Consider the following 72,089-nt stretch of genomic DNA (forward strand, 5'->3'; position numbering starts at 1 on the left):
TGAAAACTGTCAAAGTTATTCGCAACCATATCGGAACCTCAAATTACAGCCTTTTTAAACCTGGGAAAATAATTCTATCGATCTATCCAATTGGCCATTTTCTAAAAATACATTATGCAATAAATTATATACCAAAACAAATGGCAATTTTAATGCTTTAAAATGGTGCATAAACGACTGTCCTAGCACGAAAACTGCCAAAGTTAATTACAACCATATCGGAACCTCAGATTATTGCGTTTATTAAACATAGAACAATAATTCTACCGATCTATCAAATTGACCAATTTTTAAAAACACACATTATGCTACAAATGATATACCATATTAAAGTGCAATCATAATGCTTTAAAATGATGCATGAATGACTGCCATATTGACCAAATTGACCATTTTTTAGACGAACACATTATGCCACAAATGATATACCAAATTAAAGTGCAATCATAATGCTTTAAAATGATGCATAAATGACTGTCATAGCATGAAAACTGTCAAAGTTATTCACAACCATATCGGAACCTCAAATTACCGCCTTCTTAAACCTGGGAAAATAATTCTATCGATCTATCCAATTGGCCATTTTCTAAAAATATATTATGCAATAAATTATATACCAAAACAAATGGCAACTATAATGCAATAAAAAGATGTATAAACGACTGTTATAACATGAAAACTATAAAAGTTATTTGCAACCATATCGGAGCCTTAAATTACCGCATTTTTAAACCTGTACCAATAAATATACCGATCTATCCAATTTTTGTAAAAATTCATTATGCCACAAATTATACACCAAAACAAAGTGCAACTGTAATGCTTTAAAATGATGCATAAATGACTGTCATAGCATGAAAACTGTCAAAGTTATTCACAACCATATCGGAACCTCAAATTACCGCGTTTTTAAACCTGGAAAAATAATTCTACCGATCTATCCAATTGGCCATTTTCTAAAAATACATTATGCAATAAATTATATACCAAAACAAATGGCAATTTTAATGCATAAACGACTGTCCTAGCACGAAAACTGCCAAAGTTAATTGCAACCATATCGGAACCTCAGATTACTGCGTTTATTAAACATAGAACAATAATTCTACCGATCTATCAAATTGACCAAATTGTAAAAATACACGTTATGCTACAAATGATATACCATATTAAAGCGCAATCATAATGTTTTAAAATGATGCATAAATGACTGTCATAGCGTGAAAACTGTCAATCTTATTTGCAGCCATATCGGAACCTCAAATTACCGCCTTTTTAAAGCTGTGAAAATAATTCTACCGATCTATCCAATTGGCCATTTTCTAAAAATATATTATGCAATAAATTATATACCAAAACAAATGGCAACTATAATGCAATAAAAAGATTTATAAACTACTGCTATAACCTGAAAACTATAAAATATATTTGCAACCATATCGGAGCCTTAAATTACCGCATTTCTAAACCTGTACCAATAAATATACCGATCTATCCAATTTTTGTAAAAATAAATTATGCCACAAATTATACACCAAAACAAAGTGCAAATGTAATGCTTTAAAATGATGCATAAACGATTGTCCTGGCATGAAAACTGTCAAAGTTATTTGCAACCATAACGGAACCTCAAATCATAGCGTTTTCAAACATAGAACAACAATTCTACCGATCCATCAAATTTACAATTTTTTAGAAGAACACATTTTGCCACAAGTGATATACCAAGTTAAAGTACAATCGTAATGCATTAAAATGATGCATAAATGATTGTTATAGCATGAAAACTGTCAAAGTTATTCGCAACCATATCGGAACCTCAAATTACAGCCTTTTTAAACCTAGGAGAATAATTCTACCGATCTATCCAATTGGCCATTTTCTAAAAATACATTATGCAATAAATTATACACCAAAACAAATGGCAATTTTAATGCTTTAAAATGGTGCATAAATGAAATGTCAAAGTTATTTGCAACCATATCGGAACCTCAAATTACCGATCTCCCAAATTGACCAATTAGTAAAAACACACATTATGCTACAAATTATATACCATATTAAAGTGCAATCACAATTCTCTAAAATGATGCTTAATTGACTGTCATAGCATGAAAGCAGCCAAAGTTATTCACAGCCATATCGGAACCTCAAATTACCGCCTTTTTAAAGCTGTGAAAATAATTCTACCGATCTGTCCAATTGGCCATTTTCTAAAAATATATTATGGAATAAATTATATACCAAAGCAAATGGCAACTATAATGCAATAAAAAGATATATAAACGACTGTTATAACATGAAAACTATAAAAGATATTTGCAACCATATCGGAGCCTTAAATTACCGCATTTCTAAACCTGTACCAATAAATATACCGATCTATCCAATTTTTGTAAAAATTCATTATGCCACAAATTATACACCAAAACAAAGTGCAACTGTAATGCTTTAAAACCTCAAATCATAGCGTTTTTAAACATAGAACAACAATTCTACCGATCCATCGAATTTACAATTTTTTAGAAGAACACATTTTGCCACAAATGATATACCAAGTTAAAGTACAATCGTAATGCATTAAAGTGATGCATAAATTATTGTCATAGCATGAAAACTATCAAAGTTATTCGCAACCATATCGGAACCTCAAACTACCGCCTTTTTAAAGCTGTGAAAATAATTCTACCGATCTATCCAATTGGCCATTTTCTAAAAATATATTATGGAATAAATTATATACCAAAGCAAATGGCAACTATAATGCAATAAAAAAAATATAAAATATAAAAAAAAAATAAAAATAAAAAAAAATATAATGCAATAAACGACTGTTATAACATGAAAACTATAAAAGTTATTTGCAACCATATCGGAGCCTTAAATTACCGCATTTTTAAACCTGTACCAATAAATATACCGATCTATCCAATTTTTGTAAAAATTCATTATGCCACAAATTATACACCAAAACAAAGTGCAAATGTAATGCTTTAAAATGATGCATAAACGATTGTCCTGGCATGAAAACTGTCAAAGTTATTTTCAACCATAACGGAACCTCAAATCATAGCGTTTTTAAATATAGAACAACAATTCTACCGATCCATCAAATTTACAATTTTTTAGAAGAACACATTTTGCCACAAGTGATATACCAAGTTAAAGTACAATCGTAATGCATTAAAATGATGCATAAATGATTGTCATAGCATGAAAACTGTCATAGTTATTCGCAACCATATCGGAACCTCAAATTACAGCCTTTTTAAACCTGGGAGAATAATTCTATCGATCTATCCAATTGGCCATTTTCTAAAAATACATTATGCAATAAATTATATACCAAAACAAATGGCAATTTTAATGCATAAACGACTGTCCTAGCACGAAAACTGCCAAAGTCAAAGTTTTTAAACATAGAACAATAATTCTACCGATCCATCAAATTTACCATTTTTTAGACGAACACATTATGCCACAAATGATATACCAAATTAAACTGCAATCATAATGCTTTAAAATGATGTATAAACGACTGTCATAGCATGAAAACTGTCAAAGTTATTCACAACCATATCGGAACCTCAAATTACCGCGTTTTTAAACCTGGGAAAATAATTCTACCGATTTATCTAATTGGCCATTTTCTAAAAATACATTATGCAATAAATTATATACCAAAAAAATGGCAATTTTAATGCTTTAAAATGGTGCATAAACGACTGTCCTAGCACGAAAACTGCCAAAGTTAATTGCAACCATATCGGAACCTCAGATTACAGCGTTTATTAAACATAGAACAATAATTCTACCGATCTATCAAATTGACCAATTTGTAAAAACACACATTATGCAACAAATTATGTACCATATTAAAGTGCAATCATAATGCTTTAAAATGTGCATAAATGACTGACATAGCATGAAAACTGTCAATATTATTTGCAACCATATCGGAACCTCAAACTACCGCGTTTTTAAAGCTGTGAAAATAATTCTACCGATCTATCCAATTGGCCATTTTCTAAAAATATATTATGGAATAAATTATATACCAAAGCAAATGGCAACTATAGTGCAATAAAAAGATATATAAACGACTGTTATAACATGAAAACTATAAAAGTTATTTGCAACCATATGGAGCCTTAGATTACCGCATTTTTGAACCTGTACCAATAAATATACCGATCTATCCAATTTTTGTAAAAATTCATTATGCCACAAATTATACACCAAAATAAAGTGCAACTCTTATGCTTTAAAATGATGCCTAAACTATTGCCCTAGCATGAAAACTGTCAAAGTTATTTGCAACCATATCGGAACCTCAAATTACCGCGTTTTTAAACATAGAACAATAATTCTACCGATCCATCAAATTGACCATTTTTTAGACGAACACATTATGCTACAAATGATATACCAAATTAAAGTGCAATCATAATGCTCTAAAATGATGCATAATTGACTGTCATAGCATGAAAACAGTCAAAGTTATTCACAACCATATAGGAACCTCAAATTACCGCCTTTTTAAACCTGGGAAAATAATTCTACCGATTTATCTAATTGGCCATTTTCTAAAAATACATTATGCAATAAATTATATACCAAAACAAATGGCAATTTTAATGCATAAACGACTGTCCTAGCACGAAAACTGCCAAAGTTAATTGCAACCATAGCGGAACCTCAGATTACAGCGTTTATTAAACATAGAACAATAATTCTACCGCTCTCCCAAATTGACTTATTTGTAAAAACACACATTATGCTACAAATTATATACCATATTAAAGTGCAATCACAATGCTTTAAAATGATGCATAAATGACTGTCATAGCATGAAAACTGTCAAAGTTATTCACAACCATATCGGAACCTCAAATTACCGCCTTTTTAAACCTGGGAAAATAATTCTACCGATCTATCCAATTGGCCATTTTCTAAAAATACATTATGCAATAAATTATATACCAAAACAAATGGCAATTTTAATGCTTTAAAATGGTGCATAAATAACTGTCCTAGCACGAAAACTGCCAAAGTTAATTGCAGCCATATCGGAACCTCAGATTACAGCGTTTATTAAACATAGAACAATAATTCTACCGATCCATCAAATTGACCATTTTTTAGACGAACACATTATGCTACAAATGATATACCAAATTAAAGTGCAATCATAATGCTTTAAAATGATGCATAAATGACTGTCATAGCATGAAAACAGTCAAAGTTATTCACAACCATATCGGAACCTCAAATTACCGCGTTTTTAAACCTGGGAAAATAATTCTACCGATCTATCCAATTGGCCATTTTCTAAAAATACATTATGCAATAAATTATATACCAAAACAAATGGCAATTTTAATGCATAAACGACTGTCCTAGCACGAAAACTGCCAAAGTTAATTGCAACCATATCGGAACCTCAGATTACTGCGTTTATTAAACATAGAACAATAATTCTACCGATCTATCAAATTGACCAATTTGTAAAAACACACATTATGCTACAAATGATATACCATATTAAAGTGCAATCATAATGCTTTAAAATGATGCATAAATGACTGTCATAGCATGAAAACTGTCAAAGTTATTCACAACCATATCGGAACCTCAAATTACCGCGTTTTTAAACATAGAACAATAATTCTACCGATCCATCAAATTTACCATTTTTTAGACGAGCACATTATGCCACAAATGATATACCAAATTAAAGTGCAATCATAATGCTTTAAAATGATGCATAAATGACTGTCATAGCATATCGGAACCTCAAATTACAGCGTTTTTAAACCTGGGAAAATAATTCTACCGATTTATCTAATTGGCCATTTTCTAAAAATACATTATGCAATAAATTATATACCAAAACAAATGGCAACTCTAATACAATAAAAGGATATATAAACGACTGTTATAACATGAAAACTATAAAAGATATTTGCAACCATATCAGAGCCTTAAATTACCGCATTTCTAAACCTGTACCAATAAATATACCGATCTGTCCAATTTTTGTAAAAATTCATTATGCCACAAATTATACACCAAAACAAAGTGCAACTGTAATGCTTTAAAGTGATGCATAAACGATTGTCCTGGCATGAAAACTGTCAAAGTTATTTGCAACCATATCGGAACCTCAAATCATAGCGTTTTTAAACATAGAACAACAATTCTACCGATCCATCGAATTTACAATTTTTTAGAAGAACACATTTTGCCACAAATGATATACCAAGTTAAAGTACAATCGTAATGCATTAAAGTGATACATAAATTATTGTCATAGCATGAAAACTGTCAAAGTTATTCGCAACCATATCGGAACCTCAAATTACCGCCTTTTTAAACCTGGGAAAATAATTCTACCGATCTATCCAATTGGCCATTTTCTAAAAATACATTATGCAATAAATTATATACCAAAACAAATGGCAATTTTAATGCTTTAAAATGGTGCATAAATGACTGTCCTAGCACGAAAACTGCCAAAGTTAATTGCAACCATATCGGAACCTCAGATTACAGCGTTTATTAAACGTAGAACAATAATTCTACCGATCTATCAAATTGACCAATTTGTAGAAACACACATTATGCAACAAATTATGTACCATATTAAAGTGCAATCATAATGCTTTAAAATGGTGCATAAATGACTGTCATAGCATGAAAACTGTCAATGTTATTTGCAACCATATCGGAACCTCAAACTACCGCGTTTTTAAAGCTGTGAAAATAATTCTACCGATCTATCCAATTGGCCATTTTCTAAAAATATATTATGGAATAAATTATATACCAAAGCAAATGGCAACTATAGTGCAATAAAAAGATATATAAACGACTGTTATAACATGAAAACTATGAAAGTTATTTGCAACCATATCGGAGCCTTAAATTACCGCGTTTTTAAACATAGAACAATAATTCTACCGATCCATCAAATTTACCATTTTTTAGACGAACACATTATGCTACAAATGATATACCAAATTAAAGTGCAATCATAATGCTCTAAAATGATGCATAATTGACTGTCATAGCATGAAAACAGTCAAAGTTATTCACAACCATATCGGAACCTCAAATTACCGCCTTTTTAAACCTGGGAAAATAATTCTACCGATTTATCTAATTGGCCATTTTCTAAAAATACATTATGCAATAAATTATATACCAAAACAAATGGAAATTTTAATGCACAAACGACTGTCCTAGCACGAAAACTGCCAAAGTTAATTGCAACCATATCGGAACCTCAGATTACAGCGTTTATTAAACATAGAACAATAATTCTACCGCTCTCCCAAATTGACTTATTTGTAAAAACACACATTATGCTACAAATTATATACCATATTAAAGTGCAATCACAATGCTTTAAAATGATGCATAAATGACTGTCATAGCATGAAAACAGTCAATGTTATTTGCAACCATATCGGAACCTCAAATTACCGCCTTTTTAAAGCTGTGAAAATAATTCTACCGATCTATCCAATTGGCCATTTTCTAAAAATATATTATGGAATAAATTATATACCAAAGCAAATGGCAACTATAATGCAATATAAAGATATATAAACGACTGTTATAACATGAAAACTATAAAAGATATTTGCAACCATATCGGAGCCTTAAATTACCGCATTTCTAAACCTGTACCAATAAATATACCGATCTATCCAATTTTTGTAAAAATTCATTATGCCACAAATTATACACCAAAACAAAGTGCAACTGTAATGCTTTAAAATGATGCATAAACGATTGTCCTGGCATGAAAACTGTCAAAGTTATTTGCAACCATATCGGAACCTCAAATCATAGCGTTTTTAAACATAGAACAACAATTCTACCGATCCATCGGATTGACAATTTTTTAGAAGAACACATTTTGCCACAAATGTTATACCAAGTTAAAGTACAATCGTAATGCATTAAAGTGATGCATAAATTATTGTCATAGCATGAAAACTGTCAAAGTTATTCGCAACCATATCGGAACCTCAAATTACCGCCTTTTTAAACCTGGGAAAATAATTCTACCGATCTATCCAATTGGCCATTTTCTAAAAATACATTATGCAATAAATTATATACCAAAACAAATGGCAATTTTAATGCTTTAAAATGGTGCATAAATGACTGTCCTAGCACGAAAACTGCCAAAGTTAATTGCAGCCATATCGGAACCTCAGATTACAGCGTTTATTAAACATAGAACAATAATTCTACCGATCCATCAAATTGACCGTTTTTTAGACGAACACATTATGCTACAAATGATATACCAAATTAAAGTGCAATCATAATGCTCTAAAATGATGCATAATTGACTGTCAGAGCATGAAAACAGTCAAAGTTATTCACAACCATATCGGAACCTCAAATTACCGCGTTTTTAAACCTGGGAAAATAATTCTACCGATCTATCCAATTGGCCATTTTCTAAAAATACATTATGCAATAAATTATATACCAAAACAAATGGCAATTTTAATGCATAAACGACTGTCCTAGCACGAAAACTGCCAAAGTTAATTGCAACCATATCGGAACCTCAGATTACTGCGTTTATTAAACATAGAACAATAATTCTACCGATCTATCAAATTGACCAATTTGTAAAAACACACATTATGCTACAAATGATATACCATATTAAAGTGCAATCATAATGCTTTAAAATGATGCATAAATGACTGTCATAGCATGAAAACTGTCAAAGTTATTCACAACCATATCGGAACCTCAAATTACCGCGTTTTTAAACCTGGGAAAATAACTCTACCGATCTATCCAATTGGCCATTTTCTAAAAATACATTATGCAATAAATTATATACCAAAACAAATGGCAATTTTAATGCTTTAAAATGGTGCATAAATGACTGTCCTAGCACGAAAACTGCCAAAGTTAATTGCAACCATATCGGAACCTCAGATTACAGCGTTTATTAAACGTAGAACAATAATTCTACCGATCTATCAAATTGACCAATTTGTAGAAACACACATTATGCAACAAATTATGTACCATATTAAAGTGCAATCATAATGCTTTAAAATGGTGCATAAATGACTGTCATAGCATGAAAACTGTCAATGTTATTTGCAACCATATCGGAACCTCAAACTACCGCGTTTTTAAAGCTGTGAAAATAATTCTACCGATCTATCCAATTGGCCATTTTCTAAAAATATATTATGGAATAAATTATATACCAAAGCAAATAGCAACTATAGAGCAATAAAAAGATATATAAACGACTGTTATAACATGAAAACTATAAAAGTTATTTGCAACCATATCGGAGCCTTAAATTACCGCATTTTTGAACCTGTACCAATAAATATACCGATCTATCCAATTTTTGTAAAAATTCATTATGCCACAAATTATACACCAAAACAAGGTGCAACTGTAATGCTTTAAAATGATGCATAAATGACTGGCATAGCATGAAAACTGTCAAAATTATTCACAACCATATCGGAGCCTTAAATTACCGCGTTTTTAAACCTGGGAAAATAATTCTACCGATCTATTCAATTGGCCATTTTCTAAAAATACATTATGCAATAAATTATATACCAAAACAAATGGCAATTTTAATGCATAAACGACTGTCCTAGCACGAAAACTGCCAAAGTTAAATGCAACCATATCGGAACCTCAGATTACAGCGTTTATTAAACATAGAACAATAATTCTACCGATCTATCAAATTGACCAATTTGTAAAAACACACATTATGCTACAATAAACATAGAACAACAATTCTACCGATCCATCAAATTTACAATTTTTTAGAAGAACATATTTTGCCACAAGTGATATACCAAGTTAAAGTACAATCGTAATGGATTAAAATGATGCATAAATGATTGTCATAGCATGAAAACTGTCAAAGTTATTCACAACCATATCGGAACCTCAAATTACCGCCTTTTTAAACCTGGGAAAATAATTCTATCGATCTATCCAATTGGCCATTTTCTAAAAATATATTATGGAATAAATTATATACCAAAGCAAATGGCAACTATAATGCAATAAAAAGATATATAAACGACTGTTATAACATGAAAACTATAAAAGATATTTGCCAGCATATCGGAGCCTTAAATTACCGCATTTCTAAACCTGTACCAATAAATATACCGATCTATCCAATTTTTGTAAAAATTCATTATGCCACAAATTATACACCAAAACAAAGTGCAACTGTAATGCTTTAAAATGATGCATAAACGATTGTCCTGGCATGAAAACTGTCAAAGTTATTTGCAACTATATCGGAACCTCAAATCATAGCGTTTTTAAACATAGAACAACAATTCAACCGATCCATCGAATTTCCAATTTTTTAGAAGAACACATTTTGCCACAAATGATATACCAAGTTAAAGTACAATCGTAATGCATTAAAGTGATGCATAAATTATTGTCATAGCATGAAAACTGTCAAAGTTATTCGCAACCATGTCGGAACCCCAAATTACCGCCTTTTTAAACCTGGGAAAATAATTCTACCGATTTATCCAATTGGCCATTTTCTAAAAATACATTATGCAATAAATTATATACCAAAACAAATGGCAATGCTTTAAAATGGTGCATAAACGACTGTCCTAGCACGAAAACTGCCAAAGTTAATTGCAACCATATCGGAACCTCAGATTACTGCGTTTATTAAACATAGAACAATAATTCTACCGATCTATCAAATTGACCAATTTGTAAAAACACACATTATGCTACAAATGATATACCATATTAAAGTGTAATCATAATGCTTTAAAATGATTCATAAATGACTGTCATAGCATGAAAACTGTCAATGTTATTTGCAACCATATCGGAACCTCAGATTATCGCGTTTTTAAACATAGAACAATAATTCTACCGATCCTTCAAATTGACCATTTTTTAGACGAACACATTATGCCACAAATGATATACCAAATTAAAGTGCAATCATAATGCTTTAAAATGATGCATAAATGACTGTCATAGCATGAAAACTGTCAAAGTTATTCACAACCATATCGGAACCTCAAATTACCGCCTTTTTAAACCTGGGAAAATAATTCTATCGATCTATCCAATTGGCCATTTTCTAAAAATACATTATGCAATAAATTATATACCAAAACAAATGGCAACTATAATGCAATAAAAAGATGTATACACGGCTGTTATAACATGAAAACTATAAAAGTTATTTGCAACCATATCGGAGCCTTAAATTGCCGCATTTTTACCTGTACCAATAAATATACCGATCTATCCAATTTTTGTAAAAATTCATTATGCCACAAATTATACACCAAAACAAGGTGCAATCATAATGCTTTAAAATGATGCATAAATGACTGTCATAGCATGAAAACTGTCAAAGTTATTCACAACCATAGCGGAACCTCAAATTACCGCGTTTTTAAACCTGGGAAAATAATTCTACCGATCTATCCAATTGGCCATTTTCTAAAAATACATTATGCAATAAATTATATACCAAAACAAATGGCAATTTTAATGCATAAACGACTGTCCTAGCACGAAAACTGCCAAAGTTAATTGCAACCATATCGGAACCTCAGATTATTGCGTTTATTAAACATAGAACAATAATTCTACCGATCTATCAAATTGACCAATTTGTAAAAACACACACTATGCTACAATAAACATAGAACAACAATTCTACCGATCCATCAAATTTACAATTTTTTAGAACATATTTTGCCACAAGTGATATACCAAGTTAAAGTACAATCGTAATGCATTAAAATGATGCATAAATGATTGTCATAGCATGAAAACTGTCAAAGTTATTCACAACCATATCGGAACCTCAAATTACCGCCTTTTTAAACCTGGGAAAATAATTCTGTCGATCTATCCAATTGGCCATTTTCTAAAAATATATTATGGAATAAATTATATACCAAAGCAAATGGCAACTATAATGCAATAAAAAGATATATAAACGACTGTTATATCATGAAAACTATAAAAGATATTTGCAACCATATCGGAGCCTTAAATTACCGCATTTCTAAACCTGTACCAATAAATATACCGATCTATCCAATTTTTGTAAAAATTAATTATGCCACAAATTATACACCAAAACAAAGTGCAACTGTATTGCTTTAAAATGATGCATAAACGATTGTCCTGGCATGAAAACTGTCAAAGTTATTTGCAACCATATCGGAACCTCAAATCATAGCGTTTTTAAACATAGAACAACAATTCTACCGATCCATCGAATTTACAATTTTTTAGAAGAACACATTTTGCCACAAATGATATACCAAGTTAAAGTACAATCGTAATGCATTAAAGTGATGCATAAATTATTGTCATAGCATGAAAACTGTCAAAGTTATTCACAACCATATCGGAACCTCAAATTACCGCCTTTTTAAACCTGGGAAAATAATTCTACCGATCTATCCAATTGGCCATTTTCTAAAAATACATTATGCAATAAATTATATACCAAAACAAATGGCAATTTTAATGCTTTAAAATGGTGCATGACTGTCCTAGCACGAAAACTGCCAAAGTTAATTGCAACCATATCGGAACCTCAGATTACAGCGTTTATTAAACATAGAACAATAATTCTACCGATCTATCAAATTGACCAATTTGTAGAAACACACATTATGCAACAAATTATGTACCATATTAAAGTGCAATCACAATGCTTTAAAATGATGCATAAATGACTGTCATAGCATGAAAACTGTCAATGTTATTTGCAACCATATCGGAACCTCAAACTACCGCGTTTTTAAAGCTGTGAAAATAATTCTACCGATCTATCCAATTGGCCATTTTCTAAAAATATATTATGGAATAAATTATATACCAAAGCAAATAGCAACTATAGAGCAATAAAAAGATATATAAACGACTGTTATAACATGAAAACTATAAAAGTTATTTGCAACCATATCGGAGCCTTAAATTACCGCATTTTTGAACCTGTACCAATAAACATACCGATCTATCCAATTTTTGTAAGAATTCATTATGCCACAAATTATACACCAAAATAAAGTGCAACTCTTATGCTTTAAAATGATGCCTAAACTATTGCCCTAGCATGAATACTGTCAAAGTTAATTGTAACCATATCGGAACCTCAAATTACCGCGTTTTTAAACATAGAACAATAATTATACCGATCCATCAAATTGACCATTTTTTAGACGAACACATTATGCTACAAATGATATACCAAATTAAACTGCAATCATAATGCTCTAAAATGATGCATAATTGACTGTCATAGCATGAAAACAGTCAAAGTTATTCACAACCATATCGGAACCTCAAATTACCGCCTTTTTAAACCTGGGAAAATAATTCTACCGATCTATCCAATTGGCCATTTTCTAAAAATACATTATGCAATAAATTATATACCAAAACAAATGGCAATTTTAATGCTTTAAAATGGTGAATAAACGACTGTCCTAGCACTAAAACTGCCAAAGTTAATTGCAACCATATCGGAACCTCAGATTACTGCGTTTATTAAACATAGAACAATAATTCTACCGATCTATCAAATTGACCAATTTGTAAAAACACACATTATGCTACAAATGATATACCATATTAAAGTGCAATCATAATGCTTTAAAATGTTGCATAAATGACTGTCATAGCATGAAAACTGTCAATGTTATTTGCAACCATATCGGAACCTCAAATTACCGCCTTTTTAAACATAGAACAATAATTCTACCGATCCATCAAATTGACCATTTTTTAGACGAACACATTATGCCACAAATGATATACCAAATTAAAGTGCAATCATAATGCTTTAAAATGATGCATAAATGACTGTCATAGCATGAAAACTGTCAAAGTTATTCACAACCATATCGGAACCTCAAATTACAGCGTTTTTAAACCTGGGAAAATAATTCTACCGATCTATCCAATTGGCCATTTTCTAAAAATACATTATGCAATAAATTACATACCAAAACAAATGGCAATTTTAATGCATAAACGACTGTCCTAGCACGAAAACTGCCAAAGTTAATTGCAACCATATCGGAACCTCAGATTACTGCGTTTATTAAACATAGAACAATAATTCTACCGATCTATCAAATTGACCAATTTGTAAAAACACACATTATGCTACAATAAACATAGAACAACAATTCTACCGATCCATCAAATTTACAATTTTTTAGAAGAACATATTTTGCCACAAGTGATATACCAAGTTAAAGTACAATCGTAATGCATTAAAATGATGCATAAATGATTGTCATAGCATGAAAACTGTCAAAGTTATTCGCAACCATATCGGAACCTCAAATTACAGCCTTTTTAAACCTGGGAGAATAATTCTACCGATTTATCTAATTGGCCATTTTCTAAAAATACATTATGCAATAAATTATATACCAAAACAAATGGCAATTTTAATGCTTTAAAATGGTGCATAAACGACTGTCCTAGCACGAAAACTGCCAAAGTTAATTGCAACCATATCGGAACCTCAGATTACAGCGTTTATTAAACATAGAACAATAATTCTACCGTTCTCCCAAATTGACCAATTAGTAAAAACACACATTATGCTACAAGTGATATACCATATTAAAGTGCAATCACAATGCTTTAAAATGATGCATAAATGACTGTCATAGCATGAAAACTGTCAATGTTATTTGCAACCATATCGGAACCTCAAATTACCGCGTTTTTAAACCTGGGAAAATAATTCTACCGATTTATCTAATTGGCCATTTTCTAAAAATACATTATGCAATAAATTATATACCAAAACAAATGGCAACTATAATGCAATAAAAAGATGTATAAACGACTGTTATAACATGAAAACTATAAAAGATATTTGCAACCATATCGGAGCCTTAAATTACCGCATTTCTAAACCTGTACCAATACATATACCGATCTATCCAATTTTTGTAAAAATTCATTATGCCACAAATTATACACCAAAACAAAGTGCAACTGTAATGCTTTAAAATGATGCATAAACGATTGTCCTGGCATGAACACTGTCAAAGTTATTTGCAACCATATCGGAACCTCAAATCATAGCGTTTTTAAACATAGAACAATAATTCTACCGATCCATCGAATTTACAATTTTTTAGAAGAACACATTTTGCCACAAATGATATACCAAGTTAAAGTACAATCGTAATGCATTAAAGTGATGCATAAATTATTGTCATATCATGAAAACTGTCAAAGTTATTCGCAACCATATCGGAACCTCAAATTACCGCCTTTTTAAACCTGAGAAAATAATTCTACCGATCTATCCAATTGGCCATTTTCTAAAAATACATTATGCAATAAATTATATACCAAAACAAATGGCAATTTTAATACTTTTTAATGCCGTCCTAGCACGAAAACTGCCAAAGTTAATTGCAACCATATCGGAACCTCAGATTACAGCGTTTATTAAACATAGAACAATAATTCTACCGTTCTCCCAAATTGACCAATTAGTAAAAACACACATTATGCTACAAGTGATATACCATATTAAAGTGCAATCACAATGCTTTAAAATGATGCATAAATGACTGTCATAGCATGAAAACTGTCAATGTTATTTGCAACCATATCGGAACCTCAAATTACCGCGTTTTTAAACCTGGGAAAATAATTCTACCGATTTATCTAATTGGCCATTTTCTAAAAATACATTATGCAATAAATTATATACCAAAACAAATGGCAACTATAATGCAATAAAAAGATGTATAAACGACTGTTATAACATGAAAACTATAAAAGATATTTGCAACCATATCGGAGCCTTAAATTACCGCATTTCTAAACCTGTACCAATACATATACCGATCTATCCAATTTTTGTAAAAATTCATTATGCCACAAATTATACACCAAAACAAAGTGCAACTGTAATGCTTTAAAATGATGCATAAACGATTGTCCTGGCATGAACACTGTCAAAGTTATTTGCAACCATATCGGAACCTCAAATCATAGCGTTTTTAAACATAGAACAATAATTCTACCGATCCATCGAATTTACAATTTTTTAGAAGAACACATTTTGCCACAAATGATATACCAAGTTAAAGTACAATCGTAATGCATTAAAGTGATGCATAAATTATTGTCATATCATGAAAACTGTCAAAGTTATTCGCAACCATATCGGAACCTCAAATTACCGCCTTTTTAAACCTGAGAAAATAATTCTACCGATCTATCCAATTGGCCATTTTCTAAAAATACATTATGCAATAAATTATATACCAAAACAAATGGCAATTTTAATACTTTTTAATGCCGTCCTAGCACGAAAACTGCCAAAGTTAATTGCAACCATATCGGAACCTCAGATTACAGCGTTTATTAAACATAGAACAATAATTCTACCGATCTATCAAATTGACCAATTTGTAAAAACACACATTATGCAACAAATTATGTACCATATTAAAGTGCAATCATAATGCTTTAAAATGGTGCATAAATGACTGTCATAGCATGAAAACTGTCAATGTTATTTGCAACCAAATCGGAACCTTAAACTACCGCGTTTTTAAAGCTGTGAAAATAATTCTACCGATCTATCCAATTGGCCATTTTCTAAAAATATATTATGGAATAAATTATATACCAAAGCAAATGGCAACTATAGTGCAATAAAAAGATATATAAACGACTGTTATAACATGAAAACTATAAAAGTTATTTGCAACCATACCGGAGCCTTAAATTACCGCATTTTTGAACCTGTACCAATAAATATACCGATCTATCCAATTGTTGTAAAAATTCATTATGCCACAAATTATACACCAAAATAAAGTGCAACTCTTATGCTTTAAAATGATGCCTAAACTATTGCCCTAGCATGAAAACTGTCAAAGTTATTTGCAACCATATCGGAACCTGAAATTACCGCGTTTTTAAACATAGAACAATAATTCTACCGATCCATCAAATTTACCATTTTTTAGACGAACACATTATGCTACAAATGATATACCAAATTAAAGTGCAATCATAATGCTTTAAAATGATGCATAAATGACTGTCATAGCATGAAAACTGTCAATGTCATTTGCAACCATATCGGAACCTCAAATTATAGCGTTTTTAAACATAGAACAATAATTCTACCGATCCATCAAATTGACCATTTTTTAGACGAACACATTATGCCACAAATGATATACCAAATTAAAGTGCAATCATAATGCTTTATAATTATGCTTAAATGACTGTCATAGCATGAAAACTGTCAGAGTTATTCACAACCATATCGGAACCTCAAATTACCGCCTTTTTAAACCTGGGAAAATAATTCTATCGATCTATCCAATTGGCCATTTTCTAAAAATACATTATGCAATAAATTATATACCAAAACAAATGGCAACTATAATGCAATAAAAAAATGTATAAACGACTGTTATAACATGAAAACTATAAAAGTTATTTGCAACCATATCGGAGCCTTAAATTACCGCATTTTTAAACCTGTACCAATAAATATACCGATCTATCCAATTTTTGTAAAAATTCATTATGCTACAAATTATACACCAAAACAAAGTGCACCTGTAATGCAGAGCATAATATTGATATACGTCTGGTATCAGAAAGTCACTATACAAATCAAACTTATAATCATATTAAGGGTTATAAATGTTATAATGCAATACATCCGCATAATAAAGCTAGAGGTGGAGTATCATTGTTTGTTAAAGAAAGTATAAAGCACTATGAAAATAAAACAAGTAAGAAATTATAGTCGGGCGTGGCCGACCATATGATACCCTACACCAATTGCCAATATTAAATGTGATTAATTTCAATAATTACGCATTTCTGTTAATCTTATATAGGTTCCAAATAATGTCTGTTCATGTTCGGTTGTATGCTGACTAGGAAAAATAGAAGACCGATTTTAATCATTTTCAACAGCCATCGTCAGTGGATCAAGAGAATAGTATGTGACACATTTTAACAAGTTATATTCAAAATTGCGATCTGTTGCGTGCACACAAGTTTTACACGGTCACAAAGACGGACATAGCTTAATAAGGACAAATATTTTTGAGTGCTACAAACATCAACACATTGTTCCGATCATGGCGAAAAATTACAGTGTTATTTATAATTACATATCAAACTTAGTTGTGCCAATTTTTGGGAAGATAGTAGTATATTTATCGTAGTCATGAGCTAAGAGGCCCTAATCGGTAGGTCCGGTTGTATGGGGGCTAGGGAAAAAATTGGTCCGATCCTTATAAAATTTAATGTCGACATTTTATATAAAATGTTTATATAAAATCTATTTGTGGTAAATTTCATATTGATACTAGTGTTTATAAGTGAATTGTGGACATTCAAGTCATTTCCTGAAGGGGATTTTGTATAGGGGATAGGGTCAAATAATGCCCGATCATTATAAAAATCGACAGTGTTATTTATAATTATATCCAACTTAGTTGTGCCGATTTTTGGAGAGATAGTAGTATATTTGACAAAGTTATGAGCTAAAAGGCCCAAATCGGAAGGTCCGCTTATATGGGGGCTAGAGTAAAACTTGGTCCGATCCCTATAAAATTTATTGTTGGGAATTATGTTTATATAAAACTCATTTGTGCCAAATTTCATCGTGATACTACTGTTTATAAGTGAATTGTGGACATTCAAGTCATTTTCTGAGGGGGACTTTGTATGGGGGCTAGGGTCAAATAATGCCCGATCTTTACGAAAATCACTAGAATTATTAAGACATATATAAAACTAAACTTTTCCAATTTTTGTAGAGATAGCAGATCATTTAACATAATTATGAGGTCAAAAGCCCTATTCGGGGGGTCCGGTTGTATGGGGGCTAGGTGAAATAATGGACCGATTTCAACCATTTTCAATAGCGTTCGTCCTTGGACCAAGAGAAGTGCATGTTCCAAATTTCATCAAATTATCTCAAAAATTGCGACCTGTAGAGTGCGCACAAGGTTTACATGGACACACAGACAGACGGACGGACGGACAGACGGACATAGCTTAATCGACTCAGGAAGTGATTCTGAGTCGATTGGTATACTTTAAGGTGGGTGTAGGACCAATATTTTTGGGTGTTACAAACATCAGCACAAACGCATAATACCCTCCCCACTATAGTGGTGTAGGGTATAAAAATAACATTAGTAGAAATGCAAGTAATCGCAATAACAGTAGAAATAAACTGTAAAAAATGCAATATTGCAGCTATTTACTGCCCACCAAGATACAACTTAAAATCAAATAATTACATAACTCTTTTTAATGAACTTGGACCGTGTTTTATCCTAGGAGGTGACTTTAATGCCAAAAATGTCTTCTGGGGATCGAGAATAACCTCAACTAAAGGTAAAGAACTGTTCAAAGCAGGTCAGTTGTGTAAATGTGATTTTCACTCATCGGGGAAGCCAACGTACTAGCCAACAGACACACAAAAAATGCCAGATCTAATAGATTTTTTTATTACAAGAAGTTTTCATAAAAGTCGTTTTTTTGTAGAAAATGGAGATGGACTGTCATCAGACCACTCGCCTGTTCTATTAACTCTAAATGACTCAGCCAAACAGATCCCACAACAACCATCGCTAACTAATGCAAAAACTAACTGGCAAAAATTTAGTACTGAACTAGAAGAAAATATATCATTAAATGTATCATTGAAAACACCATATGAAATTGAATGTGAATTAGATAACCTGATTACAGCAATACAAACATCGGCCTGGAATAACACCACTACTGTCAATGTTAACCACTTGATTCAGAAAATACCTCAAAATATAAAATATCTGATAAGTGCTAAAAGAAAAGCTAGGAAAACCTGGCAGAGGCATAGAACCCCTGAAAATAAAAATATTTTAAATCGGCTATGTAATAGAGTAAAAAAAGCATTAAAAAATCATGAATCTAATACTATGTCAAGTAGACTAAAATATCTTTCCCCAACAAAAGACACTAATTACTCCCTATGGAAGGCCACAAAACATTTACAGAACGTACCAATAACAACACCGCCACTAAAAAGTAAAAATGGAACATGGGTAAAAAGCCCAGAAGAAAAGGCAAAATTATTTGCCCAATACCTAGAAAACACTTTTCAACCCCTACCACAACTTTCATCAGAAGAAAACGCAACGTTAATACCCAGAAACGATCATAAAACTATAAAGAAAGTTACAATTAGAGAGCTTAAATCAGTTATAAACATGTTGAAACCACGAAAATCACCAGGATATGAACTTATAACGGGAAAAAATTTGCAGGAACTACCAGATAAATGTCTACGTGTTCTTTTGTACATAATAAATTCTTCATTTCGATTGAAATTTGTACCTAACCAATGGAAAGTCGCAGAAGTTCTAATGATACCTAAACCTGGAAAAAACCCGAACATTGTTAGCTCATACAGGCCAATTTCCTTATTAACATCAATGGCAAAAGTTTTTGAAAAGCTTCTACTTAAAAGGTTGCTACCAATTCTAGAGGAGCGTTCATTGATACCACATCACCAGTTTGGTTTTCGAAGCAGTCATTCAACAATTGAACAAGTACATAGAGTTACTAACACAATAGAAAATGCATTCAACACAAACCAAATTTGTGCTGGACTCTTCATAGATGTTGCTCAGGCCTTCGACAAGGTTTGGCACAAAGGCTTAATTTATAAACTACAACGCGATCTGCCAGATGAATATAGTTCTATTCTAAACTCCTATATTACTGGAAGATGCTTTAGAATTAAACATGAAGGTGAATATTCAATGCTAAAAAATATTAAAGCAGGAGTGCCTCAGGGTAGTGTACTGGGTCCAATCTTAGATATTCTCTACACCAGAGACCTGCCAATACCACCACAAACAAAAATCGCAACATTTGCGGATGATACGGCAATCCTAGTTACCCATAAACAAATAACGGAAGCTACAAGAAAACTACAGTTTGCAACTAACGAAATTATAAGATGGACCAAGAAATGGAGAATAAAACTAAATGAAACTAAATCTACTCATATAAATTTTACCCTAAAACGGTCACAGAATCTACCAATTTATATGAATAACAATATAGTCCCATACTCCAACACAGCAAAATACTTAGGTTTTACTCTTGACGCTAAATTAAAATGGAAAGAACATGTGAAAAAGAAAATAACTGAATTAAACTTGGAGTTTAAAAAGATGTACTGGTTATTTAGTCCTCGATCAGCAGTTACACTGGCAAATAAATTATTACTTTATCGTCAAATAATAAAACCTGTCTGGACGTATGGCATTCAAATTTGGGGATGCACGAAAAAATGTCACCTAAAAAATTACAAACTTTCCAGAATAAAGCTATTAGATGTATAACTAATAGTCCTTGGTATGTTAGAAATGAAGACATACACAGAGACTTAAAACTTCCAACAGTAGAACAAGTTATTGCCATGTATGCAGCTAAACACCACGCCAGGTTGCATTTACACTGTAACGAAGAACTACAGAACATTATCCACAACCCAATAGAAAATAGAAGACTTAGAAGAACGTTGCCATCGGATTTGATGATCAATACAAGGATGTCTCTTAGGAATAACTAATGGGTTATCTCCTTTCAAAAACTTTGAACCAACAATTAATGTAGAGTTTTGTTTATCTTGAAAATTAAATTACTAGATGAGTACATATGTATATAATAAAACTCAGTCGTAATAAAATTAAAAATTAAAAAAAAAAACCTGTAATGCTTTAAAATGATGCATAAATGACTGTCATAGCATGAAAACTGTCAAAGTTATTCACAACCATATCGGAACCTCAAATTACCGCGTTTTTAAACCTGGGAAAATAATTCTACCGATCTATCCAATTGACCATTTTCTAAAAATACATTATGCAACAAATTATATACCAAAACAAATGGCAATTTGAATGCATAAACGACTGTCCTAGCACGAAAACTGCCAAAGTTAATTGCAACCATATCGGAACCTCAGATTACTGCGTTTATTAAACATAGAACAATAATTCTACCGATCTATCAAATTGACCAATTTGTAAAAACACACATTATGCTACAAATGATATACCATATTAAAGTGCAATCATAATGCTTTAAAATGATGCATAAATGACTGTCATAGCGTGAAAACTGTCAATGTTATTTGCAGCCATATCGGAACCTCAAATTACCGCGTTTTTAAAGCTGTGAAAATAATTCTACCGATCTATCCAATTGGCCATTTTCTAAAAATATATTATGCAATAAATTATATACCAAAACAAATGGCAACTATAATGCAATAAAAAGATATATAAACGACTGCTATAACATGAAAACTATAAAAGATATTTGCAACCATATCGGAGCCTTAAATTACCGCATTTCTAAGCCTGTACCAATAAATATACCGATCTATCCAATTTTTGTAAAAATTCATTTCGCCACAAATTATACACCAAAACAAAGTGCAAATGTAATGCTTTAAAATGATGCATAAACGATTGTCCTGGCATGAAAACTGTCAAAGTTATTCGCAACCATAACGGAACCTCAAATCATAGCGTTTTTAAACATAGAACAACAATTCTACTGATCCATCAAATTTACAATTTTTTAGAAGAACACATTTTGCCACAAGTGATATTCCAAGTTAAAGTACAATCATAATGCATTAAAATGATGCATAAATGATTGTCATAGCATAAAAACTGTCAAAGTTATTCGCAACCATATCGGAACCTCAAATTACAGCCTTTTTAAACCTGGGAGAATAATTCTACCGATCTATCCAATTGGCCATTTTCTAAAAATACATTATGCAATAAATTATATACCAAAACAAATGGCAATTTTAATGCTTTAGAATGGTGCATAAATGACTGTCCTAGCACGAAAACTGCCAAAGTTAATTGCAACCATATCGGAAGCTTAAATTACCGCGTTTTTAAACATAGAACAATAATTCTACCGATCCATCAAATTGACCATTTTTTAGACGAACACATTATGCTACAAATGATATACCAAATTAAAGTACAATCATAATGCTTTAAAATGATGCATAAATGACTGTCATAGCATGAAAACTGTCAAAGTTATTCACAACCATATCGGAACCTCAAATTACCGCCTTTTTAAACCTGGGAAAATAATTCTACCGATCTATCCAATTGGCCATTTTCTAAAAATACATTATGCAATAAATTATATACCAAAACAAATGGCAATTTTAATGCTTTAAAATGGTGCATAAACGACTGTCCTAGCACGAAAACTGCCAAAGTTAATTGCAACCATATCGGAACCTCAGATTACAGCGTTTATTAAACATAGAACAATAATTCTACCAATCTATCAAATTGACCAATTTGTAAAAACACACATTATGCTACAAATGATATACCATATTAAAGTGTAATCATAATGCTTTAAAATGATGCATAAATGACTGTCATAGCGTGAAAACTGTCAATGTTATTTGCAGCCATATCGGAACCTCAAATTACCGCATTTTTAAAGCTGTGAAAATAATTCTACCGGTCTATCCAATTGGCCATTTTCTAAAAATATATTATGCAATAAATTATATACCAAAACAAATGGCAACTATAATGCAATAAAAAGATATATAAACGACTGCTATAACATGAAAACTATAAAAGATATTTGCAACCATATCGGAGCCTTAAATTACCGCATTTCTAAACCTGTACCAATAAATATACCGATCTATCCAATTTTTGTAAAAATTCATTATGACACAAATTATACACCAAAACAAAGTGCAAATGTAATGCTTTAAAATGATGCATAAACGATTGTCCTGGCATGAAAACTGTCAAAGTTATTTGCAACAATAACGGAACCTCAAATCATAGCGTTTTTAAACATAGAACAACAATTCTACCGATCCACAGTGGGGCAGAATGGAAATTTTTTGGAAATAAATCTGGCATTTCTAAACGGCCTAGGAGTATTCGAGTTTAAGTTTTGAAGATGAACCCTGCAGATGCCCCAGGGACGGCGCTGTGGCGGCTCAAAGTAGGGTACCTACGACATGTAAAATTTTTAAACTCGTGCCATTTTTTTGTTTTTCACCCAAATACAAAGATTTTTATATTTTGTGAGAGCGCTCGACGAGATCTTGAAAAAACATGCTTGGACATACTACTTATCTCTTATAATATCCGAGTTATAGGCATTTAAAAATTTAGTGATACAAAATTTACCATACCTTGGTCCGCCTTTTTTTGAATACCGGGCGTAATTTTGGACCAAATGGACTCAATTTTTCTTGTTAGTTAGACAACAAAATTTCCAATAATATACAAAAAATTTCAGATCAATATTGTTTACAGATCCAAAAATATACGTTTTTTAATTTAAAAATTCAAAAAATTTTAGATTTTTGGCGTTTTTTTGCCAAAAATGTGTCTTAACTCTTTTATTAATAAAATAAAATTTTTATTAAGAACATATAACAATTTTATAGTTTTCTAAAAGGTATCTTTACGCAAAACGCTTTGGCGTAAAAAAACTTGTCCTATTTTTTGAAAATGTTGCCACTGCGTCCTTCCGAATATGACCTATTTTTTATCAAAACTTCAACTTTGGGCGACATGTTCTAAAATCCCAAAGCTGGGATCAGAAAACTGAAAGCAGTTTTGGAAACCTCAATATGTTTTCTATTTACTCCAAAAGTATTTTCCCAGCCCTGAAAGAAATGTGGACCCTATGGGTAAAAAAGTAAAAAATACCATTTTTGGGATTTTCATTCCTATTTTTGGGAATTGCGGGATGCCCTTTGACCTTTTCAATTTTTTTTTTGCATATTCTTATTTGAAATGACAAATTTAACAAGCGTTGAAAATTTCATTGAGTTTTGTTCATAAATAAAGATTTTGTCATATATTACATATTTGTTTAATTTCTAAGACTATGATTTATATCAAAATTTTAATAGGATCGCAGATAGCTACAACAATTTAGTCCATATTTATCCCTTAATATAATTTTTTAGTTAGATATGGAAATTATCGACCCTTTACAAAAAATTTCAAGCCAATATCTCAATTACATTCAAAAATATGTTCATTTAAACCTGTGTCCTTTAATTTCATCTTTTTCATATTTTAGTATTAAGTATGACAGAACATACATTTGGTGTTGAATAAAATATTTGGACAGTTTTTAAAAATTATTTAGTTAATTATTTTATTATAATATTGTATATAAAATAAAAAAAATTATAATTTTATTATGAGCCACGCACAACAACACCTAAATCACCCCACACAAATTACCTTTCCCGCCCACCGAAATATAAAACACAATTTAATACAATATCATCAGTTAGTATAATAGCTTTTTTTATTTGAACTGTTTATCTTAAACATAATACAATTAATTCTTACAACCTACTTATATAGTTAATTCCTAACACTACTTATTTTCTATAAAATAATCTGTCATATCGGTATACATATCCAGAAGGTAATATAAGTCCTTTAAATCTTCCTTGTTTTGAGATGATAGAGTTTCATAAGAAATCCATCTTTTTCGCATAGTTGAAAGAACAGGATCAGAAGATAGAAGTAAACTATTAAAAATATCTTCATTCTGTGATTGCCTGGAGCATTTTCTTGAGCTGAATAGTTGAACATGCTTAAAATCTCGATTCCTCGCTTCCTGGGCTTCTTCTGTTAACTCTCCAAGTGGAAGAATATTCGATTCAATTATTATTTGACCATGACACAATACTTTGTGTACTGTTGGTGTTAGTTCCCTCCATGGATACAGAGATACAAGTAATTTAGAAATTTCAGATGTGTATTCTCCAAATCGATTTTCATTAATTTTATGTTTACTATTCAGTGCCATTAAAACAGTTTTAACTCTTCGAAGCAACTCCTTGTCGATTCCAGTTATTTTTGAAGTAATTTCAAAATCACGAAAAAACCTTCTCGACGTATTACCGTCATTTGTACTACCGCAACTTGAAAGTGGTTTGTCGATGTTTAATCCCATCTGAACTTTAAATTCTTCTTGAATTCTGCTTTTTTCCGCAGCTCTCAGTTCTTTCAATTCTTCATTATTTTTTGTTGATTTAGTAGGATAGTTTGTTTTTTTTTTTCCTGGATCGCCTTGTATGATGGTAATATATTGTGTCCTTTTTCATGCAGAGCTTTCCTTAATATTTGGTACTTATTTCGACTGAGACCCAGTTCCAACATAAGCGCTATTGCTTCCTCTTCAGTAAAATTTGATTATGATGTTGGAGTTGGTATACTTTCCACAATTCGCTTAAGTCGTTTTGGTGATGCATTAGGAAGAATAGTTGCAATATGTACGACATCCATATGTTGGTTTTCCTTTTTCAGCATTTCGTTAAATGTATCAGCAATTTCCTCATTTGAGATTGAAAAAAGTTTTTGTGTGACCCTCTTTTTTTTTACCTTGAACATAAGTCTTCGTATGACTTGCAAGGCGCTCCTATTGATGTGTTGTAAGTTGAGATTTCCGTAGTAGTTTCCATCCAACTACAAAATTTTAATCGAAATTTCTTTTGATTTCCATCCACAGACTTACTTTTTACATCAAAAAGTTTTAAAAAGTTTTCAATTTTTGATATGCCTGTTTTGTCTACTTTTCTACTATATGTAGTTTTTATATAATTTGAAATGTCTTCAATTCTTTCTGGCCCTTTTGAAGATATACTCCATAAAACGGAACACAACTCTTCGTACTTTAATGTAATCTTCATTGTAGATTTATTAAATATGGTACTTAAAATCTGAGAAGTTTACTTATATACCAATTCTTGTCATTTCCGATACAGGTATTCCAAAGTAAAAAATTACGAATTGTCTACCTATTAACATTTAGGACTATATTACTATAACCTGTAATTCAGTCATTGATATTTCTTATTAGTGAATGAATCGAAATTATCATTACCTGTATATTTTTACCTACATGATCATAAACGAAACAGAACGAAATGATCTGTCGAAAAAATTTAGGTAAAAAATAGTTATAAATTTTTGAAAATTTAAGCATAATAGGACCTTTCAATTATAAGGATAAGCAAACAAATAGAAAATAGGTAAATATAAGATTTAAATATGTGCTGTCATACTTAATACTAAAATATGAAAAAGATGAAATTAAAGGACACAGGTTTAAATGAACATATTTTTGAATGTAATTGAGATATTGGCTTGAAATTTTTTGTAAAGGGTCGAGAATTTCCATATCTAACTAAAAAATGATATTAAGGGATAAATATGGACTAAATTGTTGTAGCTATCTGCGATCCTATTAAAATTTTGATATAAATCATAGTTTTAGAAATTAAACAAATATGTAATATATGATAAAATCTTTATTTATGAACAAAACTCAATGAAATTTTCAACGCTTGTTAAATTTGTCATTTCAAATAAGAATATGCAAAAAAAAATTGAAAAGGTCAAAGGGCATCCCGCAATTCCCAAAAATAGGAATGAAAATCCCAAAAATGGTATTTTTTACTTTTTTGCCCATAGGGTCCACATTTCTTTCAGGGCTGGGAAAATACTTTTGGAGTAAATAGAAAACATATTGAGGTTTCCAAAACTGCTTTCAGTTTTCTGATCCCAGCTTTGGGATTTTAGAACATGTCGCCCAAAGTTGAAGTTTTGATAAAAAATAGGTCATATTCGGAAGGACGCAGTGGCAACATTTTTAAAAAATAGGACAAGTTTTTTACGCCAAAGCGTTCTGCGTAAAGATACCTTTTAGAAAACTATAAAATTGTTATATGTTCTTAATAAAAATTTTATTTTATTAATAAAAGAGTTAAGACACATTTTTGGCAAAAAAACGCCAAAAATCTGAAATTTTTTGAATTTTTAAATTAAAAAACGTATATTTTTGGATCTGTAAACAATATTGATCTGAAATTTTTTGTATGTTATTGGAAATTTTGTTGTCTAACTAACAAGAAAAAATTGAGTCCATTTGGTCCAAAATTACGCCCGGTATTCAAAAAAAGGCGGACCAAGGTATGGTAAATTTTGTATCACTAAATTTTTAAATGCCTATAACTCGGATATTATAAGAGATAAGTAGTATGTCCAAGCATGTTTTTTCAAGACCTCGTCGAGCGCTTTCACAAAATATAAAAATCTTTGTATTTGGGTGAAAAACAAAAAAATGGCACGAGTTTAAAAATTTTACATGTCGTAGGTACCCTACTTTGAGCCGCCACAGCGCCGTCCCTGGGGCATCTGCAGGGTTCATCTTCAAAACTTAAACTCGAATACTCCTAGGCTACGCTCACGCCAAATTTTATCCCGATCGGATCAGCCGTTTAGAAATGCCAGATTTATTTCCAAAAAATTTCCATTCTGCCCCACTGTGCGATCCATCAAATTTACAATTTTTTAGAACACATTTTGCCACAAGTGATATACCAAGTTAAAGTACAATCGTAATGCATTAAAATGATGCATAAATTATTGTCATAGCATGAAAACTGTCAAAGTTGTTCGCAACCATATCGGAACCTCAAATTACAGCCTTTTTAAACCTGGGAGAATAATTCTACCGATCTATCCAATTGGCCATTTTCTAAAAATACATTATGCAATAAATTATATACCAAAACAAATGGCAATTTTAATGCTTTAGAATGGTGCATAAATGACTGTCCTAGCACAAAAACTGCCAAAGTTAATTGCAACCATATCGGAAGCTCAAATTACCGCGTTTTTAAACATAGAACAATAATTCTACCGATCCATCAAATTGACCATTTTTTAGACGAACACATTATGCTACAAATGATATACCAAATTAAAGTACAATCATAATGCTTTAAAATGATGCATAAATGACTGTCATAGCATGAAAACTGTCAAAGTTATTCACAACCATATCGGAACCTCAAATTACCGCCTTTTTAAACCTGGGAAAATAATTCTACCGATCTATCCAATTGGCCATTTTCTAAAAATACATTATGCAATAAATTATATACCAAAACAAATGGCAACTATAATGCAATAAAAAGATGTATAAACGACTGTTATAACATGAAAACTATAAAATTTATTTGCACCCATATCGGAGCCTTAAATTACCGCATTTTTAAACCTGTACCAATAAATATACCGATCTATCCAATATTTGTAAAAATTTATTATGCCACAAATTATACACCAAAACAAAGTGCAACGGTAATGCTTTAAAATGATGCATAAATGACTGTCATAGCATGAAAACTGTCAAAGTTATTCACAACCATATCGGAACCTCAAATTACCGCGTTTTTAAACCTGGGAAAATAATTCTACCGATTTATCTAATTGGCCGTTTTCTAAAAATACATTATGCAATAAATTATATACCAAAACAAATGGCAATTTTAATGCTTTAAAATGGTGCACAAACGACTGTCCTAGCACGAAAACTGCCAAAGTTAATTGCAACCATATCGGAACCTCAGATTACAGCGTTTATTAAACATAGAACAATAATTCTACCGATCTCCCAAATTGACCAATTAGTAAAAACACACATTATGCTACAAATTATATACCATATTAAAGTGCAATCACAATGCTTTAAAATGATGCATAAATGACTGTCATAGCATGAAAACTGTCAATGTTATTTGCAACCATATCGGAACCTCAAATTCCCGCCTTTTTAAAGCTGTGAAAATAATTCTACCGATCTATCCAATTGGCCATTTTCTAAAAATATATTATGGAATAAATTATAAACCAAAGCAAATGGCAACTATAATGCAATAAAAAGATATATAAACGACTGTTATAACATGAAAACTATAAAAGATATTTGCAACCATATCGGAGCCTTAAATTACCGAATTTCTAAACGTGTACCAATAAATATACCGATCTATCCAATTTTTGTAAAAATTCAATATGCCACAAATTATACACCAAAACAAAGTGCAACTGTAATGCTTTAAAATGATGCATAAACGATTGTCCTGGCATGAAAACTGTCAAAGTTATTTGCAGCCATATCGGAACCTCAAATCATAGCGTTTTTAAACATAGAACAACAATTCTACCGATCCATCGAATTTACAATTTTTTAGAAGAACACATTTTGCCACAAATGATATACCAAGTTAAAGTACAATCGTAATGTATTAAAGTGATGCATAAATTATTGTCATAGCATGAAAACTGTCAAAGTTATTCGCAACCATATCGGAACCTCAAATTACCGCCTCTTTAAACCTGGGAAAATAATTCTACCGATCTATCCAATTGGCCATTTTCTAAAAATACATTATGCAATAAATTATATACCAAAACAAATGGCAATTTTAATGCTTTAAAATGGTGCATAAATGACTGTCCTAGCACGAAAACTGCCAAAGTTAATTGCAACCATATCGGAACCTCAGATTACAGCGTTTATTAAACATAGAACAATAATTCTACCGATCTATCAAATTGACCAATTTGTAAAAACACACATTATGCAACAAATTATGTACCATATTAAAGTGCAATCATAATGCTTTAAAATGGTGCATAAATGACTGTCATAGCATGAAAACTGTCAATGTTATTTGCAACCATATCGGAACCTCAAACTACCGCGTTTTTAAAGCTGTGAAAATAATTCTACCGATCTATCCAATTGGCCATTTTCTAAAAATGTATTATGGAATAAATTATATACCAAAGCAAATGGCAACTATAGTGCAATAAAAAGATATATAAACGACTGTTATAACATGAAAACTGTAAAGGTTATTTGCAACCATATCGGAGCCTTAAATTACCGCATTTTTGAACCTGTACCATTAAATATACCGATCTATCCAATTTTTGTAAAAATTCATTATGCCACAAATTATACACCAAAATAAAGTGCAACTCTTATGCTTTAAAATGATGCCTAAACTATTGCCCTAACATGAAAACTGTCAAAGTTATTTGCAACCATATCGGAACCTCAAATTACCGCGTTTTTAAACATATCAAATTGACAATTTTTTAGACGAACACATTATGCTACAAATGATATACCAAATTAAAGTGCAATCATAATGCTCTAAAATGATGCATAATTGACTGTCATAGCATGAAAACAGTCAAAGTTATTCACAACCATATCGGCACCTCAAATTACCGTCTTTTTAAGCCTGGGAAAATAATTCTACCGATCTATCCAATTGGCCATTTTCTAAAAATACATTATGCAATAAATTATATACCAAAACAAATGGCAATTTTAATGCTTTAAAATGGTGCATAAACGACTGTCCTAGCACGAAAACTGCCAAAGTTAATTGCAACCATATCGGAACCTCGTTTATTAAACATAGAACAATAATTCTACCGATCTATCAAATTGACCAATTTGTAAAAACACACATTATGCTACAAAGGATATACCATATTAAAGTGCAATCATAATGCTTTAAAATGATGCATAAATGACTGTCATAGCATGAAAACAGTTAATGTTATTTGCAACCATATCGGAACCTCAAATTATCGCGTTTTTAAACATAGAACAATAATTCTACCGATCCATCAAATTGACCATTTTTTAGACGAACACATTATGCCACAAATGATATACCAAATTAAAGTGCAATCATAATGCTTTAAAATGATGCATAAATGACTGTCATAGCATGAAAACTGTCAAAGTTATTCACAACCATATCGGAACCTCAAATTACCGCCTTTTTAAACCTGGGAAAATAATTCTATCGATCTATCCAATTGGCCATTTTCTAAAAATACATTATGCAATAAATTATATACCAAAACAAATGGCAACTATAGTGCAATAAAAAAATGTATAAACGACTGTTATAACATGAAAACTATAAAAGTTATTTGCAACCATATCGGAGCCTTAAATTACCGCATTTTTGAACCTGTACCAATAAATATACCGACCTATCCAATTTTTGTAAAAATTCATTATGCCACAAATTATACACCAAAATAAAGTGCAACTCTTATGCTTAAAATGATGCCTAAACTATTGCCCTAGCATGAAAACTGTCAAAGTTATTCACAACCATATCGGAACCTCAAATTACCGCGTTTTTAAACATAGAACAATAATTCTACCGATCCATCAAATTGACCATTTTTTAGACGAACACATTATGCCACAAATGACATACCAAATTAAAGTGCAATCATAATGCTTTAAAATGATGCATAAATGACTGTCATAGCATGAAAACTGTCAATGTTATTTGCAACCATATCGGAACCTCAAATTATCGCGTTTTTAAACATAGAACAATAATTCTACCGATCCATCAAATTGACCATTTTTTAGACGAACACATTATGCCACAAATGACATACCAAATTAAAGTGCAATCTTAATGCTTTAAAATGATGCATAAATGACTGTCATAGCATGAAAACTGTCAAAGTTATTCACAACCATATCGGAACCTCAAATTACAGCCTTTTTAAACCTGGGAAAATAATTCTATCGATCTATCCAATTGGCCATTTTCTAAAAATACATTATGCAATAAATTATATACCAAAACAAATGGCAACTATAATGCAATAAAAAGATGTATAAACGACTGTTATAACATGAAAACTATAAAAGTTATTTGCAACCATATCGGACTCTTAAATTACCGCATTTTTAAACCTGTACCAATAAATATACCGATCTATCCAATTTTTGTAAAAATTCATTATGTCACAAATTATACACCAAAACAAAGTGCAACTGTAATGCTTTAAAATGATGCATAAATGACTGTCATAGCATGAAAACTGTCAAAGTTATTCGCAACCATATCGGAACCTCAAATTACCGCCTTTTTAAACCTGGGAAAATAATTCTACCGATCTATCCAATTGGCCATTTTCTAAAAATACATTATGCAATAAATTATATACCAAAACAAATGGCAATTTTAATGCATAAACGACTGTCCTAGCACGAAAACTGCCAAAGTTAATTGCAACCATATCGGAACCTCAGATTACTGCGTTTATTAAACATAGAACAATAATTCTACCAATCTATCAAATTGACCAATTTGTAAAAACACACATTATGCTACAAATGATATACCATATTAAAGTGTAATCATAATGCTTTAAAATGATGCATAAATGACTGTCATAGCGTGAAAACTGTCAATGTTATTTGCAGCCATATCGGAACCTCAAATTACCGCGTTTTTAAAGCTGTGAAAATAATTCTACCGATCTATCCAATTGGCCATTTTCTAAAAATATATTATGCAATAAATTATATACCAAAACAAATGGCAACTATAATGCAATAAAAAGATATATAAACGACTGCTATAACATGAAAACTATAAAAGATATTTGCAACCATATCGGAGCCTTAAATTACCGCATTTCTAAACCTGTACCAATAAATATACCGATATATCCAATTTTTGTAAAAATTCATTATGACACAAATTATACACCAAAACAAAGTGCAAATGTAATGCTTTAAAATGATGCATAAACGATTGTCCTGGCATGAAAACTGTCAAAGTTATTTGCAACCATAACGGAACCTCAAATCATAGCGTTTTTAAACATAGAACAACAGTTCTACCGATCCATCAAATTTACAATTTTTTGAACACATTTTGCCACAAGTGATATACCAAGTTAAAGTACAATCGTAATGCATTAAAATGATGCATAAATTATTGTCATAGCATGAAAACTGTCAAAGTTATTTGCAACCATATCGGAACCTCAAATTACAGCCTTTTTAAACCTGGGAGAATAATTCTACCGATCTATCCAATTGGCCATTTTCTAAAAATACATTATGCAATAAATTATATACCAAAACAAATGGCAATTTTAATGCTTTAAAATGGTGCATAAATGACTGTCCTAGCACAAAAACTGCCAAGGTTAATTGCAACCACATCGGAAGCTCAAATTACCGCGTTTTTAAACATAGAACAATAATTCTACCGATCCATCAAATTTACCATTTTTTAGACGAACACATTATGCCACAAATGATATACCAAATTAAAGTGCAATCATAATGCTTTAAAATGATGTATAAATGACTGTCATAGCATGAAAACTGTCAAAGTTATTCACAACCATATCGGAACCTCAAATTACCGCCTTTTTAAACCTGGGAAAATAATTCTATCGATCTATCCAATTGGCCATTTTCTAAAAATACATTATGCAATAAATTATATACCAAAACAAATGGCAACTATAATGCAATAAAAAGATGTATAAACGACTGTTATAACATGAAAACTATAAAATTTATTTGCAACCATATCGGAGCCTTAAATTACCGCATTTTTAAACCTGTACCAATAAATATACCGATCTATCCAATATTTGTAAAAATTTATTATTCCACAAATTATACACCAAAACAAAGTGCAACGGTAATGCTTTAAAATGATGCATAAATGACTGTCATAGCATGAAAACTGTCAAAGTTATTCACAACCATATCGGAACCTCAAATTACCACCTTTTTAAACCTGGGAAAATAATTCTACCGATCTATCCAATTGGCCATTTTCTAAAAATACATTATGCAATAAATTATATACCAAAACAAATGGCAATTTTAATGCTTTAAAATGGTGCATAAACGAATGTCCTAGCACGAAAACTGCCAAAGTTAATTGCAACCATATCGGAACCTCAGATTACAGCGTTTATTAAACATAGAACAATAATTTAATTCTACCGATCCATCAAATTTACCATTTTTTAGACGAACACATTATGCCACAAATGATATACCAAATTAAAGTGCAATCATAATGGTTTAAAATGATGTATAAATGACTGTCATAGCATGAAAACTGTCAAAGTTATTCACAACCATATCGGAACCTCAAATTACCGCCTTTTTAAACCTGGGAAAATAATTCTATCGATCTATCCAATTGGCCATTTTCTAAAAATACATTATGCAATAAATTATATACCAAAACAAATGGCAACTATAATGCAATAAAAAGATGTATAAACGACTGTTATAACATGAAAACTATAAAAGTTATTTGCAACCATATCGGACTCTTAAATTACCGCATTTTTAAACCTGTACCAATAAATATACCGATCTATCCAATTTTTGTAAAAATTCATTATGTCACAAATTATACACCAAAACAAAGTGCAACTGTAATGCTTTAAAATGATGCATAAATGACTGTCATAGCATGAAAACTGTCAAAGTTATTCACAACCATATCGGAACCTCAAATTACCGCCTTGTTAAACCTGGGAAAATAATTCTACCGATCTATCCAATTGGCCATTTTCTAAAAATACATTATGCAATAAATTATATACCAAAACAAATGGCAATTTTAATGCATAAACGACTGTCCTAGCACGAAAACTGCCAAAGTTAATTGCAACCATATCGGAACCTCAGATTACTGCGTTTATTAAACATAGAACAATAATTCTACCAATCTATCAAATTGACCAATTTGTAAAAACACACATTATGCTACAAATGATATACCATATTAAAGTGTAATCATAATGCTTTAAAATGATGCATAAATGACTGTCATAGCGTGAAAACTGTCAATGTTATTTGCAGCCATATCGGAACCTCAAATTACCGCGTTTTTAAAGCTGTGAAAATAATTCTACCGATCTATCCAATTGGCCATTTTCTAAAAATATATTATGCAATAAATTATATACCAAAACAAATGGCAACTATAATGCAATAAAAAGATATATAAACGACTGCTATAACATGAAAACTATAAAAGATATTTGCAACCATATCGGAGCCTTAAATTACCGCATTTCTAAACCTGTACCAATAAATATACCGATATATCCAATTTTTGTAAAAATTCATTATGACACAAATTATACACCAAAACAAAGTGCAAATGTAATGCTTTAAAATGATGCATAAACGATTGTCCTGGCATGAAAACTGTCAAAGTTATTTGCAACCATAACGGAACCTCAAATCATAGCGTTTTTAAACATAGAACAACAGTTCTACCGATCCATCAAATTTACAATTTTTTTGAACACATTTTGCCACAAGTGATATACCAAGTTAAAGTACAATCGTAATGCATTAAAATGATGCATAAATTATTGTCATAGCATGAAAACTGTCAAAGTTATTTGCAACCATATCGGAACCTCAAATTACAGCCTTTTTAAACCTGGGAGAATAATTCTACCGATCTATCCAATTGGCCATTTTCTAAAAATACATTATGCAATAAATTATATACCAAAACAAATGGCAATTTTAATGCTTTAAAATGGTGCATAAATGACTGTCCTAGCACAAAAACTGCCAAGGTTAATTGCAACCACATCGGAAGCTCAAATTACCGCGTTTTTAAACATAGAACAATAATTCTACCGATCCATCAAATTTACCATTTTTTAGACGAACACATTATGCCACAAATGATATACCAAATTAAAGTGCAATCATAATGGTTTAAAATGATGTATAAATGACTGTCATAGCATGAAAACTGTCAAAGTTATTCACAACCATATCGGAACCTCAAATTACCGCCTTTTTAAACCTGGGAAAATAATTCTATCGATCTATCCAATTGGCCATTTTCTAAAAATACATTATGCAATAAATTATATACCAAAACAAATGGCAACTATAATGCAATAAAAAGATGTATAAACGACTGTTATAACATGAAAACTATAAAAGTTATTTGCAACCATATCGGACTCTTAAATTACCGCATTTTTAAACCTGTACCAATAAATATACCGATCTATCCAATTTTTGTAAAAATTCATTATGTCACAAATTATACACCAAAACAAAGTGCAACTGTAATGCTTTAAAATGATGCATAAATGACTGTCATAGCATGAAAACTGTCAAAGTTATTCACAACCATATCGGAACCTCAAATTACCGCCTTGTTAAACCTGGGAAAATAATTCTACCGATCTATCCAATTGGCCATTTTCTAAAAATACATTATGCAATAAATTATATACCAAAACAAATGGCAATTTTAATGCATAAACGACTGTCCTAGCACGAAAACTGCCAAAGTTAATTGCAACCATATCGGAACCTCAGATTACTGCGTTTATTAAACATAGAACAATAATTCTACCAATCTATCAAATTGACCAATTTGTAAAAACACACATTATGCTACAAATGATATACCATATTAAAGTGTAATCATAATGCTTTAAAATAATGCATAAATGACTGTCATAGCGTGAAAACTGTCAATGTTATTTGCAGCCATATCGGAACCTCAAATTACCGCGTTTTTAAAGCTGTGAAAATAATTCTACCGATCTATCCAATTGGCCATTTTCTAAAAATATATTATGCAATAAATTATATACCAAAACAAATGGAAACTATAATGCAATAAAAAGATATATAAACGACTGCTATAACATGAAAACTATAAAAGATATTTGCAACCATATCGGAGCCTTAAATTACCGCATTTCTAAACCTGTACCAATAAATATACCGATATATCCAATTTTTGTAAAAATTCATTATGACACAAATTATACACCAAAACAAAGTGCAAATGTAATGCTTTAAAATGATGCATAAACGATTGTCCTGGCATGAAAACTGTCAAAGTTATTTGCAACCATAACGGAACCTCAAATCATAGCGTTTTTAAACATAGAACAACAGTTCTACCGATCCATCAAATTTACAATTTTTTTGAACACATTTTGCCACAAGTGATATACCAAGTTAAAGTACAATCGTAATGCATTAAAATGATGCATAAATTATTGTCATAGCATGAAAACTGTCAAAGTTATTTGCAACCATATCGGAACCTCAAATTACAGCCTTTTTAAACCTGGGAGAATAATTCTACCGATCTATCCAATTGGCCATTTTCTAAAAATACATTATGCAATAAATTATATACCAAAACAAATGGCAATTTTAATGCTTTAAAATGGTGCATAAATGACTGTCCTAGCACAAAAACTGCCAAGGTTAATTGCAACCACATCGGAAGCTCAAATTACCGCGTTTTTAAACATAGAACAATAATTCTACCGATCCATCAAATTTACCATTTTTTAGACGAACACATTATGCCACAAATGATATACCAAATTAAAGTGCAATCATAATGCTTTAAAATGATGTATAAATGACTGTCATAGCATGAAAACTGTCAAAGTTATTCACAACCATATCGGAACCTCAAATTACCGCCTTTTTAAACCTGGGAAAATAATTCTATCGATCTATCCAATTGGCCATTTTCTAAAAATACATTATGCAATAAATTATATACCAAAACAAATGGCAACTATAATGCAATAAAAAGATGTATAAACGACTGTTATAACATGAAAACTATAAAATTTATTTGCAACCATATCGGAGCCTTAAATTACCGCATTTTTAAACCTGTACCAATAAATATACCGATCTATCCAATATTTGTAAAAATTTATTATTCCACAAATTATACACCAAAACAAAGTGCAACGGTAATGCTTTAAAATGATGCATAAATGACTGTCATAGCATGAAAACTGTCAAAGTTATTCACAACCATATCGGAACCTCAAATTACCACCTTTTTAAACCTGGGAAAATAATTCTACCGATCTATCCAATTGGCCATTTTCTAAAAATACATTATGCAATAAATTATATACCAAAACAAATGGCAATTTTAATGCTTTAAAATGGTGCATAAACGAATGTCCTAGCACGAAAACTGCCAAAGTTAATTGCAACCATATCGGAACCTCAGATTACAGCGTTTATTAAACATAGAACAATAATTCTACCGATCCATCAAATTTACCATTTTTTAGACGAACACATTATGCCACAAATGATATACCAAATTAAAGTGCAATCATAATGGTTTAAAATGATGTATAAATGACTGTCATAGCATGAAAACTGTCAAAGTTATTCACAACCATATCGGAACCTCAAATTACCGCCTTTTTAAACCTGGGAAAATAATTCTATCGATCTATCCAATTGGCCATTTTCTAAAAATACATTATGCAATAAATTATATACCAAAACAAATGGCAACTATAATGCAATAAAAAGATGTATAAACGACTGTTATAACATGAAAACTATAAAAGTTATTTGCAACCATATCGGACTCTTAAATTACCGCATTTTTAAACCTGTACCAATAAATATACCGATCTATCCAATTTTTGTAAAAATTCATTATGTCACAAATTATACACCAAAACAAAGTGCAACTGTAATGCTTTAAAATGATGCATAAATGACTGTCATAGCATGAAAACTGTCAAAGTTATTCACAACCATATCGGAACCTCAAATTACCGCCTTTTTAAACCTGGGAAAATAATTCTACCGATCTATCCAATTGGCCATTTTCTAAAAATACATTATGCAATAAATTATATACCAAAACAAATGGCAATTTTAATGCATAAACGACTGTCCTAGCACGAAAACTGCCAAAGTTAATTGCAACCATATCGGAACCTCAGATTACTGCGTTTATTAAACATAGAACAATAATTCTACCAATCTATCAAATTGACCAATTTGTAAAAACACACATTATGCTACAAATGATATACCATATTAAAGTGTAATCATAATGCTTTAAAATGATGCATAAATGACTGTCATAGCGTGAAAACTGTCAATGTTATTTGCAGCCATATCGGAACCTCAAATTACCGCGTTTTTAAAGCTGTGAAAATAATTCTACCGATCTATCCAATTGGCCATTTTCTAAAAATATATTATGCAATAAATTATATACCAAAACAAATGGCAACTATAATGCAATAAAAAGATATATAAACGACTGCTATAACATGAAAACTATAAAAGATATTTGCAACCATATCGGAGCCTTAAATTACCGCATTTCTAAACCTGTACCAATAAATATACCGATATATCCAATTTTTGTAAAAATTCATTATGACACAAATTATACACCAAAACAAAGTGCAAATGTAATGCTTTAAAATGATGCATAAACGATTGTCCTGGCATGAAAACTGTCAAAGTTATTTGCAACCATAACGGAACCTCAAATCATAGCGTTTTTAAACATAGAACAACAGTTCTACCGATCCATCAAATTTACAATTTTTTTGAACACATTTTGCCACAAGTGATATACCAAGTTAAAGTACAATCGTAATGCATTAAAATGATGCATAAATTATTGTCATAGCATGAAAACTGTCAAAGTTATTTGCAACCATATCGGAACCTCAAATTACAGCCTTTTTAAACCTGGGAGAATAATTCTACCGATCTATCCAATTGGCCATTTTCTAAAAATACATTATGCAATAAATTATATACCAAAACAAATGGCAATTTTAATGCTTTAAAATGGTGCATAAATGACTGTCCTAGCACAAAAACTGCCAAGGTTAATTGCAACCACATCGGAAGCTCAAATTACCGCGTTTTTAAACATAGAACAATAATTCTACCGATCCATCAAATTTACCATTTTTTAGACGAACACATTATGCCACAAATGATATACCAAATTAAAGTGCAATCATAATGCTTTAAAATGATGTATAAATGACTGTCATAGCATGAAAACTGTCAAAGTTATTCACAACCATATCGGAACCTCAAATTACCGCCTTTTTAAACCTGGGAAAATAATTCTATCGATCTATCCAATTGGCCATTTTCTAAAAATACATTATGCAATAAATTATATACCAAAACAAATGGCAACTATAATGCAATAAAAAGATGTATAAACGACTGTTATAACATGAAAACTATAAAATTTATTTGCAACCATATCGGAGCCTTAAATTACCGCATTTTTAAACCTGTACCAATAAATATACCGATCTATCCAATATTTGTAAAAATTTATTATTCCACAAATTATACACCAAAACAAAGTGCAACGGTAATGCTTTAAAATGATGCATAAATGACTGTCATAGCATGAAAACTGTCAAAGTTATTCACAACCATATCGGAACCTCAAATTACCACCTTTTTAAACCTGGGAAAATAATTCTACCGATCTATCCAATTGGCCATTTTCTAAAAATACATTATGCAATAAATTATATACCAAAACAAATGGCAATTTTAATGCTTTAAAATGGTGCATAAACGAATGTCCTAGCACGAAAACTGCCAAAGTTAATTGCAACCATATCGGAACCTCAGATTACAGCGTTTATTAAACATAGAACAATAATTCTACCGATCCATCAAATTTACCATTTTTTAGACGAACACATTATGCCACAAATGATATACCAAATTAAAGTGCAATCATAATGGTTTAAAATGATGTATAAATGACTGTCATAGCATGAAAACTGTCAAAGTTATTCACAACCATATCGGAACCTCAAATTACCGCCTTTTTAAACCTGGGAAAATAATTCTATCGATCTATCCAATTGGCCATTTTCTAAAAATACATTATGCAATAAATTATATACCAAAACAAATGGCAACTATAGTGCAATAAAAAGATATATAAACGACTGTTATAACATGAAAACTATAAAAGTTATTTGCAACCATATCGGAGCCTTAAATTACCGCATTTTTGAACCTGTACCAATAAATATACCGATCTATCCAATTTTTGTAAAAATTCATTATGCCACAAATTATACACCAAAATAAAGTGCAACTCTTATGCTTTAAAATGATGCCTAAACTATTGCCCTAGCATGAAAACTGTCAAAGTTATTTGCAACCATATCGGAACCTCAAATTACCGCGTTTTTAAACGTAGAACAATAATTCTACCGATCCATCAAATTGACCATTTTTTAGACGAACACATTATGCTACAAATGATATACCAAATTAAAGTGCAATCATAATGCTCTAAAATGATGCATAATTGACTGGCATAGCATAAAAACATTCAAAGTTATTCACAACCATATCGGAACCTCAAATTACCGCCTTTTTAAATCTGGGAAAATAATTCTACCGATCTATCCAATTGGCCATTTTCTAAAAATACATTATGCAATAAATTATATACCAAAACAAATGGCAATTTTAATGCATAAACGACTGTCCTAGCACGAAAACTGCCAAAGTTAATTGCAACCATATCGGAACCTCAGATTACTGCGTTTATTAAACATAGAACAATAATTCTACCGATCTATCAAATTGACCAATTTGTAAAAACACACATTATGCTACAAATGATATACCGTATTAAAGTGCAATCATAATGCTTTAAAATGATGCATAAATGACTGTCATAGCATGAAAACTGTAAATGTTATTTGCAACCATATCGGAACCTCAAATTACCGCGTTTTTAAACATAGAACAATAATTCTACCGATCCATCAAATTTACCATTTTTTAGACGAACACATTATGCCACAAATGATATACCAAATTAAAGTGCAATCATAATGGTTTAAAATGATGTATAAATGACTGTCATAGCATGAAAACTGTCAAAGTTATTCACAACCATATCGGAACCTCAAATTACCGCGTTTTTAAACCTGGGAAAATAACTCTTCCGATCTATCCAATTGGCCATTTTCTAAAAATACATTATGCAATAAATTATATACCAAAACAAATGGCAATTTTAATGCATAAACGACAGTCCTAGCACGAAAACTGCCAAAGTTAATTGCAACCATATCGGAACCTCAGATTACTGCGTTTATTAAACATAGAACAATAATTCTACCGATCTATCAAATTGACCAATTTGTAAAAACACACATTATGCTACAAATGATATACCATATTAAAGTGCAATCATAATGCTTTAAAATGATGCATAAATGACTGTCATAGCGTGAAAACTGTCAATGTTATTTGCAGCCATATCGGAACCTCAAATTACCGCGTTTTTAAAGCTGTGAATATAATTCTACCGATCTATCCAATTAGCCATTTTCTAAAAATATATTATGCAATAAATTATATACCAAAACAAATGGCAACTATAATGCAATAAAAAGATATATAAACGACTGCAATAACATGAAAACTATAAAAGATATTTGCAACCATATCGGAGCCTTAAATTACCGCATTTCTAAACCTGTACCAATAAATATACCGATCTATCCAATTTTTGTAAAAATTCATAATGCCACAAATTATACACCAAAACAAAGTGCAAATGTAATGCTTTAAAATGATGCATAAACGATTGTCCTGGCATGAAAACTGTCAAAGTTATTTGCAACCATAACGGATCCTCAAATCATAGCGTTTTTAAACATAGAACAACAGTTCTACCGATCCATCAAATTTACAACTTTTTAGAAGAACACATTTTGCCACAAGTAATATACCAAGTTAAAGTACAATCGTAATGCATTAAAATGATGCATAAATGATTGTCATAGCATGAAAACTGTCAAAGTTATTCGCAACCATATCGGAACCTCAAATTACAGCCTTTTTAAACCTGGGAGAATAATTCTACCGATCTATCCAATTGGCCATTTTCTAAAAATACATTATGCAATAAATTATATACCAAAACAAATGGCAATTTTAATTCTTTAAAATGGTGCATAAATGACTGTCCTAGCACGAAAACTGCCAAAGTTATTCACAACCATATCGGAACCTCAAATTACCGCCTTTTAAAGCTGTGAAAATAATTCTACCGATCTATCCAATTGGCCATTTTCTAAAAATACATTATGCAATAAATTATATACCAAAACAAATGGCAATTTTAATGCATAAACGACTGTCCTAGCACGAAAACTGCCAAAGTTAATTGCAACCATATCGGAACCTCAGATTACTGCGTTTATTAAACATAGAACAATAATTCTACCGATCTATCAAATTGACCAATTTGTAAAAACACACATTATGCTACAAATGATATACCATATTAAAGTGCAATCATAATGCTTTAAAATGATGCATAAATGACTGTCATAGCATGAAAACTGTCGATGTTATTTGCAACCATATCGGAACCTCAAATTACCGCGTTTTTAAACATAGAACAATAATTCTACCGATCCATCAAATTGACCATTTTTTAGACGAACTCATTATGCCACAAATGATATACCAAATTAAAGTGCAATCATAATGCTTTAAAATGATGTATAAATGACTGTCATAGCATGAAAACTGTCAAAGTTATTCACAACCATATTGGAACCTCAAATTACCGCCTTTTTAAACCTGGGAAAATAATTCTACCGATCTATCCAATTGGCCATTTTCTAAAAATACATTATGCAATAAATTATATACCAAAACAAATGGCAATTTTAATGCATAAACGACTGTCCTAGCACGAAAACTGCCAAAGTTAATTGCAACCATATCGGAACCTCAAATTACCGCGTTTATTAAACATAGAACAATAATTCTACCGATCTATCAAATTGACCAATTTGTAAAAACACACATTATGCTACAAATGATACACCATATTAAAGTGCAATCATAATGCTTTAAAATGATGCATAAATGACTGTCATAGCATGAAAACTGTAAATGTTATTTGCAACCATATCGGAACCTCAAATTACCGCGTTTTTAAACCTGGGAAAATAACTCTACCGATCTATCCAATTGGCCATTTTCTAAAAATACATTATGCAATAAATTATATACCAAAACAAATGGCAACTATAATGCAATAAAAAGATGTATAAACGACTGTTATAACATGAAAACTATAAAATTTATTTGCAACCATATCGGAGCCTTAAATTACCGCATTTTTAAACCTGTACCAATAAATATACCGATCTATCCAATTTTTGTAAAAATTCATTATGCCACAAATTATACACCAAAACAAAGTGCAACAGTAATGCTTTAAAATAATGCATAAATGACTGTCATAGCATGAAAACTGTCAAAGTTATTCACAACCATATCGGAACCTCAAATTACCGCGTTTTTAAACCTGGGAAAATAATTCTACCGATTTATCTAATTGGCCATTTAAATTATATACCAAAACAAATGGCAATTTTAATGCTTTAAAATGGTACATAAACGACTGTCCTAGCACGAAAACTGCCAAAGTTAATTGCAACCATATCGGAACCTCAGATTACAGCGTTTATTAAACATAGAACAATAATTCTACCGATCTCCCAAATTGACCAATTAGTAAAAACACACATTATGCTACAAATTATATACCATATTAAAGTGCAATCACAATGCTTTAAAATGATGAATAAATGACTGTCATAGCATGAAAACTGTCAATGTTATTTGCAACCATACCGAAACCTCAAATTACCGCCTTTTTAAAGCTGTGAAAATAATTCTACCGATCTATCCAATTGGCCATTTTCTAAAAATATATTATGGAATAAATTATATACCAAAGCAAATGGCAACTATAGTGCAATAAAAAGATATACTTATATATATATATAATACTTATATATATATAATATACTTATACATATCGGAACCTCAAATCACCGCGTTTTTAAACATAGAACAATAATTCTACCGATCCATCAAATTGACCATTTTTTAGACGAACACATTATGCTACAAATGATATACCTAATTAAAGTGCAATCATAATGCTCTAAAATGATGCATAATTGACTGTCATAGCATGAAAACAGTCAAAGTTGTTCACAACCACATCGGAACCTCAAATTACCGCCTTTTTAAACCTGGGAAAATAATTCTACCGATCTATCCAATTGGCCATTTTCTAAAAATACATTATGCAATAAATTATTTACCAAAACAAATGGCAATTTTAATGCTTTAAAATGGTGCATAAACGACTGTCCTATCACGAAAACTGCCAAAGTTAATTGCAACCATATCGGAACCTCAGATTACTGCGTTTATTAAACATAGAACAATAATTCTACCGATCTATCAAATTGACCAATTTGTAAAAACACACATTATGCTACAAATGATATACCATATTAAAGTGCAATCTTAATGCTTTAAAATGATGCATAAATGACTGTCATAGCATGAAAACTGTCAATGTTATTTGCAACCATATCGGAACCTCAAATTATCGCGTTTTTAAACATAGAACAATAATTCTACCGATCCATCAAATTGACCATTTTTTAGACGAACACATTATGCCACAAATGATATACCAAATTAAAGTGCAATCATAATGCTTTAAAATGATGCATAAATGACTGTCATAGCATGAAAACTGTCAAAGTTATTCACAACCATATCGGAACCTCAAATTACCGCCTTTTAAACCTGGGAAAATAATTCTATCGATCTATCCAATTGGCCATTTTCTAAAAATACATTATGCAATAAATTATATACCAAAACAAATGGCAACTATAATGCAATAAAAAAGATGTATAAACGACTGTTATAACATGAAAACTATAAAAGTTATTTGCAACCATATCGGAGCCTTAAATTACCGCATTTTTAAACCTGTACCAATAAATATACCGATCTATCCAATTTTTGTAAAAATTCATTATGCCACAAATTATACACCAAAACAAAGTGCAACTGTAATGCTTTAAAATGATGCATAAATGACTGTCATAGCATGAAAACTGTCAAAGTTATTCACAACCATTTCGGAACCTCAAATTACCGCGTTTTTAAACCTGGGAAAATAATTCTACCGATCTATCCAATTGGCCATTTTCTAAAAATACATTATGCAATAAATTATATACCAAAACAAATGGCAATTTTAATGCATAAACGACTGTCCTAGCACGAAAACTGCCAAAGTTAATTGCAACCATATCGGAACCTCAGATTACTGCGTTTATTAAACATAGAACAATAATTCTACCGATCTATCAAATTGACCAATTTGTAAAAACACACATTATGCTACAAATGATATACCATATTAAAGTGCAATCATAATGCTTTAAAATGATGCATAAATGACTGTCATAGCGTGAAAACTGTCAATGTTATTTGCAACCATATCGGAGCCTTAAATTACCGCATTTCTAAACCTGTACCAATAAATATACCGATCTATCCAATTTTTGTAAAAATTCATTATGCCACAAATTATACACCAAAACAAAGTGCAAATGTAATGCTTTAAAATGATGCATAAACGATTGTCCTCGCATGGAAACTGTCAAAGTTATTTGCAACCATAACGGAACCTCAAATCATAGCGTTTTTAAACATAGAACAACAATTCTACCGATCCATCAAATTTACAATTTTTTAGAAGAACACATTTTGCCACAAGTGATATACCAAGTTAAAGTACAATCGTAATGCATTAAAATGATGCATAAATGATTGTCATAGCATGAAAACTGTCAAAGTTATTCGCAACCATATCGGAACCTCAAATTACAGCCTTTTTAAACCTGGGAGAATAATTCTACCGATCTATCCAATTGGCCATTTTCTAAAAATACATTATGCAATAAATTATATACCAAAACAAATGGCAATTTTAATGCTTTAAAATGGTGCATAAATGACTGTCCTAGCACGAAAACTGCCAAAGTTAATTGCAACCATATCGGAAGCTCAAATTACAGCGTTTTTAAACATAGTGTATATATGGGGAGTAGGGTACAAATAAATTATTTTTAAATATTGCAAATTTATGATTTTTGTTTTGTTTTTAGCTTACACTGATCTTACACTGTTGAAACACACAAACAACTGGATCAAAAGAAATATACAATTAGGGGTTGTTGTTGTTTTATAGGAGAACAGGTTCTTTTTTATTGATGTACTCTTTGTTTTCTTTTATACTTGTTTTTTGTTTGAAAGCCAATGATCAACTAAAACTAATTGTCTCAAGTTACATCAGTAATAAGTATAAATAATAATTGATAATATACGGCGAATTAAGTGAGAGAACAAAAACAAGAGATCAATATAATATTAAGAAAACAACCACCAAATGTATTTACTTCCAGTAAACTGGTGGTAATTAAATTAAGGGCAATTAACATAAAAAATGAATAAAAAGTTTTTAATAAAAATTAATTTAATGTTCTTGATCTAAACATTCCGGCCCCCTTGCGGTTACGCAAGAACCACAAAAGGGTGGAGTGTAAATTCCAATTAAGAGAATTTCATATGGCAAATTGGAATCAGAAAATATATGTTTTTAAAAATTCAAAGTTTACATATAGTTTAGAGAGCATACAAAATCAGAAAAATATATGTATATAAAAACAAACTAAAAGATTCAATCTTGAAGTAGGGAGATACAAAGTAAATATGATTACAGTGTTGGCCAATATAAAGAAGTACAATTCAGTAATTAACAATTCAAAATTATGATTTTAATATGTATCATTTTAATACAGAAATAATTATAAAATTTCAACTTTTTTACGCAAATTCATTAGTTTTAAGATAATTCATAATTCTAAAATTATACAATGCCATAATTCATGAATACATTTGCAGGAAATTTTAAAAATATAAAAAAAAATAGTTATGTATATGTAGGATACGACTCATGTTCTGCGTAGTTTTCCGATCAGGATCCAGCCTAATACGGTGTCCTGAGCCATGGGTAAAGTGAGTGTAGCGGGACGAATTTCCGACTTAATAATATGTGGGTAAACGTCAGCGCCGAGGATCAGGTTTATCTCTGATAAATTATAGAACTTAGGATCAGCCAGATGTAGATTTTTGTACGGTTCAGCAACTGATGCATCTAACTCCATCGGCCTTTGAAATTGTGGTAACTCTTTGGTTACTAAAACATTTACTACTACCACCGGTCTATTGACAAAGTGTGGTTTAAAAGTAATTGTGCAAGTGCGGCGGGAGCTTGACCTTTCAACTGGGAGATGATAACGAGTTGGTAGGAAGTCAGCAATTTGACTAGTTTCGAATGACGGATTTATTATGCCACGTACATCACGCCATTCGCCACCGAGTTGGACTTTTACCATTACAGTTGGCCGTAAAACTGTTGACTGGAGCAAATTACCCTCTGGATTGGGACTGATGATGCGTGTTGGCCTGACAAGTGCATGAAAATGTAAAAGTGTGTGATGTTTCTGGTTACATTTGTGACATCTCTCTGAGCTGCGACATCTTGCCAGGACGTGACTGTGTGCCAGACAGTTTTGGCAATAATTATATTTTTTGACGATTTTGAGTTTGTTTGTTATATTCATATTATTGAATTTATAGCAGGTTCGCAAGGGGTGGTCTCTTCTGCACAAGCGACAGTCTGGTTGGTGACGTTGGTTTCTTCTTCTTTCTGTTGTAGGAGATAAACTTCTTGTATCAATTAAATTTCGTCTTTGACGGTGTTGTGGAGCCATAGTGCTGTAAATAAAGGGTAGAATTAGTTTGATTCGTTATTATTAGGGGGAAGGAGAACTAATTTAACAATTGGCCTTGTTATAGGACCAGTTGAGGTAATAATTTCCGCCACTCTGACATTATTGTCTTGACCTGGGGAAACCTTTTGTATACGACCAAGTCGCCATTCATTTGGGGGAAGATGATCTTTCTTGATTGCAACTAGGTCACCAACAGCGAAGTTTCTTTGGGGATATTTCCACTTTATGCGTTTATGCAATTCTTTTAAATACTCTTCTTTCCATCTACATGCGAAATGATGGTGGAGTACATTTAATTTCTGCCATCTATTTGCATAACTAAGAGATCGACTAGAGTAGTCTGGTTCTGGGGGTGACAGCAGAGGGGCGCCAATAAGAAAATGACCGGGTGTCAAAGCGCTTATTTCATTGGGGTTGTCACTCATTGGACTTAATGGTCTTGAGTTAAGACAAGCTTCAATTCTTGTAAGCATAGTTGTGAATTCTTCAAAGGTAAAATGTTGTGCATGAGATATCTTTTTGAGATGAGATTTACAACTTTTTACACCTGCTTCCCAGAGTCCTCCCATATGAGGAGCTCCAGGGGGGTTAAAACGCCACTCAATGTTTTGAAATGCATTTTGAGATAGGATGTTCTTTCGTACTTGGGATAAGAAGTTTTCTTGGGTTTTATTGTATATGTTAGCAGCGCCTACAAAAGATGCGCCATTATCAGAGTATAGAACTTGTGGGGTGCCTCTACGGGAGTAAAAACGGGAAAATGCCGCTAAAAAAGCTTGGGTTGAAAGTTCACTAGTGGCCTCCAAGTGAATTGCCTTTGTAGCAAAGCAAACAAATACTAGTACATAGCCTTTAGTTATTTTACTTCCACGGCCAGCAAATGACTTTATACTAAATGGACCGGCGAAATCTAGACCGGTATTAGTAAAAGGGCGCGATAAAAACGTACGTTCCGGGGGCAGAGAAGCCATGATTTGTTGACTCAGTTTTTTCTTAAATAAAACACAAGTCTTGCAGTTAAAAATAACGGTTTTTATAAGATTTTTTAGCTTTGGTACCCAAAACTCTAAACGTACTAGGCGCATTAGAAGAGAATTTTCTCCATGTATCGTATATTTATGTAAAAGTTCTAAGTACAATCGGGTAAAACGACCTGAGTAGGGGAGAATCTTAGGAAATCTTTCATCATAAGATAGCATCTCACTCCGAGAAAGTCTACCATTGATCCTCATTATATTATCAGAATCAATAAACGGGTTAAAAGTTAACAAGGGACTTTTCTTGGGAATCTCTTGACCTCTAGAAAGCAAAGAATATTCGAGAAAGTAAAACTTTTGACAAGAAACCACTAAGCGATGTTTAACAAGTTTCATTTCTGTGTGTTGTATTGTGAGAGAGGGGTAATTATATGTGGTTTTATAACGTGGGTGAGTAGAATGATAAAATCGATATATATAAGCGATTACACGCATGGCACGAGAGAGATCAGAGAACCGGGTTAGAATATCTTCGGAGTTTTGATTTAGATGAGTTTTTACAGGTCTAATTTCTTCGTGTGTATCTACGACGGGCAAGAATGAAGGCCATTCAGAACTGGGAAGTTTAAGCCACGTTGGTCCATGCCACCATAGATCATTGCATATCAAATCCTTTGCAGTAAGGCCTCGAGATCCCAAATCAGCTGGGTTATCTTTGGAGGAAACATGACGCCATTTATCATTTCCAACTTTTTCTACTATAGACGTGATTCTATTGGCGACGAAAGTGGTCCAATGCGAGGGGTGTTTTTGAAGCAATGATAACACAATTAGTTGAATCTGTCCAGAGATGTAGATTGCATTTATCAAAATTAACTTGGGACAGAAATGTTGAGATCAATTTTGCTAATAGTTCAGCACCACATAGTTCTTTCCTGGGGAGTGTAACGAATTTTACTGGGGCAACCTTAGTCTTGGCTAAAAGTAAATGAGTTGATATGTGACCTGTTTCACTTGTTGTTCGAAGATATAGGGTAGCAGCATAGGCTTTTTCAGAAGCATCACAAAAGCCGTGAAGTTCTACGAAGTATGAGGGGGTATAATTTACAAATCGGGGTATTTTTATCATTCTAATGTTCGGGTAATCATCTGAAAAACGAAAGCCAACTACGCAAGGTTTCCGGCTTTAGTGGATCATCCCATTCGATTTGATCTTTCCAGATCTGTTGCATTATCATTTTTGCGACTATGATCTTTGGGGCAAGCCATCCTGCGGGGTCAAACAACCTGGCAATATCTGACAAGACAGTTCGTTTGGTGATATTATTTCGGATTGGCTGATTTTTGGGGTTAAAGTAGAAATAGTCTTGACTCGCATTCCAGCGGAGTCCTAATGTTTTAGTTGTTATTGTGTCTTCAAGCGATAGTGTATCAGACATAAGTAAATGTTCGGGTTCTAAGCCTTGTAATAGAGATTTTTCATTCGAGATCCATTTACGGAGAGGAAATCCAGCAGAGTTCAAAATCTTGATTAGGTTATCTCTTGATTTTAAGGCTAAAGAAAGGTCATGGGATCCTGCTAGTACGTCATCGACATACATATTCTCTTTGAGTATGATAGAAATTTCGGGGTAATCGTTATTACAGGATTCAGCAAGTTCGAGAAGAGTTCTCAGGGCTAGGTATGGAGCGCAGTTAACTCCAAATGTTACGGTTTGTAGCTCAAAATCTTGGGGTTCCTTTTCAGAAGAACTTCGGAATAAAATCCTTTGATATGGGGTGTGTTGTGGATTAACAAGTATCTGCCTGTACATCTTCTCGATGTCGGCATTAAAAACGTATTTGAACAATCGCCAACGGGTTATAAGGACAGTTAAATCTTGTTGTAAAACTGGTCCGGGGTATAAGACGTCATTTAGACTTAGTCCAGACGTAGTGGGGTTAGAGGCGTTGAATACAACACGAAGTTTAGTGGTTGTAGATTCGGGTTTGAGCACAGAGTGATGGGGTAAATAGTAGGAAGAGTTAGAGGGTTTAGATAAATTGGGATTTACAGCCATCATATGATTTAAATATGAATATTCTTCGATTACTTTGTCGTAATCATACTTTAATTTCGGGTTATTTTTGAGTCTGCTTTCATTTCTGAGAAATTGCGATAAAGCAGAGTTGCGAGAGTTGCCTAGGGGAATATTATTAGAATATTCAGATTTAAAGGGCAAGGACACAACGAAACGACCATTTTCGTCTCTAAATGTTGTATTTTTATATAAATATTCGCAAAAGATATCTTCATTAGATTGGGCTGGTTTTTCATGAACTTCTTCAAGTTCCCAGAATTTAGTAAGTTGTGCGTTTAAGTCGATATGGTTCATATATGATGAAACAGAATTTAGAATAGGGGTAGGAGATTGTAATTTTCCAGAGATTATCCATCCGAAAATGGTACGCTGAGCGACGAGTGATCTATTATAATCCCAACGAATACCATCTCTGAGGATTTTCGGGTAAACATCACAACCAATCAAAATTTCAACATTCGAAGTTTTAGCAGAGTAGCTATCAGCTAAGGGAAGATCAGAAAACTTGGTACTCATAATGGAAGAGAGTTCGTAATAGGGTAAGTCTCCTGTCAGTTTATTAACAACGAATGCATCGGTTGAAGTTTTAAAGAGTTTTTCTAGAGGTGAACTTATTGTAATAGTACAAATTCGAGTAGCAGTAGCAGATAACGAACCGCTAAGACCAGTTATAGTGGTATGTGAAGTTGTTGTGGGGATTGCCAGAGAAGCTTGGAGTTTTTTAGAGATAAAGGTGGCTTCTGAGGCTGAATCAATAAGAGCTCTTACGGTACAACGCACATCACCTACACAAACATCAACTAAAGCCGTGCCAAGGATAACAGAGTTATGTGTTGTGGACTGTAGTTGGGTTGAATAAGCTTGACGTAATCTTGCTGCAGCAGCAGCTGAAGTTTCGGGGTTATCACGAGGATTGCTAACGGTTTGTGAGGGGTGTGAATCGCGATTGTGGTTATTATTATTGTTATTATTGTTCGTTGGGTAATCATTAAAGGGTCTAGTATTAGCTATTTGGGGTATAGGTTGATTCTCGGAACGGTGTAAGAGGGAATGATGTTTTTGTTTACAGAAAGAACACCTGAACTGACTTTTACAAGTCTTATGATCATGAGAGGCTGCTAAACAGTTAGTACAACGCTTCAGTTTCTTAACTAAAGAATATCGATCTTCAACTGACATTGATAAGAAAGTGGGACAAAACCTTAAGGGATGGGAATCTTGACACAGTGGACATTTTAGAGGCTTATCTGTTTTAACCTTTGTTTGAAATGTATTAACCTTTTTATTATTATTGGGATTCTGTTTCTTTGGATTATATTTCTTGTAGTTGTTGTGAGAATCGGACGAAGTAGTCCGTATATCCGCGAAACCTTCAAGGGATTGATACCTAGAAGTTAGAAAGCTATCCATTTCTTGCCAAGAGGGTAATTCTTTACTATTCCCTAAGTGTTGTTGCCATAAATGTAAGCTGATATCAGGAAGACATTTCGCACAGATAAAAACAAAGATAACATCCCAGTTTTTGGTATCTATTTGAAGCAGCGAAAGATTTTTTATACAATCGTTAATTGATTGTTGGAGTTGTTTTATACAGCGACCAGATTCTTTAGAAATGGGATTATTCAATAAGTTAAACAGAGTTTTCAATTGAGAATTAACAAGAATACGAGAATTTTCATATCGTTCGACAAGGTTTGTCCATGCCATATTGAAACCATCATTCGTGAGTGGACAATTCTTTAAAATCTCATGGGGTTCGCCTTCTGTCTTTTTTAGTAAATGAAATAGTTTTTCAACAGGGGACAATCGGGAATTGTTAATATAAAGGGCCGTAAACATATCACGGAAGGAGGGCCAAGAGACATAATCTCCATAAAAAGTTTGCGTATCGCATGGGGGTAAGGATATGTTAGGGTTAGAATCAACTACAGGTGTAGGGGGGTTGACAGCAGGGATATTACTATTTCGGAGGGAGTCTAAAATCTCATTAGCCCTAGACAATGCTCGAACATGGGAATCAAAAGTTTTAAAGAATCTTTCCTTTAGAGTTTCTACACTGATGTTTTCCTGTACAGTATTATAATTTTGCAGAATCTTATCATAGGCTGCCCTAAAATCTGACCAGTGTCGAAGAATCTCATCTTTATGTATGTCAAGGGTGTGTACTGTATGATTAGTAACTGCTGGTGCCAGAGAAAAAGGCTTCAAATTCTACAACCTTATCAGAAGATCGGATAAATTCATCTAAAGTTGACATTTCCAGTTTGTATTCAAGAAACTATGAGAAAAAACAACTTTGGGTTTCGGAACAATTAGTGATCAACGAATTTTCAGTATTTTCTCAAACGTAAACAAAATATTGGCTATACGACTCAACTCAATTTAAAACTTTAGTTAGATTTTTATAATTCAAGGGGTTTAAAGGAAATTTTGATAAAAATTCTAAAAAATTTTATAGAATGTTTCAAAATATCAGCAATTATTAAATGGTATTCTAAAGTTTTAAAGTTAATAAGAAATTTGCAACTTATTCACTGTTCTATAAATTGTTTAGCTTTCATTTGTATCGAACCGATTATACTGATTTAATTCTTGTAGGGTGACTAAACAACTATGTGAGTGTTACAAATTTAGTGAGTTATTAGTGTCTCTTTGTTTTGTAGTTAACAGTTCAAACAAATAGCTGTGGTAAGTCTTGGTAGCTCTCTTTGAGTAAGATAAAAACACCAAGACCGATCACTGTAATAGTTTATGTTGATGAAAGTTAGCTACTCAATGTTAAAATGTCATCACTGTTAAAATTTATCAAAACTGTTATACAAAAATTATTTAAACACTTGTGGATTACGTTCTTATTATCAAGGGATTTTTTATTTTTGAGAAATTTGTAACGGGTTGCATGTAAATATGGTTTAACGGTAAGGGCTAAATTGTTATTGTATACTTCTTTTTATAATTTATTAGGGGTATATAGATAAAATAAATATAAAATTTCAAAGAAGAAATACCTTTTTTGATGACTGGGGTTAATTTTTATATGCCGATGATGATGATGGTTGCACTTTCACAAACTTTATCGTTTTAGCTTTAAGCCTGGGGATTTTTTAAAGTTGTTATTAAAGATGAATTTCACACAAACACTTTCCTTTTATATTTTTTACACTTTTTGCCTGGGGTTAGACACAGATGATATGTAGTTGAATTTCACTCTTTATAATTTTCACTTTTGGCCAGGGGTTGAATAAAAACAACTGGGGTTTACGGGGGTTTTGCAATATTTAAAAAACAAAATATTTGAAAATTTTAATAGGGGGTTTCGATCCGGTTCGAAGGACCAAAAATGTATATATGGGGAGTAGGGTACAAATAAGTTATTTTTAAATATTGCAAATTTATGATTTTTGTTTTGTTTTTAGCTTACACTGATCTTACACTGTTGAAACACACAAACAACTGGATCAAAAGAAATATACAATTAGGGGTTGTTGTTGTTTTATAGGAGAACAGGTTCTTTTTTATTGATGTACTCTTTGTTTTCTTTTATACTTGTTTTTTGTTTGAAAGCCAATGATCAACTAAAACTAATTGTCTCAAGTTACATCAGTAATAAGTATAAATAATAATTGATAATATACGGCGAATTAAGTGAGAGAACAAAAACAAGAGATCAATATAATATTAAGAAAACAACCACCAAATGTATTTACTTCCAGTATACTGGTGGTAATTAAATTAAGGGCAATTAACATAAAAAATGAATAAAAAGTTTTTAATAAAAATTAATTTAATGTTCTTGATCTAAACACATAGAACAATAATTCTACCGATCCATCAAATTGACCATTTTTTAGACGAACACATTATGCTACAAATGATATACCAAATTAAAGTACAATTTAAAATGATGCATAAATGACTGTCATAGCATGAAAACTGTCAAAGTTATTCACAACCATATCGGAACCTCAAATTACCGCCTTTTTAAACCTGGGAAAATAATTCTACCGATCTATCCAATTGGCCATTTTCTAAAAATACATTATGCAATAAATTATATACCAAAACAAATGGCAATTTTAATGCATAAACGACTGTCCTAGCACGAAAACTGCCAAAGTTAATTGCAACAATATCGGAACCTCAGATTACTGCGTTTATTAAACATAGAACAATAATTCTACCGATCTATCAAATTGACCAATTTGTAAAAACACACATTATGCTGCAAATGATGACTGTCATAGCATGAAAACTGTCAATGTTATTTGCAACCATATCGGAACCTCAAATTACCGCCTTTTTAAACCTGGGAAAATAATTCTATCGATCTATCCAATTGGCCATTTTCTAAAAATACATTATGCAATAAATTATATACCAAAGCAAATGGCAACTATAATGCAATAAAAAGATATATAAACGACTGTTATAACATGAAAACTATAAAAGATATTTGCAACCATATCGGAGCCTTAAATTACCGCATTTTTAAACCTGTACCAATAAATATACCGATCTATCCAATTTTTGTAAAAATTCATTATGCCACAAATTATACACCAAACAAAGTGCAACTGTAATGCTTTAAAATGATGCCTAAACTATTGCCCTAGCATGAAAACTGTCAAAGTTATTTGCAACCATATCGGAACCTCAAATTACCGCGTTTTTAAACCTGGGAAAATAATTCTACCGCTTTATCTAATTGGCCATTTTCTAAAAATACATTATGCAATAAATTATATACCAAAACAAATGGCAATTTTAATGCTTTAAAATGGTGCATAAATGACTGTCATAGCATGAAAAACTGTCAATGTTATTTGCAACCATATCAGAACCTCAAATTACCGCCTTTTTAAAGCTGTGAAATAATTCTACCGATCTATCCAATTGGCCATTTTCTAAAATATATTGTGGAATAAATTATATACCAAAGCAAATGGCAACTATAGTGCAATAAAAAGATATATAAACGACTGTTATAACATGAAAATTATAAAAGATATTTGCAACCATATCGGAGCCTTAAATTACCGCATTTCTAAACCTGTCCCAATAAATATACCGATCTATCCAATGTTTGTAAAAATTAATTATGCCACAAATTATACACCAAAACTAAGTGCAACTGTAATGCTTTAAAATGATGCATAAACGATTGTCCTGTCATGAAAACCGTCAAAGTTATTTGCAACCATATCGGAACCTCAAATCATAGCGTTTTTAAACATAGAACAACAATTCTACCGATCCATCGAATTTACAATTTTTTAGAAGAACACATTTTGCCACAAATGATATACCAAGTTAAAGTACAATCGTAATGCATTAAAGTGATGCATAAATTATTGTCATAGCATGAAAACAGTCAAAGTTATTCACAACCATATCGGAACCTCAAATTACCGCCTTTTTAAACCTGGGAAAATAATTCTACCGATCTATCCAATTGGCCATTTTCTAAAAATACATTATGCAATAAATTATATACCAAAACAAATGGCAATTTTAATGCTTTAAAATGGTGCATAAACGACTGTCCTAGCACGAAAACTGCCAAAGTTAATTGCAACCATATCGGAACCTCAGATTACTGCGTTTATTAAACATAGAACAATAATTCTACCGATCCATCAAATTTACAATTTGTAAAAACACACATTATGCTACAAATGACACACCATATTAAAGTGCAATCGTAATGCTTTAAAATGATGCATAAATGACTGTCATAGCATGAAAACTGTCAATGTTATTTGCAACCATATCGGAACCTCAAATTATCGCGTTTTTAAACATAGAACAATAATTCTACCGATCCATCAAATTGACCATTTTTTAGACGAACACATTATGCCACAAATGATATACCAGTTTAAGTGCAATCATAATGCTTCAAAATGATGCATAAATGACTGCCATAGCATGAAAACTGTCAAAGTTATTCACAACCATATCGGAACCTCAAATTACCGCCTTTTTAAACCTGGGAAAATAATTTTATCGATCTATCCAATTGGCCATTTTCTAAAAATATATTATGCAATAAATTATATACCAAAACAAATGGCAACTATAATGCAATAAAAAGATATATAAACGACTGCTATAACATGAAAACTATAAAAGATATTTGCAACCATATCGGAGCCTTAAATTACCGCATTTCTAAACCTGTACCAATAAATATACCGATCTATCCAATTTTTGTAAAAATTCATTATGCCACAAATTATACACCAAAACAAAGTGCAAATGTAATGCTTTAAAATGATGCATAAACGATTGTCCTGGCATGAAAACTGTCAAAGTTATTTGCAACCATAACGGAACCTCAAATCATAGCGTTTTTAAACATAGAACAACAATTCTACCGATCCATAAAATTTACAATTTTTTAGAAGAACACATTTTGCCACAAGTGATATACCAAGTTAAAGTACAATCGTAATGCATTAAAATGATGCATAAATGATTGTCATAGCATGAAAACTGTCAAATTTATTCGCAACCATATCGGAACCCCAAATTACAGCCTTTTTAAACCTGGGAGAATAATTCTACCGATCTATCCAATTGGCCATTTTCTAAAATACATTATGCAATAAATTATATACCAAAACAAATGGCAATTTTAATGCTTTAAAATGGTGCATAAATGACTGTCCTAGCACGAAAACTGCCAAAGTTAATTGCAACCATATCGGAACCTCAGATTACTGCGTTTATTAAACATAGAACAATAATTCTACCGATCTATCAAATTGACCAATTTGTAAAAACACACATTATGCTACAAATGTTATACAATATTAAAGTGCAATTATAACGCTTTAAAATGATGCATAAATGACTGTCATAGCATGAAAACTGTCAATGTTATTTGCAACCATATCGGAACCTCAAACTACCGCGTTTTTAAAGCTGTGAAAATAATTCTACCGATCTATCCAATTGGCCATTTTCTAAAAATATATTATGGAATAAATTATATACCAAAGCAAATGGCAACTATAGTGCAATAAAAAGATATATAAACGACTGTTATAACATGAAAACTATAAAAGTTATTTGCAACCATATCGGAGCCTTAAATTACCGCATTTTTGAACCTGTACCAATAAATATATCCAATTTTTGTAAAAATTCATTATGCCACAAATTATACACCAAAATAAAGTGCAACTCTTATGCTTTAAAATGATGCCTAAACTGTTGCCCTAGCATGAAAACTGTCAAAGTTATTTGCAACCATATCGGAACCTCAAATTACCGCGTTTTTAAACATAGAACAATAATTCTACCGATCCATCAAATTGACCATTTTTTAGACGAACACATTATGCTACAAATGATATACCAAATTAAAGTGCAATCATAATGCTCTAAAATGATGCATAATTGACTGTCATAGCATGAAAACAGTCAAAGTTATTCACAACCATATCGGAACCTCAAATTACCGCCTTTTTAAACCTGGGAAAATAACTCTACCGATCTATCCAATTGGCCATTTTCTAAAAATACATTATGCAATAAATTATATACCAAAACAAATGGCAATTTTAATGCTTTAAAATGGTGCATAAACGACTGTCCTAGCACGAAAACTGCCAAAGTTAATTGCAACCATATCGGAACCTCAGATTACTGCGTTTATTAAACATAGAACAACAATTCTACCCATCTATCAAATTGACCAATTTGTAAAAACACACATTATGCTACAAATGATATACCATATTAAAGAGCAATCATAATGCTTTAAAATGATGCATAAATGGCTGTCATAGCATGAAAACTGTCAATGTTATTTGCAACCATATCGGAACCTCAAATTATCGCGTTTTTAAACATAGAACAATAATTCTACCGATCCATCAAATTGACCATCTTTTAGACGAACACATTATGCCACAAATGATATACCAAATTAAAGTGCAATCATAATGCTATAAAATGATGCATAAATGACTGTCATAGCATGAAAACTGTCAAAGTTATTCACAACCATATCGGAACCTCAAATTACCGCCTTTTTAAACCTGGGAAAATAATTCTATCGATCTATCCAATTGGCCATTTTCTAAAATACATTATGCAATAAATTATATACCAAAACAAATGGCAACTATAATGCAATAAAAAGATGTATAAACGACTGTTATAACATGAAAACTATAAAATTTATTTGCAACCATATCGGAGCCTTAAATTACCGAATTTTTAAACCTGTACCAATAAATATACCGATCTATCCAATTTTTGTAAAAATTCATTATGCCACAAATTATACACTAAAACAAAGTGCAACTGTAATGCTTTAAAATGATGCATAAATGACTGTCATAGCATGAAAACTGTCAAAGTTATTCACAACCATATCGGAACCTCAAATTACCGCGTTTTTAAACCTGGGAAAATAATTCTACCGATTTATCTAATTGGCCATTTTCTAAAAATACATTATGCAATAAATTATATACCAAAACAAATGGCAATTTTAATGCTTTAAAATGGTGCATAAATGACTGTCCTAGCACGAAAACTGCCAAAGTTAATTGCAACCATATCGGAAGCTCAAATTACCGCGTTTTTAAACATAGAACAATAATTCTACCGATCCATCAAATTGACCATTTTTTAGACAAACACATTATGCTACAAATGATATACCAAATTAAAGTACAATCATAATGCTTTAAAATGATGCATAAATGACTGTCATAGCATGAAAACTGTCAAAGTTATTCACAACCATATCGGAACCTCAAATTACCGCCTTTTTAAACCTGGGAAAATAATTTTATCGATCTATCCAATTGGCCATTTTCTAAAAATATATTATGCAATAAATTATATACCAAAACAAATGGCAACTATAATGCAATAAAAAGATATATAAACGACTGCTATAACATGAAAACTATAAAAGATATTTGCAACCATATCGGAGCCTTAAATTACCGCATTTCTAAACCTGTCCCAATAAATATACCGATCTATCCAATGTTTGTAAAAATTAATTATGCCACAAATTATACACCAAAACTAAGTGCAACTGTAATGCTTTAAAATGATGCATAAACGATTGTCCTGTCATGAAAACCGTCAAAGTTATTTGCAACCATATCGGAACCTCAAATCATAGCGTTTTTAAACATAGAACAACAATTCTACCGATCCATCGAATTTACAATTTTTTAGAAGAACACATTTTGCCACAAATGATATACCAAGTTAAAGTACAATCGTAATGCATTAAAGTGATGCATAAATTATTGTCATAGCATGAAAACAGTCAAAGTTATTCACAACCATATCGGAACCTCAAATTACCGCCTTTTCAAACCTGGGAAAATAATTCTACCGATCTATCCAATTGGCCATTTTCTAAAAATACATTATGCAATAAATTATATACCAAAACAAATGGCAATTTTAATGCTTTAAAATGGTGCATAAACGACTGTCCTAGCACGAAAACTGCCAAAGTTAATTGCAACCATATCGGAACCTCAGATTACTGCGTTTATTAAACATAGAACAATAATTCTACCGATCCATCAAATTTACAATTTGTAAAAACACACATTATGCTACAAATGATATACCATATTAAAGTGCAATCATAATGCTTTAAAATGATGCATAAATGACTGTCATAGCATGAAAACTGTCAATGTTATTTGCAACCATATCGGAACCTCAAACTATCGCGTTTTTAAACATAGAACAATAATTCTACCGATCCATCAAATTGACCATTTTTTAGACGAACACATTATGCCACAAATGATATACCAGTTTAAGTGCAATCATAATGCTTCAAAATGATGCATAAATGACTGCCATAGCATGAAAACTGTCAAAGTTATTCACAACCATATCGGAACCTCAAATTACCGCCTTTTTAAACCTGGGAAAATAATTTTATCGATCTATCCAATTGGCCATTTTCTAAAAATATATTATGCAATAAATTATATACCAAAACAAATGGCAACTATAATGCAATAAAAAGATATATAAACGACTGCTATAACATGAAAACTATAAAAGATATTTGCAACCATATCGGAGCCTTAAATTACCGCATTTCTAAACCTGTACCAATAAATATACCGATCTATCCAATTTTTGTAAAAATTCATTATGCCACAAATTATACACCAAAACAAAGTGCAAATGTAATGCTTTAAAATGATGCATAAACGATTGTCCTGGCATGAAAACTGTCAAAGTTATTTGCAACCATAACGGAACCTCAAATCATAGCGTTTTTAAACATAGAACAACAATTCTACCGATCCATCAAATTGACCATTTTTTAGACGAACACATTATGCTACAAATGATATACCAAATTAAAGTGCAATCATAATGCTCTAAAATGATGCATAATTGACTGTCATAGCATGAAAACTGTCAAAGTTATTCACAACCATATCGGAACCTCAAATTACCGCCTTTTTAAACCTGGGAAAATAATTCTACCGATCTATCCAATTGGCCATTTTCTAAAAATACATTATGCAATAAATTATATACCAAAACAAATGGCAATTTTAATGCTTTAAAATGGTGCATAAACGACTGTCCTAGCACGAAAACTGCCAAAGTTAATTGCAACCATATCGGAACCTCAGATTACTGCGTTTATTAAACATAGAACAATAATTCTACCGATCTATCAAATTGACCAATTTGTAAAAACACACATTATGCTACAAATGATATACCATATTAAAGAGCAATCATAATGCTTTAAAATGATGCATAAATGACTGTCATAGCATGAAAACTGTCAATGTTATTTGCAACCATATCGGAACCTCAAATTACCGCGTTTTTAAAGCTGTGAAAATAATTCTACCGATCTATCCAATTGGCCATTTTCTAAAAATATATTATGGAATAAATTATATACCAAAGCAAATGGCAACTATAATGCAATAACAAGTAATAGTGCTATATTCGGCCGTGCCGAATCTCATATACCCACCATCAAACCGTATGCTGTAAAAGGAATGCTCCCCTATAAACATCAGCGTGATATTTGGAATATGGCTTAAGTCAATTATGGTCAGAGCTCTTTTGAACTACCAAAATGTATTATGTATATTTTAAATAAGGAACACTCGTAGTTATTAACCAAAACTCTTTCCTGAAGGGAACCTTTTGTGTATTACCAACACATTCCACATGAAATTCGGAGCGAATTTCATAACCGTATTTCATAACTCATATTTTTAAGCCAGTAATGATCGTTTAAGTAATTTTCTGAAAATTAAATTATGGACCGATCCTCCCTAAATTTGGTGGAGAGATATTGGCACGCATTAAACTTATGTGCGTCAATTTTTGTCACATTCATATTTTTAAGCCAATAATGAGCATGTAGTTATTTGCAGAGGGGGACCTTATATGGGGGAAGGCTCATTTATGAGCCGATCCAAAAAAATTGGTACAGAGGTTTTGGCTCGTAAGAAACTTACGTGTGTAGTATTTCATCGCTTTACTCGTATTTTTAAGACAGTAATGAGCGTTTAAGCTATTTCCTGAAGTGGACCCAATAGGGAGAGTAGGGCCAATTATGGACCTATCCACATAAAAGTTATTAAAAGATTTTGGATCGCGAAGAACTTAATTGTGTAAAATTTTATTGCTATATTCATATTTTTTAGCCAGTAATGATCGTTAAAGTCATTTTCAGAAGGGGACCTTATATGGGGGATAAGGTCATTTATGGGCCGATCTTAAAAAAATTTCGTAGAGCGATTTTGGTTCGTAAGAAACTTACTTATACCGAATTTCATCGCTATACCCGCATTTTTGGAACAGTAATGAGTGTTAAAGTAATTTTCTAAATGGGACCTTATATGGGGGGTAGGGTCAATTATGGACCGATCCTCAAAAAATTTGGTAGAAAAATTTTGGCTCACATGAAACTTATTTATGTCGAATTTCATCGCTATACTTGCATTTTAGGGCCAGTAATGAGTGTTTAAGTCATTTTCAGGAGGGGACCTTATATAGGAGGTAGGGTCATTTATGGGCCGATCCTAAAAAATTGGTTAAAAGGTTTTGGTTCGTAAGAAACTTACTTATACTGAATTTAATCGCTATACTCGAATTTTTAGGCTAGTAATGAGTGTTAAAGTCATTTTCTAAAGGGGACCTTATATAGGGGGTAGGGTCATTTATGGGCCGATCCGAAAAAAATTGGTAGAGAGAATTTGGTTCGTAAGAAACATACTTATACCGAATTTCATCGCTATACTTGCATTTTGGGACCAGTAATGATTGTTAAAGTAATTTTCATAAGGGGACCTTATATGGGGGGGTAGGGTCATTTATAGGCCGATCCTCAAAAACTTTGGTAGAAAGATTTTGGCTCACATTAAACTTCTTTATGTCGAATTTCATCACTATACTCCTACTTATAAAACAGTTATGCCCGTTAAAGCTGTTTTTTGGAGGTCCACTTGTATGGGGGCTATCCGAAAAAGTGGACCGATATTGCCCATTTTCAATACCAAACAAACCTTAACAATAGAGAATATTTATGCAAAATTTCAACTGTCTAGCTCCTCTCGTGTGGTCCCTATCGTGATTTCAACAGACAGACGGACGGACGGACAGACGGACAGACGGACGGACATGGCTAGATCGTCTTAGAATTTAATAAGGACCCGGAATATATATACTTTTATGGGTCTATGACCAATATTTCGATGTGTTACAAACGGAATGACAAAATCAATATACCCCCCATCTTTTTTGATGCATAAACGATTGTCCTGGCATGAAAACTGTCAAAGTTATTTGCAACCATATCGGAACCTCAAATCATAGCGTTTTTAAACATAGAACAACAATTCTACCGATCCATCGAATTTACAATTTTTTAGAAGAACACATTTTGCCACAAATGATATACCAAGTTAAAGTACAATCGTAATGCATTAAAGTGATGCATAAATTATTGTCATAGCATGAAAACTGTCAAAGTTATTCGCAACCATATCGGAACCTCAAATTACCGCGCTTTTAAACCTGGGAAAATAATTCTACCGATCTATCCAATTGACCATTTTCTAAAAATACATTATGCAATAAATTATATACCAAAACAAATGGCAATTTTAATGCTTTAAAATGGTGCATAAATGACCTAGCACATAAAGTCCTAGCACGAAAACTGCCAAAGTTAATTGCAACCATATCGGAACCTCAGATTACAGCGTTTATTAAACATAGAACAATAATTCTACCGATCTAGCAAATTGACCAATTTGTAAAAACACACATTATGCAACAAATTATGTACCATATTAAAGTGCAATCATAATGCTTTAAAATGGTGCATAAATGACTGTCATAGCATGAAAACTGTCAATGTTATTTGTAATGTAATGAAAATGTAACCATTTATAAGTAATGTAAATTACCAAAAACAGTAACAAATTGATTGACTATTTCCCTTAGAAATATCTAAGAAAAATGCCTTTTATAAAAGCAATACGATTGAAGACGCGGGAGCCTTTTAGTCGCTTGCGATCAGCCGGGTTTGGGGTAGTTCTTGTCCCCTTTCGTTTTGCTTCAATATAATTACAAAGTCTTTTATATAGACTCCCTGTTTAAAATATAACTAAAGAAAAAAACTACGTTAGCAGGACCAGATAAACCATAGCTACAAACAAAGAAAGCCCCAAACTATGGTTTTATGAGAATGACTGCAAAACAAGTTATCAAACATATTTTCCTTTTATTGATCTCTCAGATGTTCAGAGATCAGTGCATCGTTACCCACGCCTACCTTATTCCTAAATAGCACGAAATTTACTTTAGGAACCCACAATTGACTACCCTAACGTCCTATCAAGCCATACAGGAATGAAAAGTCTTTAATTTAACAATTCATATTTCAGAATTCAATTCACAATAAAAATTTATTATAAAACATTTTCCTTAACTATAGAGCAGAATTACATTTCTACTAGCAAATAAATCTCATAATCAAGATATGGGATAAAGTTTCTTAGTATTTAGTTAAAATTACAACAATCAAAAATTAATAATATTAACTTTATGAAATTTAAACTTATCGAATCTTAAACATTAAAACAAAAAAAAATTATGTGCCAATCTAACAGATGAAATAATTTTAATTTAAAATGTTATTAAATATATACTAATAAAGAACCGAAAATAACAAAACGGATAGTTAAACGTTTTCCGATTCGTTTTTGGATCAAATATCAAAACAATTATTACGAATATAGTTAACAAGGAATAAAGGAATAAAAATTACAACAGAGCAAATATTAACAAATTTAGATAAATTAAATTGAATAAATAAAACAAATACAAAGAAAAAGCAGCAGATGTATGCTTGTTCTTATTATTGTACAAATGATGACGTCATATTTGCATGTACTTGTTATTCCTTAATTCTTATTTTTTAACACATAATATGCAAAAATCAAATCAAATTTTAAATAATAAGTTGTTTTTGTAACTCACCAACCATTTGAAGAAGAACGATGAGGCCTCAGCGAACTGCATTGGTTGAACTTAATGATGATGTTTTTGCTAAAATTTATGTTAATGATGATGTTGCATATTTGTTATTGATATTATTCGTATGAATTTTTTTTCTTTTTGGTGTAATTTGTGATATTTATTTTGTTAATTAGTTTTAGGTGTTATTCATTTTACTTATTGTTTTGTAATTTTATAGATTTTAATTATATTTTATAGATTTAAGAAATTTTATTAGATAACGCGATAATAAGAATTGGCACTTGGATTAACAAAATTTACTTAAAAATAATCTCACATTACGAGCACTATTTATTTCGTTACTCACATTTTCTTCAATTAATTCATTTGTGCGCTAATATTAATTTTAAGCTTGAAACTTTTCAAAACTTACTTAAATTTTCTATTAATCTTTATAATTATATCTTTCGTTTGAAATTTTCAAATTTTCAAATTAATTTACTTAATTTTTCTCCCCTTTTTTTTAACTTTACTAATTATTTCTCTACTTTTCACTGATCAAATTTGACTACTTATTTTCTTGTTTAGTTCACTTATCACTTGTTTCATCTCGAAAATTGACATTTTCCACTTTCTTCTATATCTATTTACTTTTATCGATTTATGATTAGACTTTATTTATGTTATGTTCCATACGATAAGGATGACACTAGACGAGGATCAGGATGACGTTAGATGAAAAGTAGGATGACATTACTTGACGAGTGTTGGGCAAAGATTAGTCGGAGATGGTATGAAGACCACATAAATGGTCTTCATACTAGATTGAAATTTTACGATTTTGAAAATCTAGCATGGAATTAAATATTAAAATATATAGTTTACGTGTTGAATTGAATGATCTTACCAAAGAAGCAGACTTTATTGGTTTAAAAGTGTTCCCAAATGTTCCTTCTTGAACTGGATTTTCAAATGATTTGGAATCTCTCAGCCAAGTGTTATTATGTTCTTGAAAGTGTTTCGGTTAACATTCAGTTAACGACTTGAAGACTGGCTAGAAAATTATGAAATGTGTTGTCTTTTCCCGAATCCACATGGGTAACGTTCTCATGAATCTATAAAGCTTCGTCGGAACAAAACTAACACAAATTCACATTGAATTTTAATAAAATTGAAACAAATTTAGCAAAATATAATGATATTACCTTGTAATTTGGTACAATATGTTAAAAACTTTCCAGGTTTAAGTTTCACACAAAATGATGTTAATAATAAATTTCAGAATGTCATACCAAGATTTCAGAACACGTTTGTTCAATTCGAAAGATTCCAGAAAAAGGAAGTTAAATATGGATTTGCCGACGACGAAATGTTCGCCGCTATGCTTCGTATATGTGAGTAGAATACTCGAAATAACCATACTCGAGTAACGAGTTCAATCCGGTACTAATCTACTACTTTTATATATTTTTCCCTCTTAGCCCAACATTGGGAATAATGCGATGAGTTAAGAAAATATGATAAAAGCAAATGTCATACGAATATGACATTTTTATTAATAACTAGCTATACCCAGTGTGCTTCGCTACCCTCATCGTAATGGAATAAAATAAATATCATTATTGTAAATGTATATATATCTGCAATATCAAAAATTCCCCTTTTAGAGAACTCTTTAAGTTTGATTTTATGATTCTAGTCTCAATATTACAGAAAATTAAAAAAAAAAACAGTTGGAAAACAGTTAAATCAAGATGACGCATAAAGATTTTTATACAATCAGGAAGCTACATGTCCAATTTTATGTTTTTAGGTTCAATATTATAGAAAATTCAAAAAGTATTAGTAAAAGAATAAAAAAGTACCAGAGTATCCTTTTTAAATTTTCGTTCAATTGGGATACTGCGTGTTTAATTTTATGTTTATATATTAAATATTTTAGAAAGCTCTAAAAGTACCAGTACCAGTGAAGTACGAAAAAGTACCAAAAAACCTATTTTATTTAATTTCATGTTCCTAAGTTCAATATTATAGAAAATTCAAAAAGTACCAGAAAATATTCCAGTTTAAATTTTCATTCACTCAAGTCCCTGATTGCTTTTATAGATTCTAATTAACTCCGGCTCCACATGCTTAATTTCATGTTTCTAGGATCAATATTATAAAAAACACAAAAAGTACCTTTTGAAGAACGAAAAAGTACCAAAAAGTGCCCTTTTATAGGTTCTCACTTAATCCAGGCTCTAAACGCTTAATTTCATGTTTCTAGGTTCAATATTATAGAAAATTCAAAATGTACCTTTTAAAGAACGAAAAAGTACCAAAAAGTCCCCTTTTATAGGTCTCCACTTAATCCGGGCTCTACATGCTTAATTTCACGTTTCTAGGTTCAATATTATACAAAAATCCAAAAAGTACCTTTTGAAGAACGAAAAAGTTCCAAAAAGTCCCCTTTTATATGTTCTCACTTAATCCAGGCTCTACATACTTAATTTCATGTTTCTAGGTTCAATATTATAAAAAATTCAAAAAGTACCTTTTGATGAACGAAAAGTCCCCTTTTATAGATTCTCATTTACTCCGGGCTCTACATGCTTAATTTCATGTTTCTAGGTTAAATTTTATAAAAAACTCAAAAAGTACCAGTCGAAGAACGAAAAAGTACCAAAAAGTCCCCTTTTATAGATTCTCATTTACTCCGGTCTCTACATGTTTAATTTCATGTTTCTAGGTTCAATATTATAGAAAATTCAAAAAGTACCTTTTGAAGAACGAAAAAGTACCAAAAAGTCCCCTTTTATAGATTCTTATTTACTCTGGGCTCTACATTCTTAATTTCATGTTTCTAGGTTAAATTTTATAGAAAACTCAAAAAGTACCAGTCGAAAGACGAAAAAGTAACAAAAAGTCCCCTTTATAGATTCTCATTTACTAAGGACTCTTAATTTCATGTTTCTATGTTAAATTTTATAGAAAAATCAAAAAGTACCAATCGAAGAACAAAAAAGTACCAAAAAGGTCCTCTTTTATAGTTTCCAATTTACTCCGGGCTCTATATGCTTAATTTCATGTTTTTAGGTTCAATTTTATAGAAAGATCAAAAAGTACCAGTCGAAGAACGAAAAAGTACCAAAAAGTCCCCTTTTATATATTCTCATTAACTAAGGCCTCCGCATGCTTAATTTCATGTTTCTAGGTTTAATTTGATAGAAAACTCAAAAAGTACCAGTCGAAGGACGAAAAAGTACCAAAAAGTCCCCTTTTATAGATTCTCATTTACTAAGGGCTCTACATGCTTAATTTCATGTTTCTAGGTTAAATTTTATAGAAAACTCAAAAAGTACCAGTCGAAGGACGAAAAAGTACCAAAAAGTCCCCTTTTAGAGATTCTCATTTACTAAGGGCTCTACATGCTTAATTTCATGTTTCTAGGTTAAATTTTATAGAAAACTCAAAAAGTACCAGTCGAAGGACGAAAAAGTACCAAAAAGTCCCCTATTATAGATTCTCATTTACTCTGGGCTCTACATGCTTAATTTCATGTTTCTAGGTTAAATTTTATAGAAAACTCAAAAAGTACCAGTCGAAAGACGAAAAAGTACCAAAAAGTCCCCTTTTATAGATTCTCATTTACTAAGGACTCTACATGCTTAATTTCATGTTTCTAGGTTAAATTTTATAGAAAACTCAAAAAGTACCAGTCGAAAGACGAAAAAAGTACCAAATAGTCCCCTTTTATAGATTTCATTTAATAAGGGCTCTACATGCTTAATTTTATGTTTCTAGGTTAAATTTTATAGAAAACTCAAAAAGTACCAGTCGAAGGACGAAAAAGTACCAAAAAGTCCCCTTTTATAGATTCTCATTAGCTAAGGCCTCCGCATGCTTAATTTCATGTTTCTGGGTTAAATTTTATAGAAAACTCAAAAAGTACCAGTCGAAGGACGAAAAATTACCAAAAAGTCCCCTTTTATAGATTCTCATTTACTCCGAGCTCTACATGCTTAATTTCATGTTTCTAGGTTATATTTTATAGAAAACTCAAAAAGTACCAGTCGAAGGACGAAAAATTACCAAAAAGTCCCCTTTTATAGATTCTCATTTACTCCGAGCTCTACATGCTTAATTTCATGTTTCTAGGTTATATTTTATAGAAAACTCAAAAAGTACCAGTCGAAGGACGAAAAATTACCAAAAAGTCCCCTTTTATAGATTCTCATTTACTCCGAGCTCTACATGCTTAATTTCATGTTTCTAGGTTATATTTTATAGAAAACTCAAAAAGTACCAGTCGAAGGACGAAAAAGTACCAAAAAGTCCCCTTTTATAGATTCTCATTAGCTAAGGGGTCCGCATGCTTAATTTCATGTTTCTAGGTTAAATTTTATAGAAAACTCAAAAAGTACCAGTCGAAGGACGAAAAAGTACCAAAAAGTCCCCTTTTATAGATTCTCATTTACTCCGGGCTCTACATGCTTAATTTCATGTTTCTAGGTTAAATTTTATAGAAAACTCAAAAAGTACCAGTCGAAGGACGAAAAAGTACCAAAAAGTCCCCTTTTATAGATTCTCATTTACTCCGGTCTCTACATATTTAATTTCATGTTTCTACGTTCCATATTATAGAAAATTCAAAAAGTACCTTTTAAAGAACGAAAAAGTACCAAAAAGTCCCATTTTATAGATTCTCATTTACTCCGGGCTCTACATGCTTAATTTCATGTTTCTAGGTTAAATTTTATAAAAAACTCAAAAAGTACCAGTCGAAGAACGAAAAAGTACCAAAAAGTCCCCTTTATAGATTCTCATTTACTCCGGTCTCTACATGTTTAATTTCATGTTTCTAGGTTCAATATTATAGAAAATTCAAAAAGTACCTTTTGAAGAACGAAAAAGTACCAAAAAGTCCCCTTTTATAGATTCTTATTTACTCTGGGCTCTACATTCTTAATTTCATGTTTCTAGGTTAAATTTTATAGAAAACTCAAAAAGTACCAGTCGAAAGACGAAAAAGTAACAAAAAGTCCCCTTTTATAGATTCTCATTTACTAAGGACTCTTAATTTCATGTTTCTATGTTAAATTTTATAGAAAAATCAAAAAGTACAA

Source organism: Lucilia sericata, unplaced genomic scaffold (genome assembly GCF_015586225.1).
Source record: "Lucilia sericata isolate MDLA Ls3-8-SP2 unplaced genomic scaffold, ASM1558622v1 Contig000633F_arrow, whole genome shotgun sequence".
Lineage (NCBI taxonomy): Eukaryota > Metazoa > Arthropoda > Insecta > Diptera > Calliphoridae > Lucilia > Lucilia sericata.